At 39.3% G+C, this 67,538-nt stretch overlaps 1 protein-coding gene across 1 annotated transcript; it reads right to left on the bottom strand.

Moving 5' to 3' along the window:
- Positions 1-15,896: 15,896 nt before the first annotated feature.
- CHD7 (chromodomain helicase DNA binding protein 7) lies at positions 15,897-66,069 on the bottom strand (the record flags this gene model as incomplete). The annotated part of the gene is made up of 36 exons (XM_009575941.1): positions 15,897-17,785; positions 18,567-18,671; positions 19,034-19,174; positions 19,595-19,816; positions 20,417-20,860; positions 21,100-21,327; positions 22,946-23,088; positions 23,137-23,151; positions 23,503-24,180; positions 24,321-24,529; positions 24,697-24,925; positions 25,647-25,701; positions 25,919-25,991; positions 26,272-26,401; positions 27,772-27,875; positions 28,483-28,572; positions 31,634-31,793; positions 32,373-32,572; positions 33,517-33,722; positions 33,809-33,919; positions 34,208-34,387; positions 35,044-35,211; positions 35,423-35,618; positions 36,140-36,350; positions 41,037-41,292; positions 43,638-43,781; positions 45,275-45,451; positions 51,261-51,504; positions 51,974-52,095; positions 52,192-52,329; positions 53,192-53,275; positions 54,669-54,783; positions 56,262-56,317; positions 61,298-61,363; positions 62,465-62,602; positions 65,931-66,069. Coding segments are annotated over 36 exons (6,934 nt in total), but the record flags the coding sequence as incomplete, so codon positions are not given.
- Between the last annotated feature and the right edge of the window lie 1,469 nt (positions 66,070-67,538).

Genomic DNA, 67,538 nt, shown 5'->3' with positions numbered 1-67,538 from the left:
CCGAGGCAAGCTGGCTGCTCACAGACCCCGCATCACCCGTGAGCCGGAGCCCCGTGGAGGCTGTGCACAGCTCAGGAGCCTGTCTCTTCCAGCAGCCTGCAGGGAGGGAATGAACCCCAAAAAAGTGCACGTTGGGGTCTGCGCCACAGCGGGACGCGGCACTGAGCGGAGCAGAGCGGGACACGGGCAGGCTATGGGCAGGCAGCAGCAAAAAGCCTTGGGGATGATTTCAGCTGTCCTTAGGTTGATACAGCCCCTGGAAAGGACAGCTCTGTGTTTTAGTAACTCCCTGTACTTTTCAGTACAGCAATAAATATATATTTATACAAAGACATCGGCATGAGAGACCTTTCTCTGATAGCACTTATAGCCTGCTACAGCTGAGAAATACAGAGTATCACATCTAAGCCCCGCAAGCATCATTAACAAACCCTGGTACCTGGCCTCTCGACGCACCGCTGGCTGCTCCCCAGTTACCCCTTACAGAAAGGGGTGCAAAACCAGGACGGGGAGAAACTGTTGCCCAGACCTCCTACAGCCACTTCCAGGCTGTCAAAAACCACGGCTCAGACACAACATACTGAGATAAACCTAGCGCTATGGCTTCGAGCCTTTGCTCTTCAGCCGGTTTGCGAAGAGAGAAAGAAGAAAAAGGTTAATCACGAACAACTGATGTAGAAGTTGTGGGTCTGATATAAAAATGGCAGATTCCCCTGTAACCACCTACCTCGTGGAGCAGCAGCCTTCACCAGAAAGCAACGGCCTCCCCGTTGCAGGAACTGGCTGCACAACACGTATTTCCAGAGAGAAGAGCAGATTAAAGTCCTTTTCCATCTAACCTGGTCACAGACTTTTTGGAGATACCAAGGAAGGGGCCACAAAATGAGCTCGCAGGTTTAGCGGGGGTTTATAATACACACTGCAAGATTTTTCCAGCTAAGCCACAGTTTGAGTTTCTACCCTGCGGGTTACACCCTGAGAAGTTAAATGCGATGCTGAAAAGTTTATAAATACAGAATATATGCTTCTCCCCCCGCCACTCTCACCCCCTTTCCGTGTGGGCACATATATCTCTGCGTACGCACAGCAGCCTGGCCCTCGCCTGTTGTTTCCACCTGGGCTCGGCTCGGCTCAGCCGGCCCAGCCGAACCTGTCCCGCGTGGCACGCCAGCGCAGTCTTCTTCAGCTTGAAACCTTTCACCAGCGCAAACTGTTCTCCACGCCGGTGCCACGGCCTCTTCTCCATTATATCTTTTTGGAAAGAGGGCGGCCATGGGGGCTCGGCAAGGAAAGTGAGGGTCGGCCCCAGCCCCGACATGGCCCCCGGCTGCTGGCACCTGTGGCTCCGCTGCCCCCCAAAACCCCGGGCTCGTCGCACAGGACTTCTGTTAAGGACATTTTGGTACCACCACCCTGTTTCCAACCAAACTGGCAGACGTTAGAAAGGTGATTATATCCTTAGAGATATTTTCTAGTGAAAAACAGAAAAGGGGGGATAATGACTGAGATCAGCGCTGTAGGAGTAAAAGGGTGACTGCAGGCAGCTCTCCTCTGGCAGCACCAGGGGCTGAGGATATCGCGGAGGAAAGGGGGCAAAGCTGGGCTCTCCTCGGTCTGGCGCTCACTAAAAATCCTGCTAACGAGGAGAAGAGCTGGACTTTGCACTGGGCTCAGGCCTTTCCCAGCTCCATCTCTGTTTGCCACCGAGATAGGCAGCACCGGGTGAAACAAAGAGGGAGCAAGAGCAGCTGCGGGAAGCTTTTCCAGAGAATAAATATTTCTATTATTTCCCAGCCTGACTGGAAGCATTCATGGGCTGCGAGGAGATGGTTACTCCCTCAACTGCTTTACTTATCTCAGCCGCTCTAGGTGGTGGTTGTAGCAAATGGCACGCTTGCAAGATAACAGAGGCTTTAAAGGGCTGCTGTCTCGCAGAGAAAGGGAGATGCTGACTCAGCTGCTGGAAAAAATCAAGCAAAACATGGAAAAGGCACAAAAGTTCGTTCACAGCCTGAAGAGGAGAAAATAAGGGAGGGATTCTGAGAATAGGAAGACGCCGAACTCAGGGCGCATCCGCTGGCGAGGCGAGGGGGGAGGCCGGGCAGGCCAACAATGGAGCAAAACAAAACAACACAAAGGCAGGAAATGCAGAAGTTCAGGTTCACACAGAAGTTCAGGTTCACACAGGGCGGCCGGGGCCGCTGCCCTGCGCACGGCGCAGGTACGGGACCCGGCGCGGCCACGGGACCCGCGACATGGCTGCACCCACCCAGGATTTTCTCAGCTCTGCCCCCCCCGCCCCGACCTGTTTGGTGGGTGTTTTTTCTTTAAATAAGCATGTAAACGTAGTAACGGGGCTGTGGAGCTGAGCTGGTGGTGCGAATGGCACAGCATACAAAGTATCTACACAAAAGTGGTTTTCCAGTACGCTGGAGGAGTATTTTTTTCAAAGCAAAAAATGATTAAAAATCAAAATAGCAGATGTCCCCATGAATTCTGCTTTCTGAGGATTTGTTAACTCACTAGGCAAGTTTTACAGTCCAGCTACTTTAGCTTTGACGAGGTAACCAGATCACTGTAAAACGTGAAATCTGTACTACTGTGCATCTTCAGTGCTGATATTTCTATAAGCATTTAGACAGGTAATATTAAGTACCGAAGCAGGAGCATATCAGCAGTTAATTTTCACTCACTACTAGTTGTGGGGTTTGGTTTTTTTTGCTATAATGTTCAGAGTGAACAATATTTACAGAGGGCTTTTAATATTCGTTAACCAGAGGGTCTTCACAGGTTTACTTCCATTGCAGAAACCAGCGTCACCAGATGCTGAGCAAGACGGCCAAGCAACGGCTGCGGGCATAAAGGACAAAACCACATGAAACTCAGTTTGGTTAGCAGGTGTATTTAGCCTCAAAGATAAAATGGTTCATGTAGACTTCAAAACAAAATGTAGATGGGAACGAAATTCATCCGCATGACTCGGGGCCGAATTTCGAATACCTGCCCTCGGTCCTTCGCCATGGTGGCAGTGGTTCCCAGGGCCATGGGTTTGTGAAGCCTCTCCAGTTGGCAGAAGGGAAAGGACATTGGACCCCTCAGCCTGCCGGGAACCGCGCTTGCAGAGCGGTATCACCCTTGCCACCGCAGAGATGGGGCACAGCTCTCAGAGGCTGAGCAAGGAAGGGCTGGTTTCCATCACGGGGCTTCTCCCTGTCCTTTTGGAGATGCCGTTCCCAGTGTCTGGGAGGTTGTACGCAGCCCACAGCTGAGCCCCTGGCCGGCTTTGCTGCTGCCAGAACAGCTGAGCTCATTAGCATGTAAAAGAAATGAAACTGCAGCTCCCGGGCTGCTTTGGGTGCAAACTGGGGGACCATAAAGCCTCGCAGGGCTTATAGGAGACCATAAAGCCACGTGCGTTTCAGACCCTCACAGAGAAGCAGAAGGCTGCAACAATTTTTGATGGGGCAGCACTGTTTGCCAATGATACCTGGGCAAGATGGAGATCCCTTGTTCCCGTTTGGCTTCTGCGCTGCTGCTGGAAGAGGGAGGGCAGAGCCTGCGGAGGAGACCCTCTCTCACCGGAGCAAAGCAGCAGCGTGCAAACTCTTCTGGGCAGCCAGGGGCTCTTACCTAGCGCCTGTAAATCTCCACGTATATAAAAGTTTAAAAAGAAGGAAGAGGCTGCTGCTCTGTAAGGAAAGGAAGTGGTGGGGAAAGGAGTAGGAACAGGCTTAATTTGTGCAGTAGCCTGGAAAGAGTCCATAGGGAGTTTAAAAAGCAATTGTATTTTGGATCTTGAAATTAAGCAGCGAGTCACTCGCTGTTTGGCTGAGGGTGAAGTGGTCAAATGTCACGACACGTGAGGGAAAACAGCAGCTTTCCATTCCCTGTGGGAGCCCCGGAGTGAGGGGTTTACATGGGGAGGGAGGGTTACCACACCGGAGGAATACAAAAAACAAACCAAACCAAACCAAACAAAAAAAAAACCAGGACAGGAAAGCATGGACGGAAATTTCAGCAGAAGGCCCAAGACTGCCGCAGCAGCAACAGACAGAGGCTCTAGTGTGGCTGGAGAAAGGAAGAGGATGCGCGGGGGAGGCGCTGGGGTGGCTGGAGAAAGGAAGAGGATGCGCGGGGGGGGGAGGGAAGGAGGGCTGGGGATTATAAACCACTGTCAGCTTAATTTCATTTCCCAGGAAAATAAAAAAACTATTTGTAGGCACACGGATGAGAACAAGGAGATGAGATTCAGCCAAGACGGGTTTGTCAAGAACATATTGCATCAAATCAAATTAATTTCCTTGTGTGGTAAAGTAATAGGCTTCATGGATATACTTGAGGTTAGCAAGGCTTTTGACACAGTCTTCCAAACATCCTCCTAAGTAAATTGGGGAAGCACGCTCTAGCTCGAACTCCTGCAATGCAACTGAAAATCAAATTGGAAACTGTATGAAAGGATTTAGCTTATGGTTAAAAGCAGATTCTGCAAGGCCTCCCAGGACCCGATGCAAACAGTATTTAGTAGGGAACAGAGATCACACCTTCATGGAGAGTCTTGAAATATTTTGAACGGCAACATTCATGCTTAAAAAGGTCTTGATTCGAAATTACGAAGTGGAGAAACGCTCGTACAGTCCAACGAGAAGCAGCGCAGCACTACAGTTGCACAGAGATAACACACGGGGGGACGACAGCCAGGGGATCACCAGAGGGATCTCTGGGGGAACAGAGGATCACAAGCTGAGCACAACCCAATGCCGTACCATGACAAAAGAGGGAAGCTGGGTACCAGGAGGTGTGAAGGGGAAGAGCTGAAACCCCGGGTGAAGCAAGCTGGCCACATGGACTGTCCCAGCCCAAACAGGGTGGCCAGTGCCAGGACCTGCTTTAAGACTGACCAAAGGGAGCGGTCTGGAAGGTCCAACCTGCAGGGAAAGACTGGGCAAACTGTGAGTCAGTCTGAAGACAAAAAGCCTGAGGGGGATCACATAACTGATTTCCAACATAGAATATGCTGCAGCAAAGGAAGAGGGATCCTTTGGTTCTCCATGTTCACGGAGAACAGGAGTAACAGGAATAGGCAAAAGCTATGGCAAGAGGAGTAAGCTAAAATACAAGCGAAGCACAGCATGGTTTGTGGGATCTCCGTCTCTCAAAGTCTCTCAAGAGGTTCTCTCAAGAACAGGTTAAGCAAATATGACCAGGAGAGCCTGAAGGGTGGTTAGCCCTCTTTTAGGGCAATGGATTTGTTAGACCTCCAAAGGCCCCTGCCAGGCCAATGAGAGGCAAGTATAGATTGACACAGTAGTGAAATAAAATACTTGAGCACTAGCCCTTCAGTAATAACTCAGGGTATGCAGTCTAATAACTTAATAGGACAATTTAGGTTATTTTGTTTAGGACCTGGATGCCGTAAGACCAGAATCCAGAGTCAGGATGAGTTTTACTACTACCTTCAATAAGGCCAAGTTTTCACTCTAGGATTCCAGCTCCCACATCAACCACAACTCTCACTAATAATGTTTATATCACCCATTTTTATTGGCTATTTCTCCACTGACGGATCAGTCGCTCTGTGAAATGCCTAAGACAGCCTGGCCTTTTAAAATTACACACAAACATGTAAGGGCTCCAACAGCTTTTCCCATACCCGTAGGCACCACTGCCTGCACCCAGGTCAACATTATCTTCATGTTTTGCTTTGCTGACATTTATGAATGCCACTGCTCAGTTAAAGAAAATTTTATTGGGCTAAGAAAGCAGGATATGGTGATGTTCATTACTGGTATAACTTCTCCTTTCATTCATCATAGCCGTAATTAATTTCCTAGTATGGTATAGGCTGAGATTTAAAGCCATCCTCGTGAAATGAATTAGCCCTTTTCTCATCTTATTTGGAGTTCCCGATTGTGAATATAGTCCAAGTGTAATAGAGAGGCAATTTATGAGAATGAAATCTCATCTGTGTCCTATTCCTTGCCCTCTCTCTGGTGATTTTATTATGCCAGGGTGGCTCTTCCCATTTGTTTAGAGGGCAGGCTGCATTTGTTATTGTAAGTTCAACAGGTGGTTTAGCACACATCAGTGCACAGTGGGAAGTGGAGAGAGGCCTTGAATGCACGACATCCAACAGTCAAAGCACGCAGTTGGGGTCTGTGGGTGAGGTTTGTTGCTGCACGTAGCATCTCAACACCAAGGAAATCCTTAACTAGGGCTCATGGCGATCCAAGACTCAAATCCCACTAAGCCACGGATCATTCAGGGGGGAGAAGCTGGACGTTACAACTTGTGTGCATGAAGCCTGACCTGACCCAGGGCTGATACCCCGGCACCAGCACACCTCCCATCACTCCCAGTCTGGTGGGCAACGCAGATGAAAACGCAAAGATGGGATGGATAGATGGGATGGATCAACCGTTTTCATCGAAAGCGGAGTCTGCTATTGCTGAATCTGCTGAGATTTAAAGCCATCTTTCTGAAATGAATTAGCCCCTTTCCTTATCTTACTTGGAGTTCCCAAATATAATCACAGCAGTGTGTGGAGAAAGCTGCTGACTTCTGGGAACAAGCATTCAGCTTCAGGAAAGCTGAATGGAAGAGGCAAAGGATTTTGCAAAGCAATGCAATGCGATGGCAACGCTCCAAGGCCCTGCTCGGGGACTCTGGTGTTTGCAAGCAGCTAAAACTCCCCATGCTGTAGTAGGAAAGTTTGCACCTTTCGGTTGTGTCAGAAGACTCTAGTGCTGAAAATTTTCCTGTTGAGCTGGAGGCAAAGGTTTTTCCATGTTGCTGGGCTCTAGGCTTGTCGGTTTGCAGGCAGTTCCCTAGTTAACCAAGGGGTAACTATTCAGAAACTTAAAAAAGGCCTGTGGCATCAATTGTTGACTCCAAGCCTTCCTCTTTTGTTGTTTAAACATCTTGCACAGGAGAGCAGATCCTGGCAATCACACAGTTATAATGGTCCTCTTGCAGGAGGACATAGCTGGAACCAAGGAGGGAACAAGCATGGTGACCAGTGATGCCCCTACCAGCGGCTGGGGCGGCTGCACGGGCCGATGCACCATGACCACCATCTCCACTACTGCTTCGAGGCTGGTACACTGACAGACTATAATGGCTTATCTTAATGGGTTGGTACGGCAGCTCACAAAGCACAGAGTGCATCTGCATTTGCAGTTTAAACCATCCTGCTCTCCGTCCTGGGAAAATCTCCATCCACCTTAGCACTGAATTTTTATTATTAATTGACCGCTTAGGCAGTTTGCGTGCAGATTTCAAGATGAAGAGGATATTTTGCTGGTTTAATTTCAACTGAGTTGAAAATAAAAATTAGGACCGGTAACTTTTCACAGATTTTACCTTTGGAAAGCAGTTACATTTGATTTTCCAGAAAGCTGGGATGTAGCTAATTAAAACCGCACATATCATCCTAACATCATATCCTCGCTAGTGAACTTCTAACCTGACATAAATACATTGCATACTGTAACCTGTTTCTCCTGATTATTAACCTTGAACATGGCAACCTATAAATCATCGGTGAAACAGCTGGTGCTCAGCATTGCCCCAAAGGTGTATGATTACGATCAGTTTATATATATCTTGGTATGCAGACATGAAAAATTCATTGAAGAGCTTGGTATTGTAAGACTTATTGTAATGAATTTTCTTAAAAACATAGATCATGCTTAAAATAGGTGTCTACTCATTATAATGTAGCCATTTATATCTTCCTGAATTTCTTGTGCATAGCTTGGCTGATTTCTTAGAGTCAAATGTGATTCCTAAACAAATTCAGAGTGGTCAGTTTGGCTGTACTTCAGGGTGAGATTTTCATTTTTAGCTTTATGCCTTTATTTCTATGGGGGCCAGGACTCAAACTTGCAAAAATATCAAAAGGATTACGGATTTCTCCCCGTTGGAGATTCCTCTGCAACACTTGGTGTTACATCCATTGCTACTGGGATTTCAGTAGCTGCCATTAGCATTTTAGCTGTGGGGATGATAGCTGTAGATTCACATGAGGCTTGGTGCCAGTGAACACAAGAATTGTGCAACTGTAAACCAGTAATAAAACCAAAGGGAATAAACATACCATAAAACAGGACATAAAACCAGAACTTGAAAATGAGCTTGTAAAAACCACTAAATCTGCTGGCCAGGACCTCAAGGAACATGGAAAGTTAGTCCAGAGGGAGTAGGTCACCTGGTGACATTTTGGTCTTCAGGACTGCATCTTCACCTTTTCCATCCTCCCAACAGCCAAGTACCTATATATAGCCTGTACCAGCTAAAAACGTGCTCCATGATTTAAAGCTACCCAGGACCGATCTAGTGAGCACCGAGAAGCCTGTGCCACATGTTCCCATCCTACACACATTTTGCAGGAAGGCTCTAACTGCTTGTGTCCAAGGTTGAGTGGTTGTTGGCAGGTGAAGGGAATCATGAGGGAAAGACCCTGCATTTTGCTACTGATTCGTACCAGCAATTTGTCATCTTGCAGATTAAACCATTCTTTTCCGATAGGTTATGAGAGGCTTTTGTCACCTCTGGCTCCCCTCCCTCCTGAGGCTCCTCTGTCAGAAACCCTGCCTAGGATGGAATGGGGGGAGAGCCTTCGTGTGCCAGCCCTGTCCATGCATTTTCTCCAGGATAATGGAGTCGATGAGGGAAGCTCTCCCTGCCCTTGCTGTAGTTTCCATTAACAAAACACACCAACACAAGGAGGACTCCATCAAGGACTCCTTTACTGCATCGGCCACATACCCCTTCAATCTTCACCTTGGGCTGGAAGGGCATCACTGCCACCTTGAACCAGTAAGGGAAATCACAGTATTCCCACAGAAACCTGCATGTTCCTCCCAGAACTCCTGGTTCTGATGTTGCCCGTGACAATTTTTGTTTGCTGCAAGCAGCAGACAAAGAGACATTTGCGTGCAACCCTCTTGCACATTGGTCATCAGAGAGATCAGTGCAGATTTAATTTGCTTTTGCCTGCTCACAGCATATTCTCCCTTACCTATCAGAAAGAGTGAAGGCAAACATAAAAACCAGCTCCACAATCGCTTGCAGATTATTTCTGTAGTGCAAACAGTAAAGGCTCAGCAAGAAAACCTGATATCACTGCACGCAAACGTTGCTTGGGTCACCACAGGCATGAGGCCTAAGAAGAGATCTAAAAAGCTACCTCTCCATAAGGAATAAATGAAGCACATGGCAGAGAAGCGTAATTTGTTCCAATTTAGTTAAGATCTCTTGGCACGCCAACTTGCAACTGCTTTAGGAAGACTTCATTAAATAGTGTGCAAGAAAGCCCACTCATCCTTTAGGTTATATACAATGAAATCTACCGATGAAAACAGTTTCACAAATCCTATTTCAAATCCAGGTTAAAAACATCCACCTCTGAAATGGTTGTAGTCAAATGCTACACATATTCAAGTGCTGTTACTGCATAGCATGATCCTTACTAGCCATCAGCAGAGAAGCTGATCCAAATTCATTAGAGGCTGTAACATAGAAAGGGTGCCAAGAAGAGCTGACAAACATGAGGTATTTAGCAGCACGTACTGAAAACACGCTGAAAGATCTTTTGGAGCTTGCCTCTTGTGGCTTCTAGAAAATTGCTTTTTTCCTTCGGATTAAATATAAATATACAGTAGGTAAGAAATGATGGCAGCTCTTCATGTGGCACGGGAAACTAATAGGGCAATGAAAAAGCTTGCTCAAGGGAAACGCTGAGTGTTTAAAGCCAGCAGATGCCTTTTTCTTTGCCCGAATGCTCCTTTTTAGTGCAGTTGTACAGCGCCAATGACAGAAGGTGCTCCTTGGTAGGAACTGGTACTTGGAAAGCTGAACTTAAGGCCTTTTTAAAACTACCAATTTCTGCTAAAAGACCAGTGGACACTGGAAACACCTGCTAACCACTTCTTGCTATCTGACAGAAAGCAGACAAAGCTGGAAAAAAACAGGAATATTATCTTCCCTCTGCCTGTCCCTGATGTATCCACAAGCTCCCTTATTGAGGTAGCTGTAAATAAAGCCAAGGAAGAAATAGAGGAGGGCTTTTCACTCATGCATGACCAGGGAGAAAGAGAAGCTGTTAGCTTGGAGTATACTAAAGCTTCAGCAATCTACCATCTTAATTTCGTATTTGCCCCATTAGCAGAGCAATGTGTACAGCAGAAGCCTTTTGAGGGGAACATGAAGCTGTAATGACGCAAATCCTGCCACTTAAAACCAGTGTCTGAACACGCAACTTTGGTAATCGCGTTAGTCAGGTGAACCGGCTTCACCATCAGATCCAGGTATGGCCAAAGGAATATTAAAGAAACATGAATGACAACCAACCCTGCTCCTGAAGAAGTCTGTGTACTGATTTATGTTCACATTTTTATGATGTACTACGCAGTCAAAACAGAAAGTGGCCCCAAGGTCGAGCGGTAGCAAGTTGCATGGCAGAAGCAGTAGCCATAGCCCTGCCCTCAAAGCGTGACTGAATGGGACAACGAGAAGCGAGACCCAAAGCTTGGCATGTGGTTTTACGTGGAAGCAGGAGACAGCAGAGAGAAGCTGACAGATTTGGTACCTCACAGTGGGGTAGCAGGTTCGCCATCGTATAGCGGCCGCAATTGATTGAGGGGGCTGTATTACGACAGCCCAAAATGTAATGAAGATTGTCATGTTCAAGGATAAGCTGAAGTCTCTTACCCAGGCAGTCCTAATCAGGGTGGTTCGAGTACCGCATGATTGTTGCTAACATTAGCCTCACAACATCTCTGTGAAGAAGGCAAGTGTCATTCTCCATTCTGAAGATTGGAAACCACAATTAAAGCAACTGCCTCGGGGAAGCAGACAGAATTAGAAATTGAATCTGGAGTCCTGGTCTGCCGATTCACCCACGGGCTCACCCTTCAAACTTGTGAGGAGGAACAGTCAAAGGGCACCTTTTACCTGCAGCTCAAGAGACCCGCTCCCCCAGATTCCGGCGATAGCTTCAGCCTAATCAAACGGGCACAAAAGAGCAAAAGCTGCTTGCAAAACAAAGCGCGTACCCCACTGGTCACTAGAGTGCTACAAGCTGGAATCAATGCGATGACTGTGACAGCTGAGAACAAATTCAGCTATGTTTGACAACTTCCACAAAATATTGGCAGAGGACAGGGAGTCTGCACTGCCCAGCAGCACCTTTGTGAATTGATTAGCCATATAGCAGATGGCAAGCCTGCTGCAGACTGAGACAGCAGAAGATGGCCAGTCTGGTTGAGAAGAACTTGAAGACAACTGGGAAGAAAAAGCACGTCCTTACAGTGACAGCCCAAAACGATATTTCGGAAATGTCAGATGCATGGCAGATGAGGAACAGGACTGATTTTTAACATTTTCTTCAACTATTTATTATGAGCACCTGTCTGGCTCATAATGCAAAATATATTGCTTAGTTTAAACCTTTCACTTTCACCTCTTGCCCTCACAAAAATCCTAAAGAAAACATCAAAAAACATTTCTTCTTTTAAAATATTCTTCTAAACAGGACTTAGATAAGCCATTAAGGAATCGACTGATATGCTTGAGAGAATTTACATGCTTTCTCTGAAAATGGGCATGCCTTGAAAGTTTGGTTTTAGGAAAACATATTCTGGACAAAGAGCAAAGGCTTTGCTTCCCTCCTCCTGCCACATATTTTTGGGAGGGGTTTGGCACATGTTTGGGGAAAATTCATATTTTTAATGGTTTTAGGAAATGCCTTAGGCTATTCAGAGTCTGCACAGCTGCTCATCAGTAGCCAGCCATGGCTGAAGGAGCAGAAACTATGGATCAGAGAAATATGCCATCTTTGTCTGGTGCAGAACAATGCTGCTGCAGTGAAATACAATGGCCGTCTCTTATTTTCTACTAGCCCTTAGAAAAAAAAAAAAAAAGAGAGAGGGGAAAAAAAAAAAGGGAAGGATCATGGAGTTTCCTTGCAGGGCCTCTGAGCGGAGGGAGCGAACATTAGCTCTGCGCTCACAGATATGCAAATCCTTCCCTGGGCCCAACAATAGCAGAAACCCTGTGGGAGGAGACCGATAGCACAGACCAGGCGGCTGCTGCTCCCAACTCCTACGCCTGCAAAACCCACAGGTTCCCAGGACTTCCCAGAAACTGGAAAGTCAAAGCATCGTTCAAGAAGAGGAGAGCTGCAAAAGCTCCGGCGTCAGAGCCGACCGCTCTGCACCCGCAGAGAACACCATTACTAGACATTTTAAAGCTTACAGTTTGCCTGCCATTCTGTTTACAGGTGCAACTGCCCGAAAGATTGATGAATCCATGGTTCAACGTCTCTATATTGCCCCTTAGGTTAATAAGGCTCACGTATAAGAAGTTGGAACTAAAAGAAAAAAGGAGATTCTGCAGTGAGACCTCAATTAACAATGCTTGCATCTACATACTCCGAGCAAACTTTCTAAATGAGTGGGTTGGGTTTTTGTTTTCAACATAGACCACAATTACCAGGATTTAATGAAGTCTCTGACTTGCAGCTATCACTGATATCTAAATTTTTTAAGCTAAGACTGAGGGAGTACAAATAACAGATTGGAAGCTACCAGCATTGAGCTACTGCAACACAAATAGCTCAAAGTACTAAGATTTGATGGTTTTACCAGTGCTGACAGCAATCTATAAAAGCTGGAAAACCAAAACCATTCAGTGACACCGATTTGTCTCCCTTTAGAAAATATATTTTTGCACTATAGTTCATGTTATCCTAAATAGTTGCTATTTTGCATCAAATCTATTACCTCAAGCTGCATACAGACTGAGCTGGCACATTCACCTTGCATTTGGAAGGAGGTTTTCGATTGCTTCCAAAACTCCCATCAAACTTTGATCACAGCAACTGTCAATCCTTAAAATTTCATTTCCTTCATGTATTTTCCTCAGAACAGCTGACTCAAGCTAGTGATTTGAATGGATGCCTGAAACATCATCTCTCTACGTAAGCAGCCAACTTCAGGTCTCTCCAAGGCATCATCACCTGAAGCCACAGAGGGGTACAAACAGGTTATTTATACAGCATGCGCAGCAAAAACTGCAGCCAGCGTTCTCTCCCATTGAGCGGAGTCAGAAAACGTTCACAGGCTGGCACCTTCCAGATGCCCAGGGAACAGTTTGGAGGCAGCAGGACCGAGAGCCCGCAGATGCCCCAACATTACTGGATCCCCCAGCCCCGACGTTAAGGATTCAGAGGTAGCTGAAATGTGTGGTGCAGAGCAACAGGAGTCCTAAACATCCCAAGCAGTTTTGTATGCAATACGAAATTCAATGGGAAGCTTAATACTAGAAATACAATCTATTACCTCCCCTCCCCCGCCAAATCTTAAGCCTCCCTCAAACGAAAAAGCGCTCATTTTGCTGCACTAAATGGTAAAGGTCCTCAATCAAAGCAGTGTGTGTTATTCCAACAAGCAGTACACTTTGACATTTGACATTGATACAAAACAAGAGACCAAAGCTGACACAAGATACTTGGGACTAGTTTAGGGGTTTGTCCGCTATTCCATCAGTGACAGTTTTCAACACTCATACTTGAACCAGTTCTCCTCTACAGTCCAGGTCTGCAAAATAAGTCCCTAAGACTTCTTTGCAAGTTCTTAAAAAATTATGTCTTTAATAGTCTGAGCAGATTTGTTGTTGTTCTGTTGTTTCCCACCATGCACACAGAAAAGGCTGTTAGCGTGCAAACCATTGCTGTACTTTGACACAGATACTGTCTTCTCGAAAGCAACAAAAAGAAGTCACTTGTACTCCTTGATACTCCCGTTAACATCTCTGCAACCATTAGGAAATGGTTGGTGGCAAAAGGCGGCTTCTCATCAGACAGACAGAAAGGGTGCTCTGGATGCGAATCATGTGCAGAATAGTATCTGATCTAAGCATCTTACTCACGTAAGCTTTTATTCATTTAGACACACTTTAAAACTCCGTAAGAATCTTTGCAATAATTAACATGTAAAAACTCTGTGTCAAATCAAAGAAAAACCTTCATATTTTCATGTAATACATTTCTTGGACATTAGATGGCAATCCCCCCACTTCATTTTTCATACCAGGGGCCCACTATCCCTTCCAAAAATCAAATGTCACCTTCAACAGGTGAGCGGTCTGTTTGGCCTGTAGGAAGCAAGGCTGTTTGGAAAGCACTTTCAGAGTACCAAGGCTCCCCCACTACCATGGCATTCGTTCTGTTGCAACAGTTCTCCAGTTTTGGTTTTTCTTTGATTAGGAAAGGCAGATGAGTAATACTGTTATGGAAGAATGCTTATAACGCAGGCGTAAGAGTCACTTGTTTGACCCTTGGACACCCTACACCATGACTTGGATGTTTCCATGCCAAAAACCTGTAAGCAGAAATAGGTGGTTACCAGAATTTCCCCCTCATTTCGACAGAGGAATGGGGTTAGGAGAAGAAAGGGGGTTAGTGTGGCATTTAACAATACAATTTCTAGTCTTGCCAATTAAAAAGAGCCCTCCCAAGGGGTATCATTAGTCTGTGTAAATCTTCGCTGGGAATTGTAAAACTGAATTTAAAAAAAAAAGGCTATTTGGTACCAGTATGTGGAATACACACAACAGGAAACACCTACCAACTTTTACAGTGGGAATTCTATAGGTAGAAGAAAAAATAAGACACAAGGCATTTAAACAACTTAAAGGACAGCTCAAACGAATTCAACAGTATATGTAACACACCTGATCAAGTTAATGTCCCTTGGCTTTCAGCCTCTCACTTCTACATGTGATGTTTTAGAAAGAGGCAGGAATAACACACCTCGTCAACTGTTCAGTGATGTACATGGTGGGAGGAACCCTTCCTGACCATTAACTCCGTATGATCTATTTAAGTGGCACTACAAGACATCCTGACACCTATTTATTTCAACAGTGCGTGCCTGTGATTCATTCACACAAAATTCACTTCTTAAGCCTTCATTTCTCATCTACTTCCATCACTCATGAAACGTTCTTTTCAGGCCAAGTTCACCCCTTTTCATATGTCCCCCTCAGGACCGAATTTTGGCCTTGCAATACTTGTCCATTTGAGCTCTCATGCAAATTCACAGTGGACATGAGAGCGAGGTTTGCAGCTCTCCAGCATTCCAAAAGCACAGATAATGTTAGTCCTAAGACGGGGTCCACCCACAGCTGGCTACTCAAATAGCTAATTTTTCATGTACTTCACTGAAAATCTAACCTTTTATCCTCACTCTTGAGATGGTTGTGTATGTGTGTGTCAAGGTGACAACACTGTGAAAACAGAAGTTCTCAAATGGTACATTATCTCAAATATCAAAAGGTCACAAAAGGGTACGAATCGGTAGCTCTCCAGAAGAGACACTGGTTTTTATGAAAAGTGGGTCAGTTTTAGTTTCATGTAGGTTGTTTGACACAGTGGTTTCTGGCATCACAAGCTCTGGTCTACAGGATACCACAGAGCCTTTGTATCCCTTGCTGTCACTACAGCATTGTGTTTTTCTACCCATTAACCAAGGATAAATGACCTAGATATTGTGCCTATTAAAGCCTCGTTTTTCTTTTGCCCTTTTGTTCTTTAGTGTACCACATTATCACATGCTGAACACATTTTAAAGTATTCTCAGTCTCTCATGCCCTTTTGAAGGAGTAAAGTAGGGTTTTTAGTGTGCATTTCTGTAGAGTTACTTAAAGTGGAAAATATGAAGGTAATTCAAGGTTTCTCTTCCTGCCTAGTCCCTTGAAGACAATCAGTTCAGCATTTACAGCCACTAATCTATAAAGAATATAGCAGAAAAATGCTATAAAAAAGCCACAATGCAAATACAGAAAGCGAACACCAGTTGTGATGTCCCTAAACACTACATTCTATAATTACATCTCTGCATATCATGGGTCACTTTTATTAAAAGCATCATTACTACAGTTGGCAGCAATTTACATCTTATCTTACATGATAGCAGTTTCCAAAGAAAAAAAATAAAAAGACATCACAACAAAGAAAAACAATACATTTACAAAGTCATGTCTGTAAACTTCAAGGCTAGTTTAGAGTTGAGGTAATGCTGTTTAGCTTTGTGGCTAAAGTAACAAAGTCCTTTAATTTAAAAAAGGTACCTGATTTTTTTCTTTTTGTTTATACCAGTGCATTACAAGATCACGAGACGATTAAACTGTAGCTTTATCCTGTAAGAACCTTCTCCGCGGGTTAATTTCCAAAAGGTACTCTTCACATTCAACAGCTGCCTTATTATTGCTGTGTCTCAAGACAGAGACATTCACACTATCATGAAGATTGTCAGAGAGAGAGTGTGTGTGTGGGTGTGTGCGCGCATGTGAGCGGGTGAACTCCCATACAGTCAAAATGAAGCGCGAGTACGATATGTATGGTAAATTTCATCTTGACCTTCACAGCAAAAAAAAAAAAAAAAAAAATTAAATATATAACTTCATCCTTCCTTTAAGCAGCACTTCCTTCTATTAGTGCCACTTGATTACAAATTGCTGCTTAATTCATAATACCAATGGTACCAAAAGAAAAAAAAAGCAGAGCATTATGTCAATTTCCTTAAAAAGACATGATCACCTCTCAAATTTCATCTCTCCTAGGGATAATAAATAATGCACTGCACAATACTTAATGACCAAGATACCTTTTGACACATCTGTATAACATGACTTGAACTTTTTTTTTTTGCTACACTATGTTACAGAACAGCTTATAAAAACTAAGTATGGACATTAACTGTGAGTGTAAACAGTAGGACTACCACTTGTCAAAAGTTTAAAACACTTTAACTGTAACTGGTACTGGTTATTCATCATTTTCATTGTTTTCTATTTCTTCCCCCCCATCAAGTGAGTCTAATTCTTCACCCTGTGCTATTTCATCTTCTAAAACGGAGGAATCTGCAGTTTTATCAAGGCTCTCCTCTGCATCACTGCCTTCCAGATTTTCTTCATCTTTAAAGGCAGTTCCTTCAGTTTTGTCAGTAGCCTTCTCTTCGTTGGAGCCCACTGCGTTCTGAAGTCCTGCTAGTGCTGGGAAACCGGGCAGAGTCAATCCTCCCAGTCCTGGAGGTAGAAACATAGATGGATAGAAGAGGCCAGGAGCCATGGTAGACAGCAGGAAAGGATTGAAGGCCAGAGGGTTTGTGGGCAATCCAGTGTTGGTGGTGGTGGTGGTAGTGGTGGCAGTGGCGGTAGTCGCCGCAGTAGCAGCACTGACAGATCCATTTGCAGAGTCAGTAGCAGAAACAGTGTCTGTGCTTTTCTCAGAGTCTTTGTTCTCCTCTTCATTTTCATTTTTCTTCTCTTCAGCTTTTGAAGCGCCATCCTCAGTCTCTCCTTGACCGGAAGCAGTAGTGGCATTTCCAGTAGTAGCCGTTATCGGGTTATTCAACAATCCGCTTAGTCCAAACATATTGGGCAATCCTGCCATCCCTGGCAACATCAGAGGCAACATGGCAGCCGGATTTTTAGCGTCCCCCCCAGCAGCAGCAGCTGTTGCTAACCCTGGCGGGAAGCCCATGAGGCCTGCGAGCTGGAGAGACTGCAGGTTCTGTAGGTTCTGGAGGCTTGTGAGGTCCATTCCAGCAAACAGACTGTTCATTAGTAGTGGGTTGATTCCCGAAGTTGATGCTACAGCAGCAGCTGCTGCAGCTGCTTTGGCAATTTCACTTTTTGGCCTTCTTCCTCTTCTGCTTGCTCCTTCCTCCCTCACAACAGGTCCAGTGAGAAGACGGTCAAACATGGACTCTGGAACAAAACCCTGAAAAGGGGATGTGAAAAAACAAGCTTTATTCTCGATTAGCTTTTATAGCTTTCAGCAGTTAACTGGTGATGATGGAAGAAACCGAAGGGATTTCAGCATACTCCAAAAGTGGTTTGTTTTTCAACCCTAGCAAATCATGACTAGCTAGCTACTAAAGTGAATGGCAGCAGAACATGAAGAAAAACTGAAGAAAGCAAAGTCACAGATTTTTAACATTTAAACACAACAGTAAAACAACACATAGTGAAACTCTGTAGCTTCATTAAAAAAACCACCCTGATATACTGCAGTTACGAGTTTTTTGCACTTCATACTGAACTTCAGTATAGTAGTATTTTATCGAGTATTTGCAGAATTGTACCATTTATTTTCAAACTTGTAAAAGAAAGGGCAGAAAACCTAATCCTTTGATGCTGCCTATTACCAAGATGATGAATTCCATTTCTGTTATGAATATGACAAATATTTTCTTAATAGTTCCTAACGTATGAATACCTGTGCTTATTAAGGATTGTTGCTTACAAGAAAAAAAATAATGCAAAACAAATGCTGAAGGCTGCCTTACTCTAGCTGATCTTCCGAGTGTAGTTCAATCCCATTCTGCAGCGGCCTCCTATCGCCATCCCCCCGCCCCGAGCTGGGTAACTCCCACTCAGACACTACAATTTCCTCAGCTCAAAACCAGCTATGAGATAAAGACTTAATAATCAATTTACACAGCCTTCAACATTTCAGTGCTATAATCTACAGGGAAGCATGGAATGAGAGTTTCACTTACAGACTGTTTAACAATGTCAGTCCAATCTGGAGCAACAGCAAATTCAGGATTTTCTTCCAGCCATCTTGGCAAGTCCTTCATTGGAGGGGCCATAGCTCCACCCATCTAATGGAAAAGACAAGGTTAATACTTTAAAAAAACAAAAAACCAAAAAAAAAAAAACCACCCCACAACTATTTATATGGACATTTTTTATCTGTGCGCTTTCATCTCTGAAGGATGGCAGTAAAGACTTTCAGTTCAGACTGTGGAAAACTACATGGAAACCGGCTAATGATACTAGTGATAAATATGAACATATCAAAAGAGCAAGAAAGGAATTAAAGGAACTGGGTGGTACATTCCAGTAAGAGTAACTGCCTGTGCCAAATTATTAAACTTTTAAAAAGGAAGCTTGGAGTAGAAAACCTGCTTTCCACATGCAAAGACATTACTAAAGACCTCCATTGAACTAACTTAATTTTTACCTTCTTTCCATTTCGCTTATTTACAACAGGTACCCTTTCTTCTCCTGTCAAGGTGTTTATATCCAGTTTATTAGGGTTTCGACATCTGTGTCGTTTTTGTTTCGGCTTCTGAAACGGGGAAAACAGCACATCTGCACTCTTCTGGAAAGAAGAGAAATGTATTGCTTTTTAGTTTTTCATTTTCTTGACAAACATCACCAATCACGGAACTCCTTCTCACAACAATTTTAAGAAGGGGCGAATTACTTTACACTCAGATTATCTCAGAAAAATCTTTTCTCTTATCAGATGAAGAAATTCTGCAGAACTTGACACCAACACTGTTTTAACACAGTCATATACAAGTATTAAGAAAGGAGAAGCAACCTATACACCCTGGTGCCACTTAGGTGTTTAGATACCACATTAAGTGTGGCTAAAGAGAAAACCTCTACTGAAAACCAACAGTTACAAAATCCAATGACTATGCCCAATGTGAGGAAATTCATTTTGATGTCTGTAAAACTAACTTCTGTATTAATACAATACAACACAACAAACCTTTTAGAATCACATACTTACTGGTACATAACTTGGCATATCTACAGTGTAAGTAGGATGCAATTTAAGCCATTCAACTAAATCCTTGTTTTTAGGAGCATCCTCTCCCACCAGTCTGGTCCCATCCTCTAGATTGATTACAGGGATGCGAGTGTCTGGGTCCAGCTGACCAGGAGATGGAATGTTCCTTGCTGGTAGGGCTTCCATATCTTCTTCAAAAGCTTTGGTCACTTCTGCATCCTCCTGAAAACATTAACATCTGTATTAATTCTCACTTCAAGGGAACAGTTACCTGTGAGAAATAATTTTGGGGACTGAAGCTATATGCTCAAGGAGATTTTGCATACGCAAGAGTTAATGGGGTTTAAATATTCATACTATGTAAAGCAATACTGTCACATTAGGGAATTTTGTATATTTAGCATCCTTGAACATTAAAGAACATACAGCTAAAAACAGAGCAGTTTTCAGGCGCTTCCAGTTAATGGCCCCCAAGACATTCCCCTTTCTACACAGTAAGAAAGACATACTTAAGCCTCAAAATGTTATGTTGTTACAAATATATTATGTTTTGTTTAAAAAAAAAAAAGTCTTTTTGTCTTTTTGAAACTACAGCTACTTAAAACTCAGCCACAATTTGCTAGAGTAAAAATTCGATATGAACAATATGAACACCATTTTATTTGGTTCAAAAAGAAGTAACAGCTCTAAACACAAAGAAAAAGCTGGTTGGGTAAAAACTGTACATTACTATTAGGGAGAGTATAACAACACTTTAAACTCACATTCAGAAAGTACTAGACACAGAAGAACAAATACGAGACAAAAAGGTTGCTGTCTTACTACAGTCAATGATGTCCGTTTGTTGCTCATAAATAACAGATCAAGCCCTTCTACATTTTTCCTCCTTCCTCTCCTCCTCTTCATGGGCGGTTCTCCATCTATTAAAGAGCCATTTAGTAGATGCCTTGTGGGTGTGCGTGAAAGACCTGCTTGCAGCAGCTCCATTTGAGTTTTAAAGGCATCAGACACGGGTGTGGAGACATTAGGCAAGATAAACTTTGAAGTAACAGATGAAAAATTTGAGGTAGAACTTGTTGCCTCTCGTGAGGCCTTTGATAAATCTACAACCTTTTCTTGTCCATTTTCTGAGACCACCTGAGACTCACGTAACTGGGCAACCATTTCCATAAGATTTCTCCTCTTGGCAGCTCTCTCAGCCTCAATTTCAATCTTTCTTCGTCTCCTCCTCCTCTGACGTGGAACCGACAAATTGAGTGCATCTTCCTAATGAAAAATGAGCATTTCCAGACATTAGCAAAGCTCTGTTTGCTATGCTGAATTTAAAATAAAAGTCCAAACATATAACTCTGAAAACAAAGCCTTCATTTTATTCAAAGAAACACTTTTTTATTTTTCCCATTTTATTTAGAGAAATACTATTTTTTGGTTTTTTTTCTATTATGCAAAAGAAGTGCATGCAAGATAAAATATTTTATGTAAGAAAGAAAAAGATGCATCCTTGCCTTTGATAACTGAGGAGAAGCAGTGATATCTTCACTGCCACTGACGCTGGCTTGACCAACCATGGAGAGCTCTGCAAAGCTCCTTTTTTGTAGAGGGCTGTCCACAGCTGTTGGAGTATACCCAGGTATGAGCCCCTGGAAATCAAACATCTGGCGCCTATTTACTGGCCACTTCCCTTTCAGCACTGCTTCACAGATGTTGTCTAATCGGTTGATCATTACTCGGTCCTGCATAAAGGCAAAGTACATAACAAACCTTCAGTGTGAAAACTGCCTTTTAAACTCAAACGACACAGTCCAGCTTCCAAAGCTTAAGAAATACATTCAAAAACAACAATTCTTGCAGGTCAGGATAAAGTGATCGCCTCTCAAGAAGCTAATACACAGACAATTTTGTAGAATAAAACATCACTAGAATTTAAAAGCTGCATTTATACTGGGGGGGAAGGAGGAAGACAGGCCAAGTTTTCTGTATGACAATGTACTAACTGACAAATTCAACAGGAACTCTGCAAAACTTCAGTAGTTAGCAAAATCAACAGTTAGGAAGGGAAAATCAAAACATCTGCAATCAGTATCTTAAAGCTGCAGTTCTCGAGATCCAAGAGGCTGGATCTGCAATTCTGTCCTAGGAAGTGGATCCTCATTAGCGTCACTATTAATAAAGTTCAACATTATAAAACGGGCACCAACTTAGGGACATCTAATGAATGTCAATTTTCATTCCACGCCCATTATCACTTCAAATTTCACTGAAGCGTGTACACTAAAAATCTCTAATTATGTTTATTAGTCTACTTATGCTGAACCTATACAGATGAAGGATTTTTTGTTTTACTTTTACACTATGACTGGAATAAGATTTTAGCCCATGCTTCCAAAATACAATATTCCAAAATAGAAGATGAGTATCATTTGATTTTTTCCATTTCAGTATTCAAGCACATTCTATGCTAGCCTGCCTGAAGTAGTAGAAACTTCAGAACTATGAGAAATACTGCTGGGTAGTGAATATGAGCATCAGTTAGCTTCCTGAACAGCAAAACAATGCAAAAGCCACTAGCAAATCTCAGCAGCTGCAACAGACTGCTTGCTTTCCCCAGGAATAAGCTTATTAAGAATAAGGTCCCCCCGCCCTGCCCCCCCGTCCCAAACCAGATGGTCCTGTTATGGTGATTAGTAAGCTTAAGACTATTACCACTTTATTTCTCTCTCTACCCTTATTGCAAAGGAGAGTACTAAATTATGTATGGATTTATTATGAGGTTACGGTTTCATATTTCTAAAAACATTTTATATTAGATAATTTTCTGCATTGTTACCAAAATAAGATATAGCTTTATCCTATCTAAAACTGCTGCTTATGTTTGCAGGATACCTTAATACAATTACATAATGGCTTAGATCATGTAGGTCACCAATACTCTTCTCTACAATCTCCTCACCCCAAAATAAAAAGGTGATCTTACAGAATCTCTGCTCTTAACCTTGCAGATTGCTCTGCAGACGAAATCCATAATTCAAAATCGTAAGTTTGTTTCCATCAATAGAGGTGCCAGAGGTGTGATTCTGCTGACATACCGTTATGGAGCCTATAAGAACTCATATCTATCAGTAGTTTGTTGTTTTACTAAATGACACTTTTTACAGTAAAGTAAGTCCTTTCATTTCCTCTGCTAATTTGTATGAAATTGAAGAATAAAATGCTATTCCACAAATCATTCATAAAAAGTCCCTTGCCCACTAGAAGTGCAGAATCGTACAAAGCTCGCTGTTATTTTGCAAACACATTTCCTGTATTTTATCTCTGTTGAAAAGGACACATGTCATTCTACCCCTAACCAACCTTAGGCCAGAAAGAGAAGGCAAATGTTCTCTCATGAAGCAGCTGAACCACAGAGGGATCCCCATCTTCCATGTAGAATCCATCGCGTGTTTCATCCCTTGCAGTACTCATAGAGGCATTGCTTTCTTCATCAAAATTTTCTGCTGAATAACAACCATGACCAGACATTAACTACAAAAGTTCCCAAACACCCAATGCCAACCCAACTAGATAGGTTAAAACAACCAGGCCTGATGCAACATTTCTAACTCAGGCTTTTGTTCAGTAATTACTATAGCAGAGCCGTAGCCTTCTGCATTTGGCACAGAGACCGTGCTTATTGGCTCAGTAAGCTATCTTGGAAACAATCCCTTGTGGGAGAATACCCTGCTGATGCTGAATGGTTTTTATGAAAGCTTATCTAGCCACCTGATAGGCAGAAGGGCAGAGGAACTGCTACATGCAGCCCATCCCGAGCTCCATAATGGCTTCGTGTGTGCCACTTACCAGCTGGCACAAGCTACAACAGCTGTGGAGCTCATGCTAAGCACACGGAATTGTTCTGACCAATGCGTTACCTTCAGGTTGGGAGGATTCTTCCGATTTATCATCATCATCCAGTTTCTCCTCTTCATCTTCTTCTGAACCTTTCTCAGAAATAGATTTTGGGTCTACATCTGTACTCATTTCTACGTCTTTCAATTCACATTTAACAGAGCCAGGCTCAGCCTCAGCATCACAGTCCGGTTTAGTGTCTTTATCTGCAATATCTGTCTCCTCTTTGATATCAGACTTTTCTTTGGCTGCTGGATTTTCAGACCCTTCAACTTTAGACTCCGTTTGTTCTGTAGTCTTTTCTTCTTGTACTGGTGTGGATGAGACAATAGGTGGTGTTTGACTGCAGCCAGCACCCAGAGGGTTTACAGAAGAGACAGTATTTGCATTACCTGTCCCTCTGTTTTGAGCAAAGTTTTTGTGAGCCTCAAGAAAAGAGAGTTCAGGATCATTCAGAATGTGATAATCTGTCCTACTGACTCCATGTTTAGCAGCACCAACCAGTAAGTCTTTGTCATGTTTACCACACTCCCACCACTCTGGCAGGTCCAAGCTTGGTTGGCAAAGCTTTAGCCTCTCCCCCAACTGCGGGTGATGGAGAACCTGTTCACGGATTTTCCGCAACAGTTCTATGCGATATAAAGTTCTAGAAGCACGCTCTTCTGTGATCGGCTCAATCATAGTGGAAAGATCAGGTGGTTCTGCAATGAAAACGATTCGTATTGTTGAATATCGATTAAATGTACACCCATTTCAAAATCATTACACCTGGGCACGAAGTTTCAATAGTCCCACTGTCTCATAACAGTCACGTTGATTCTTACAGTCAGTTAAAACTTACCATCATCCGGTTTGACTGGCATTCGGCACACTCGTCTACACATATTCACAAAGCCATTAAAATACTTTTCCAAGCTTTCGTCGGACTTTTTATCAAGCCTGGCAAATGCTCTGAATTGATTCCAGTCAAATTGATGTTTTGCAGGATCAAAAATAATTCCAAAAGTAGACACCACACGATAAAAATCAGCTTCTTCTCTTCTTGTCCATCTAGTCAAGGAGAAGCAAGAGAAGTAAGGCCACTGAATAAATGAGAGTCCAAACATAGTCTGGATGCCCCAAAACCCTCTTAGTTTATTCTTTCAAAACAGAAGGGCAGTACTAGTGACACACAAGCTCAAACGAAATTTAAAGAAAGATATCACTAAAAAACTCACTTTTGTCGTTTTTCAGTTATTATAGCTTCCCTTTCTGCTTCTAGTGCCCTCACTTCTTCCCGAGGCCGACGTCTCCTGCGGTCAGTCTTCATTAGTGCCTCTTGCCTCATTTGTTGCCTTTTATAGCTGCGCTGATAGGCAGTAATGAGGCGACGCAGACGGGTAGTCAGGGTTGAAGTGTTGGGCCAGTAGAGTTGGCCTAACTCAGCATTGCTTTCACTGTGCTTGTCTAGAGAATAGAGAAGTATTTGTGCACTGCAAAACCACCACTAAACATTTCAAAGTTTCTATGGCTAGAACTGGATTCCTGTTTTATCTGATAAGAACATATGCCTCATTAATATTGGTGCATAACAAATTAGAAACAGGATAACTACATGGTAGGAAATAAAAAATAGAATCAAACCATCCAACTCTAAGAACTCAGAAATGCTTGTGAAGCATTTAGAGATAACCATCAAGCATTATTATTCAATGTTATGAATGCAAACATATTATGAATACTGTAAGTATTCAAATTAATGCAATGCATCTTTAAATATATTACTAAGAAGATCATTCTGCCTCTGAGGAACACCTATGCTTATGATTTCCCACTTTATTATTCTTACTTAAACTTGGCAATTTTCCTCCATACTGAGGAAACAACATATCTGTAACTTCCAAGATTATCTCGGCAAAAACATCAATGGCTGCATTACGAAACATCCGGTCTTTATCATCACAATTTCTACTATGTAGTTAGAAACCCAGAAAGCCATAATGTGGATTATTCAAAGACAGTAAATAATTGTTTTGAAAGATGAGAAGCGTGAAGAGAATTGGCAGTAAGAAGTTTACGGTGGTGTTTTCCCAAAACACAACCTATTCCCTCACGTGGCAATATAAACAGTCCACCTTTCACTAAATGGTCCATTTTTGCCTTTTTAATTTCTTTTCTATAGTCTTACTTGGGTGTATTTCTATGGACTCCTCTTTGTCTTCTGGAGGTGAGTTTGCAAATTCCTTGGGGAGAAGACAGAAGTTATTTTAGTTTTCAGTTTTGACCATATGTTATCATTTCAGGAGAAAAATATGTCATCTCTCAAACACAGCAGCAAACAATCTTTGTAAGGTGTGTTTATCTGGTAGCTCTCAAACTTAAGAACTGCATATTAAGGTAAACATGGAGAATCAGTTATAATTGTATATATTTGTAATTACAGAAAGTTGAAGTTCTTACATCAATTTCATCCTTGAAAGGAGTTCTGGTTGGCTTATATTCTGGATCTTCATCCTCTCTGTCAAATTCACCGCTATAAAATATTTAAAAGAAATATTTTCAAGAAATATATTGTTTTTGAGGGGGGGATGATTTTCTGGACAAAAGCAAAAAAGCTACAAAAGCCATCAGTATGGTATACCAAGTTACACATTTGTATTTCATGCTCAACTGTGTAAACAATTCTATGTACTTTTTACATCATATGATCACTTCAGATCCTCAGGCGAGATGTAAGCAAAATATGACATATGAACTCATGCCAACAAATACAATGCTGATAAAGTTTATTAATTTTTTCATGTCCTCCTTACCCATCACCGCCATCTGCCAACATGTCTGTCCCTCTCTGTTCAGCAGCTATGGCCTTCGCATCAGGCATGCCAACCCGTTCCAGAAAGCACAGTGCTGGATCAGCTCTCATAGAATTGTATTTCTCATAACCTGCATGCAGAGTGGCAGACAAATTTTTTTAAAAAGCTATAAACAGCTGTGAATAGAATAGGTTTAGGCAGTAGACGTACGATTTTCTGGATTCATTTATTTATTTTTAAATAAAACAAAGGAGCTGTCACCGTGCTGGAAACAACCATTTCATTCATGTAATGAAATTTTTCATATTGATAAATTCCATCAGCACAGAAACATTTTCACATCAGTAACATTAACAAATAGTAGATACTGAAGAAAGCATTCAATTGAATGTCTTTATAAGGTAAAGTAAAAATCTTTCACAAGTGAAAAACTTCTTTAAGTTTCCTATATGACTTTCACAGTGGTTCTCCACATTCAACACTCCCTACTGGAAACATGCAGATGTGAATGGAAACACACACACATGCATTTTCTATAGCTCCAGCCCCGCTGGAACCCTCAACGTAGGCTGCAAAAATGCTGTATACATGGGTTATACATAAGGCCAACGAACCTGTCTTATTAGGTTTAGGATGATGCATGTCAGTAAGATGACACTGTTCCCTCTATGGTTTTCAAACTGCTGTTTGCTTTTTTACTGCCTAAGTTGACTAGATGGAAAATGGCAGATCCCAACAGTGCACTGCAGGAAAATGATTTTTAGACTAGACTTGCCTCAGCTGAGCCCACAAAACAGAGCTGCTGTACATAGGCAGAACAGCACAATTCAATTAGGATTTGTACTACAACACACTGCTCCTAACTGCTGTAGAGCCTCAAGCCAAACTGTAATCATGAAAGGTTTTATAAGCCATCATTCTCCCCTTTAGTCAGGCTGGGCTGCTGAGAATACCTCTGCGACCTCCAGAGAATTGGGATTATAATCAGGAATCGCTCACTGTATATATCATGCCAGCTCTGCATCCCCAGCCTTTCAAAGTTAACAAGGCTGCATCCCACTCAAGGGAGCCGGGAGTTCTCAACACTGACATTTGTGAAATATTGCTTGGAACAAAGCCCAGGAGGCACTTGTACAGATTAATAGCAGAGGTTAAGCCCACCGTCCACTTTGACACTGGTTGGCAGAGTTAGCAAGTGAAGCAGTGCTAGAAGCAAAGTTTATGGAGATCTATCTTACTATTTGGCTATTATTTAAACAAATATGGTTTTGTTTTATTTACAGCCAAGAAAGTAATGTTTTCTTCTCAAATGTTCTGCAAACATTTAAAAACAGCATCTGATATTTACAGCTCATATTAGGTTTTTAATGCAGGCAAGAAAAAAAAGGGAGACACAAGCCAACAGTTCTTTGGAACAATACTTGTTAATATTATGACTGAACAGTCCTACACACAGAAAGCTTTACAACTGAGTTTTGTTCAGAGTGAGACATCACTTACCGTGTTTGAATACTCCAATTAAAAGGGATTTATCCGCCTCCTTATCCCACCAGTCTGCAGGAACTTCGGCATGGAATGGCTCAGGTATCCATACATCTACTTCACTGTAAAGACAGCATTATTTACATTCTCAAAGATATTACTAGGCAAAGATTTTTTTTTTTTTAAAAAAATGTGGTTCATGCTATTTTGTAAATATGAATTTCGAGGGGGGAAAAAAAAAAACAACAACCCAAAACAGAAATTGAAATACCTGAAAAAATAATTAGGATGGTTAGGAAAAAAACCAAACCAACACAAACCACAAAAAACCAAAAAACCCCCCAACAAAAAAAAAAACAACCCAAAACCAAACAAACCAACTCCCACCCCACAACAAATAAACCCAACATTAGGTTATTTTGGGAGTGGAATGACAATGGTTATCCAAATATGATTCATTTAAGGTCTTAGTATATTTTTTAAATTTTTTAAATTGAGACAGAATAATCCTTCAATATTAGCAGAACTGAAAATCCACTTCTGTCATTTCCCACATCATTCCCTCTCCCAAGAAAATCACCCACGGCGCTTGATAAAATAAAAAGGCTGCTTGAGAATAGAATTTAAGAGATAAAGTGTGACAACCTTTAAAAGCTGCATTATTATATTACACATACTTTATAAAAGCCAGCGTCATAAAGCAAAAAATAAACCTGCACTTGCACTAACCTTGAGTCAGCACCCTCTAAGATCTTGTCTGCTTGGTCCCCTATAACTTCTTGTCGTAGATAGTAGAGCATGCGGACACGCAGCAGGACCCTGGAGAGGAAGGCAGAGGGGGGAAAAAGTTCTTAACTTCAGGACTGTTTGCCAACAGTGGCTTTTGGCAGCTGCTGCTGTTCATCCATCATCCTGCCAAGGCTGATTAGCCATGCTGTATGGTAGGCTTGAAGCGTGACAGATGGTGGCACATAATCACCTCTGTGTGGTGCTTTCTGCTGGCTTCCAACAGGCCTGCCTGGCAACCGCTTACACTGCACAGAGAGGGACCCAGCTCAGCCCGGCCCCGGCGCATTTCATTTAGTTCTACCTAGTGCAGCTTGTGAAGTTTAGACACGTACTCTACCACTGCCTCTGAAGTATTGAAGCAAGTTTGTAAACAACTGAGCAGATGGCTTTCAGTAACTGTTCTGCTTCATTATCTCATAAAATTTCCTCAGCTGCTGCCTTAATACCATTTTTGGAAGCACATCAGAAGTTGTAGGAACAAACGAGATATAAAATCTGGTTTTACTACCTTACAATAAACCCTCAATATGGAATGTCAGGTTTTTCAGATTATACAACTTTTTGCTTCTGAGAATGGGGGGAAAAAAATAATCCCCCGTTTCCCTTGGGAGATATTAACTATTTTTACTCTTTATAGTTCAAACTGCTATTTAATTTTACCTGAGCACAACCTAACTGCTACAAGGAAGTGAAAAATCTTCATTGCCCATGTTTGTTTTTCCCCATCTCTGCAATACTACAGTCATTTTTGGAAGCGCTGTCAGGTGTTGTGGTCACACTTGAAGCTGGCAGGAGAGAGAATGGCAGACTCTGGCTTTTCAAGGAGACTAGAAAAGAGGTCATCTCTGTAGAAAAAGTATCCACCTGAAAATAATCCCACTCTCCTATGTTTACCCAATTCAGGGCACCCCCTGCTGCCTAGTTCATGAAGTAAAATCAGTACCAGCTAAAATGGAGATTACTCAGCCTGCCCTCTCACTGTACCCAAATCCATCACAGCAACTGTTGAATTGCTGCTGCTCCTGTAACAGCAAGGGTGACCAGGGAGGCAGTAATCAGATCACCCACTTGCATGAAAAATTTAGACCACCACCAGTTTTGAGAGCTCCTTATTAGAGATCTGATGCAACTGGAGCAATACCCGCTTTTACATGTGTTATGGAAGAGCAGGGATTTGAATGAAGGTCATGTCTACAATTCAAAACATGTCAGACATGCTTCTTTTTGTATGCATGATAACTGGGACCAGTAAGGTGTCCCTGCTCCCTGTGTGGCTATGTAAATAAGCTGTTGACAGTCTCTATCATCTTAGTATTAAGCAATAACAGCTGTTACATCAAGCCAAAGAAGAGGAGCAGGGGGGAAAAAACCCAACATCAACCAAAAAACCAGAGGCTCTTTGCACCTTTCAGGAGCTCTATGCATAAAAACAGCATACATGTTACATAAGGACAGGACACCACTTCTTATAAAGCCAATTACTACTGCTACCTTTTGAAGGAAATTACTCAGATTATTAATTGGCTTCCACTCTGTTTGATTTTACCTGGGCTAAACATGTTGCTTCTACAATTCACTTAGTCCTGGTGGATCTGGGAAGTGAAGGAAAAAGATAGCAACTGGAAACATTCTTGCACATTTATCAGTCTTCCTGATCCTTGTAATTGTTCTATTGTATTATTACAGAAGCAATATTTTAAAAATTAATTTAAGTCTGATCTGCAAACTGATATAACAAGTAGTGAGGACATGTTACCTGGGAGATTAAAATAATGTTACAGGAAAGAATTTAATTACTTTAAGAGCAAGTGAAACGTAATAACAGATCTGAGTAACAATTTAGAAAAAAATCAAAAAGCAGTTTATTTGGATGTGCACTTGCTAACGTAATTCTATAAGTATCTGTTTTCATCAGTTGAGAATTAAGCTTGGTTAGCATCTGGAAACGAGCTAATAAACCTCTTAAATGCCTTTCCTCCTTCACATCACACCCCCTATTGACAGGCCACAGGTACTTTTCAAATCAATAATTTCTTTCCAATAAACAGTATTAGTAAGACAGAATATATATTAAACCCACAAAAGTAATGACGACCTTTCAGTAACACTGCATTACATCTGCATTGTATATATACAATGAAGAGTATAAATTTAAAACCAAAACATAACAAAACCCCCCAAACCCAAAAAGCAAACAACTTGCCCTCCAACACCAAAACCAAATATTTTTGGGACAGGGGTTAGGTTCAGTGTCTGTAATGGAGAATTTAGTAAGCAAAACTGAGATGGAGAACCAGGACACTGTCAAAGGAAGCTGACACAAAAATAGCTAAGAAATTACAAAAAAAAAAGCTAGAAGAATGTAAGAGAGGCTCTTAAGAGACATTCGTGCAACAATAAAACAATGTAACATCCAAATCAAAATACAATGATCTTTATCGCCAAAGACTTTCAGTTTAGTAACATGCTTAGAATTTCAAAAATCAAATCAGGACACTGATTCAGGTAAGAGAGCTTGGTGAGAAATTTTATCTCAAACAAAGGAGAAAATATTCTGTATAATGTGGAGAGCAAGAGAGGAAGGGAGAAAAGAACGAAGAGAAGAGATACACCCACATATAGGTGAACTACTACATGAAACTCTGGAAACTAAGAACGGGATATTTGAGTTTAACATCTAAGGAACAGAACTTTAAGGACATCAGCCTGAGAGACCCCACAAGAAGGGTAAGAAACAAACAGCTTTTGTTTAAAGATAACAAATTGTCAAGAGAAATAGACTTAGCGTAGGGATACAGTCTTTCCTTTATATGGTAAAAAGAATAACCTCATCTGATTCCATTCTTATTCAGTAAGTAGAAAACAATTTTCTTCAGAACTGTGTTTTAAGCTCTTTATGATCAGTCATAAAGAGCTTACAGAAGTAGCCAGCTATCTGTTAAGATGATTATCCCCAAATTAAAAAGTAATAATGACCTTTACATCCTATTAAATGGCCCTGCATTCTATTAAAAATATCCAAAAGAAGTTGTGGACTTTTCAAAAGCATGTAATAAAAAAAACTCTAAATGAAATATTTATTAATACTTACTTATTACAGTGATGTTTGAGATGTTTCCTATAGCTGTCTTCTTGAAATAATACATCTGGATTACAGGTTGTGAGCCAATCGGCGTCTTGCAGCATTGGCTGCGAACTCTGGGCTTTTACTTTCTTGCCTTTCCTCCCTCTGGGCACTGGTGCAGACAGACCTACATAAAATCCCAATACTTCTTATACAATCTGAATAGGAAAGCTCTCACCTCAAACTGCATTACAAACGTACATTTAAACTAAGTATCACTGCTATATTCATTTCTGTGTTGGCAACACAACCACCAAAACTGAACAGCAACATAATTCAGTACAGAAAATAACAAAATCAACCAAAACTTTCATGCAAATTTAGGTGTGAAGATTTCAAAAATTCAGAGCGCTAGCCAGAAAATGGTGTTATATAAATATTTCTTGCAAAAACTCTCATGAATCTGAATGGCCATAAGGAAACAAGCTTTCTGCTTTATGGCAATTTGAAAGAGAGTAACTCCAGCAGTAAGTGCCACTTAAAAATCATGCTAGAATATTTGTTCAAAACTTGCACTGCATCCTACAAAGTGTCTGAGGGAGACTTCCACTTTAAGTACAGACCAAGTCAAAGCCCACCTTACTCATAAAATCTGACAAGATCCTACGACATGTCAGAATGGCTATAGTTTAAACTAAATACATAGCATGACTGAAGAAATTCTTTCCTATTTACTAGCATCATTATTTGATTGTGGTAGACATACCGGAATGATTAACCAAAGCTCGAGTTTGCCCATCTGCAGTTGGAGTGATCAGATCCCAGATGAAACTTTTGATATTTTCATCCCCTTTGTAATGATTAAGACAATATACCAGGATAGTCCGGCAGATGGTTTCCACATCTTGTTCTGTTAGCTGACGTTTATAGCGCCCATGTGAGAGGATGTCAGTCCACCGACCCCAGCTATAAGAAAAATATGTTCAATACAACAACTAGGGCACTGGTGTTTTAATTTGTGACTTTCAATTTAACTCCTAGTACCGAGCAAGTTGGGACCTCCTTTGTTAGCACTAATGCATTTTGCATTTGCAGGTTACATCAGGGAATCCAACCTCCAGCACTAAAGAGTTAAGAATGTTTATTTTACAGAACAGGCAATAAGTTCACTGCTCGTAAAGCTGCACTTGAACTACATCAAAATAATAAAGTACATATGTTTAACTCTCATGGTCCCAGTAAGCTACAAATAGGAAATTCAACCAATTCCTACAATCATGGGATTTGGGGAATCATTCTTATTTTGATCCTGAAATCCATTATTAGCAATTGTTGTACGCAACTTCCTGAAATAAACAGAATCATTCTGAAGCCCGTGTAAGCAGTCAAATATAGCTTCTTGCTTGCAAAGAGATAAAATTAAAATTGGTAAATCCAGTGGGGAAAAACAAAGTATCAAATAGCTGAATTTAAGTGGTGCCGAAATACCAGAATCTATGTTGAAAACCTCTAAATTGACTGTTGATTTCACAACCACATTGTTCTTTACAAATACATTTCGTTATTCTCCACAACACTTAGAAAGGAGAGATTAAACCTCAGTAACTCAGGAATTCTTTACACTATGAGAAACCAGAAACAAATATTCCATCATCACAAAACTACGCATCTCACCAGTGAGCTCACAGCCATCTGTGAGCCACTCGGATACTTTAAGCTAAATAACACATATATGAGCAACTTACATATATAGCAACTTAAAATCTCACTGGCATGTATACAACATAATGAGGTAAAGGTTACACAGTAGGAGATTATGTGAACTTGCCCAAGAGAAGGATGAGTTATTTACTATATATCATTTCCATATTTTCAGTTCTTTAGCCACAATCAGTATATTTAATCCTTACCCATAAACCAACAAGTTCTTCTCCACCCTGAAACATTCACTTCTTGCATAACCCTGTGATTTGTCCTGAGGCCTACGGGGCTTTGTGCTAGGCTTTTCTTCAGAATCACTTTCCAGGTCTGAAAACTCCATCAGTTCATCCTCTTTCACTGCACTGTAGAGTCTGGTTTGCTTTCTTACTCTTGGTGTATCAATAACTAAGTTATTCTAAAATGAAAGTGAAAACATAGACGTTTAGGAGGGGGGGAAAATCTTCAATTTAATTGTAGTAGGAACTACCATAAAGCTCTTACCCTTCCATTTAAAGCATCAATATCCAGCTCAGCTTTCTTTGCCCACTTCTGCCAAAAATTAGGGTCATCCAAGGAAATGTCTGTCCTGTTCCCAGATGCAACAAAACTAGCCTAGTAAATGTGAAAACACATGCATTGGTTTCTTAAGTGCATGCTGCAAAGAATATCTGTTTTCACTGGTAAATACAATACTTAAGACTTATAAAGTGGTAGTTTCAAGAAAGAAAAAAGGTAAGCCTGTAAACTACCATGACTGGAAATACAGATATCCCAACATTTGTGAGGAAAATATCTGAGACAAGTACATTGAAAAACTAAATTTACACAGAAGGCAATTTAATACTACTTCATCTACCCTGGTCACATTTTATTAATTTTCCTCTGAATGTCAATGCACACCTTTGCAAACGTTGAGCCTTTTCCTTCAGATTCAATAGTAATCGTGTGTGTTCGCCTTAAGAGAATCTGATCAATATCCTCTTCACAAAACTTAGACCCTTCATCTTCCTCATCCATCAGAGCACCATATGCCCCCTTTCGAAGAAGATCTTCTATTTCTTTCTTAGAAAGCTGTTGCACCTGTAACATGTAAGAGAGGGTTTTGGGTTGTTTTTTTTTTTGACATCAGCCAATATGTACATCTGACAGCATGATCAGACTGATTGTCCTTTTATTTAGCATTTTAAGAACTGAAACTCTAAGATAATGTGATGTTGATCAATTAAACATTCATGCTGAAGTCACCTTTAAAAGAAGAATACGAACACCAAAATTCTTAGGGTGAAGTTATACGAGTGGTTTAAACGATTTAATAATTCATTGTCACTGAATCCCTTTACTCTAGCTCTGATGACGGCTAAACTCCTCCTGGGAGCAGATTTAACTTACTAACCTGACAAAAGCAAAAAAAGTTCAAAGCAAAAAGGCTACCCCAGAAAAAGCTGACTAGAACAACTCCATAAAGTGCCAGGATCAACATAATTTAAAGAGTGGAATGATGAGAATGGATGAGGATTGAGGGAACATGACTCCACCTGCCCCCTTTTGGCAATAAGTGAGCCATTAGATAGGCTGAGCCAGTTCATGTAGCCTTGCCCTTAATTAACCCTACTTTAAAATACATGCCGTGCTCCATCTGAAAACCACTGTTCTCCAGCTAAAACGCAAACAAGCGAGAAAAGTGTTACACATTCATAGCATTTGTTGATCATGCCCCTTAATATATTAATTCTCACCCCATTTGTAGCGTTTTCTCTTCCGCTCATGGATTGTAGCACAGCCTTATCAAGGCCAAGCTTCAAGCTAGCTTTGTCAAACATTTCCCTTTCGTAAGAATTCCTTGTTATCAACCGGTAAATTTTCACTGATTTGCTCTGTCCTATTCTGTGACATCGTGCTTGAGCCTGATGAAACAAAAACAGTGATAAAAGGAAGAAAAAAATTTAAAATAACCAATACAGAGAATGCACTTTAAAAGTTATTGCTTTCAATACAAATAATTATCTTTATGTTTTCAAGAGAGGGACAATGGATAATTTCTCTTGTAGGTGAAGAAAATTTCACAGCAAAAAGGCAAAGAAAAATTTTCCATAAAATCATATCTTGTAATATTACCTGGAGGTCATTTTGGGGGTTCCAGTCTGAATCAAAAATAATGCAGGTATCAGCAGCAGTAAGATTAATGCCCAAACCTCCTGCCCTTGTACACAGCAGGAAAACAAACCTATCAGAATCAGGTCTTGAAAACCTGTCAATAGCTGCCTGACGCAAGTTGCCTCTTACTCGGCCATCAATTCGTTCATATGGGTACCTGAAATAAAGATGCATTTATAAGGAGAACTTTACTGCAATGGCACTGTTTCTTTATAAGAATATGCAATAAAAAAAAAAAAGGAAAATATGCTACTATAGGGTCAAAAGAACTACAACAAACTGAGTGACTGTTCCTGTATCGGCTAACTTCATCAGTGGAAGACATACTACTTTGTCTCCTGCTTTGCGTGTTTTGGTGAAGAACAGACTTTCACTTCACGGAATGAAATAAACATTCAGGCTTAAGCTAAAAAACTCTAGAGCCACCAAAACATTTAACTGAGTAGTAAACAAAGAGGTTTAAAGCTCTCCATGTAAGGTCATTTTGTATTCACCCAAAAGAAAAATCTCAGTACTTGCAACTTACAGGTATGCTTTTCCCTTTAGTCAGATCACAACAGAAAATACTGTAGTGTTTGAATTTCATCCCTTTTCAATATAGATTACTCACAGGTTAAATACTGTGGCCACTGAGGAAAGCACAGTTTAGTTAGTATTGTATTATATTGTTGCTCTCACCGTCTTTGAATGAGGTAGTCTTCCAGTATGTCCAAGCAGCGCACCATCTGGGAAAAGATAAGCACCCTGTGGCCACCAGCCTTCAGTTTTGGCAGCAGCTTGTCAATCAGTACTAGCTTGCCAGCAGCCTGGATCATTGCCTGGAGCTGAAAATCTGGAGAGTCGGCATTGTGTGTCTCTTTAAACTCTTCCAAAATTTTCTCTTCAGCACCTGCAAAGATTGGACAGCAATACATGAACACTGCAAAGGGTTTTATTAATAAACAATGAGTTTGCCTTCAATACCCTATAGAAACTGCAGGAATGTTTTAAGCATTATGTGAATAAACATTTATAAAAAATATTACGCTTAAATTTAAAGCAAACATATACACAAATACAGCATAAATAAAAAGTAACTTTGAGCATCCTCTTTCTTTTTTCCTCTTTTAAACAAGAGTAAACCATTTCCTAAATAAATTCATACAACTATTTAATGAAAAATTAAGGAAGAAAAGATTAAAAAGTAAACCATATTCCAACTGATCAAATGGATTTTCTGTCCTTTTTTAAACGCAACACGAAAGAAAAAATATCTCATTTCCACAGGGAAATAGGAGGAATACAAATCACATTTGATGTCTGTGCCGCCAAAACCAAAACCAGGCTTAAACACGTACATGACCTAGACCTGCTCCTTCCATTATTAATTATAGAATCAAAATCCAAAAAATGAAAAAACTAATTGGGGGGGGGGGGATAAGCAGCTGTGAAATTATTATTTTACCTTCCATTTAGCTTTCTTTTCTCACTGAATGAATTTTTTTGTTCAGTTTGATGAAGCCACCCAATGTATATATTCTTTCCAGAATTAGTCAAAAGTTCTTTCTTGCCACTCTCTTTGCCTATGAACGATATGCACTGCAGCAAATATTTCCTTGTACTACTCATTACCTGAACGCTACAGACCAAGTTCAAGTTTTCTCTTCAACCTCTCCTATGCTTTTATTCCATTTTTTATGTCACTTCTACAAACAGTGGACTATTCCGAGAATTATCAGATTACTATTCTTGGCTATGTAAAAGGTTAGGAATCTTCATTCTAAGCTTATTTCACATCCAAATAAACCCTTTCTTGGAGTTGTCTTTTTCAATCCCTCTGGGTTTTTTTTTGTTGGTGGTTTTTGTTTGTTTGTTTGTTTTTAACAAAATGTAGTTTATAAAGTATTTCTGGTTTGTATAATATTCAGCTTCAATACTGCTTTTGAATAACACAAGGAAAGGTGGTAGGGCTTGTGGGGGGTGGAATGGGTGGGAAACAGCTTACTGCCAGGCTTCTGCTGAGCATCTCTCTCATATCCCAGTTCTAAGCAGATCCCTGTAAACAAACATGCAAACACACCCTCCCTGTGCGATCGCTGGTTCAGTGCCTACTGTAATGTGGCGTCTTAACTAGATACCACCCTAAGCAGGCTGTCTGACAGCTTTGTAATACTCAATACACTTGCACTACTAGCTTTTCTAGAACTTAACGGACTCAAGATGTGACCACACTTAAAGTATGTTACATCCCTGAGTTTTCCTTATCTGGATTTCCTTATCTGGATTTCCTTATCTGGATTTCCTTATCTGGATTTCCTTATCTGGATTCAAAGCGTTACTGATCCTAATGGTTTGCACATAAGAAAAACAAGCCCATGTGAAAATAGTACAATCAGACACTCCTTCAAGTTCCCTTCAATCATATCACTTCCCATCTTGTAAAACGGGCAGAATTTTGGGTAGGAAATATCAGATTCTGTACTGAGCTTAGACAATTTCAGAATATAGTAGGCTGTCAAGTAGTTCATATACAGTAACTTCAGTGATCTTTCTTGGTTACATCATTTATTTCTTATCAGCTGTGATATCCAAATTTAAGTTTCACTACTATGAAAGTAAACCAATATACAAACACAGCATCTGCAAAAGCAAATCACCTAAGCCAAGCACTCCACAACAAACCCACAAACAGGTCTAATGAATGGTGAATTTTCAGTATCAGAGTTTGGTCGCAGCAAGACCCACTTCCATAATAGACCATGACCTCCAAAAATCTGCTCTTTCAATAACCCTATCTTAGTTAAACCCTGTAAAAGACTACCCTGACTTTTTAATTTCTACTTCAATTGCAATTAAGTGATGTACATTGAGTAGCTTGTTACCCAAAAGTTACTTGACGTAGTACCTGTAGGTCTGTAACACTAGTTCCTACCCTAGCTGATTTTTAGTAGGGGATGAAAGGAAGGTATTTGAATGTGTGCTTGGTCCATCAGGGAAATCTCCACTTCCACTCCTAATTAGGAGAGGCTTTCAGGGCTCAAGAGGGCATAAGGAACACAGTAAGAAACCTTTCCAATGTTCAACACTGTAGGATGTGCAAGTACAGAGGCACTCCCCACTGCTGGCTCTTGGGAGACAGAGAAAGAGGAATGATGTATAAATACTTGAGAATGGTTGCTATGGAGAAAACAAGGAGTCCAGCTCTAAGAAAAATGACAGACAATGCTTTGCCCAAGTTGGTTGGAGAATACACAAAATGCAGTAACTCCCTGTAGAAGTCTACTCTGAGACAGTCTCAGCAGACCACCATTCTCCCCTCCACAGAACAGATCTACCAATCAAGAAACAAACAAGAAAACCACTCGACATTCAACTCCTACCATTACTTCCATCATATAACCTTCTATGGCTCTTAACTGAAGATTATCTAGAAGACTTGCTTGCAACTTTTATGCAAAACAAAACACACAGTGTTCTACTTGGATATTCAAATACACATGCAGTACTGCTTGCTCACAAAACCTGTAAACTTGAAGAAAATGAGAAGGATTCAGAAACATTTTTATAAAAGCAGTTAAGTCTCAAATACTTGCTACGGTGACAAATCATTCATCAGGAGAACACTATGCAACATTATGTACTAGCACTGCAAGACCTCTTGGTAGAGCTACAATAAACTTGTGCCATCACTCTAAGTACAAAGATGTTAATTATCAATCAACAAAATAAAACCTCAGGCTCAGACAACTACAGGATGTAAGAGTATTTTCTGTCCTAGAACTACAAAGGACATATTTATATAGTTCCATCTCCACGCTGATAATAGCCAGGATTCATTTATTTTTCCCTCAAATCTGAAGGCTTGACCCACCTGCATGACACCAAGCAAGTCTGAATGTTCAAAAGTCACAAAAATGTAATAAAGGCAAAAGCATTCAAGAGACAAATCCACCTCCCTTTATTAGGGTTAAGATACAGTCATCAAAAAATACTTGAAATTTTCTATATAGCCACCTGGACTTCAGCAGTCTTTAACAGACACTAAATGATACAAGACTTGTGAGGAAAAAGATCACGGCTGTCGGCAACACTGCAAGCACTACTCATGAACTCCATTTGACAAAACAAAGTAGCAGCAAAATATTCAGTTTATTTCTTTTAGCAAACATAAAATAAGGAAAAATAATGGCAAGGTTAAAAATTAGCTGAAAAACAAGAAATGTAAAAAGCATCAAGTGCAGAAGCTTATAACCTGAACATCCTAAACTATTTTCTGGTAAAGTCATTTCTATAATGGGTTAACTTAAAACAAAGAACCAACAAACAAAAAACCCTACACCAGAACCACGAAGCTACTTTACTGTATGCTCATCTGAGTTTAGAAACTGAGCAGCCCACCAGCATGGCTGGGTTGAAGTACTTTGGAGTAACCCTATATCATGTCTTTGGAATAATTACTTGTGCATGAAATATAATTAGATGTCATTTCATGAATCAGTTTAAGCATTCTTCCCCCCACATTTAAACAAAAATGTCAAGAAAAAAATGTAAGCATTGCAATATGGAAGTCATACAATAAAAAACCTGAAATCCCATATGGCTTTTGAACAAAACATGTCTTTCATCATGAGGCTTATAACCAGCATTAAACCAACCATAGCATAAACCATATACAGTAAGGAAGAGGAATTGGGAAACAAGAAACTAGTAGAATGCAACCCTGTACAGAGGCTTGTATTACATCCTCAAAGGGAAGATTTGATTTGACCAACACACACAAGTTTAGCATACTTCAGAGAGCTATAGCTAGCTGGTTCATCATATGGTCAGTCACTGGAACAGGGTCCCCAGGTAAGTGGTCATGGCACCATGACTATCAGAGTTCAAGGAGCATCTGGATGACACTCTCAGTCATAAGATTTAGTTTTAGGTAGTCCTGCGAGGAGCAGGGAGTTAGACTCGATGATCCTTATGGGTTCCTTCCAACTTGAGATATTCTATGATTCTGTAGTACTTGCCATAGATAATCCTGATCTAAAAGCAGTAGCACCAAACTGAAAAACAATGTTTGTCATTGTAGTCTAAAATGACATTCATACAAATCTTTTTCTGACTAGTTAAAATTAGCAAAATGAACTGACAACACGTGGCCATAAAAGCAGGCCTGATCATCATCTCTTACCCCACAACTTTTATTCAGAAATTTTAAGTTACTATTTCATAATGTTCCATGGCAAGAAAATAAGTAGCAGCTAACTATAACTTTGAAGGAAAAATTGCCATATTTATGCCAGCATCCAACAACCTGCATGATAACTGAAGTCTTGTTTGTCAGAAATAACAGAAAGGAAAACTTGATAATACCAACACTAACTCTGTCAGGGCTAGGAAGCCTTGGAAAAAAGCAGCACAGATGTCTTCAAAAGCAATCCTGTCCTGGCTAGCAGATATCCATACCTAAGAGAACCTAAAAGGTTATCTCACTGTCCTACTTAAAACAAATGAGTAAATAAAAAGACACACTAGAATAGAATTTCTAACCTACTGAAGTGCCTTGCAACCTTTTTTTGAATAAGGAGAAAAATAGGAGGCCTACCATTAATAAGGTATGGATGATTGCAGCATTTTCTTAGTTCCATCATAGTGTTTAAAAGATTAGGTACATTTGCCTGACCTCCACCCTTGGAAAGAAATGTGAAATTCTTTTCAAGAATAGCACGATAGTATTTCTTCTGAATATTTGTCAGCTCAACTTCAATGATGGTTTCCTCTTTGGGGGCCAGGTTCTTTTCTACATCTTCCTTGAGACGTCTCAGCATCATCGGCTTCAAAATAGCTTGGAGTTTTTGCACCTAGGAAATATAGGTTTAATAAATGACTGAATTAAAACTGCAAGGCTTCAAATATTTATTTTTCAATTTCCTTAATTCTAAAATCCTTGTTTCCTACCTCAGGTCCCAAGCAGAGAGCATTTGTAAAAAACATCTTTCTTCAATGACCTAGAGATTGAGTTCTCCTTGTTAACTCAGTGACATATACACTTCTAAAGTCAACTTTTAGTGTGCAACCCTTCTGTTTAGTGAGTGTTATTAAACAGACCTCACTTAGAACCATCCTTCTAGACAAGGACAGTTCTGCACACCAGTCATGCAGAGCTAACCCTAAGTAAGCACAGCTATATAAGCAAATCTGACTGTAAGATCAAGTTTTGCAGTCAACTTCTAACCACTAAACACAGTGTTTAATGCTATTTTTTCCCTTTATGTATCTGCTTCTAATTCTTTTCTTATTTCCCTAGTTTTGACATCCACTGAAGTAGAAAACTATTTAGGCCTGGTCTCAAAATGAAAACATTTCATTTCTGTAAATTTTTAACACACTGATAATTTTTAGTGTCTCCAGGTTTTGCAGCATATACTTTAAGACACATCCTAAATGGGGGAGGGGGGAAGAAACGTCCATTCTCCTCAAAAAAATTAGCTAAGTTTTGTCAAGTTTTTGTAAAGTCCCTTACATAGAAAGCGCAAACATTTTCCATATAGGAAAAGACTGGCATTTAAGTTGTTTTAGGTTGTCTCTCAAAGTACAAACCACCTCAGTGTTGAAGAGCTGATAATTCACCCTGAAATTGGTCGTCATCTCCTGATGCAGAGCTGCACAGCAGAAACATGAACAAAAGACACTTTCTCCTGAATTCACATCATTCCCTTAGTAATAAAGCAACTTCAGGAGAAAAAAAGATAAATTAGTACGGAGGGATGAACAATTAAAAAAAATACATGGAATAAGATTGCAAGGAATGGAGGAGAAAATCCAAGTCATTAACACATAATCTCTCCCATCACTTGAAAGATAAATCAAATTCCAAAATATCTAATTGTGTGCCAGCAGAGAAGGCACTTCTTCCAAAACTTGTTGGCCCAAGCAATTCAGGCTCCAATTCTGCTGGAGCAGAATACACTCCATGTATGGCTTCAAAAATTTCCAGGTCTGCTTTGCTGACATTTTGAGCTGGCCAGACAAAAGCTATGTTGAGAGTTAGGATATATTAACTTCAGCTCAAACACTCTATTAACAGGACTACATGGCTTCTGGATCAGAGCTGGCTCACTTCCAATCAGGTCAGAGTCCATTCTGACTAGCACGCAACTGCCTGCACAATCTGTGGAAACATATCCCGTGATTCCCTCAGGACATGCTATGATTTTTCCAGGAGGTGAGGGGCTGGGGGGAGAGCTGCTTTGTAATTTAGACTATTACCTATGAAAGAGTTGCTCTCAAGGAAAGTTGACAAATTCAAGCAATCAGAAGTCAGAAACCCCAGAAATTGAATTTTCAAACAGTTGCACCGTTTTGCATTTTTCATAAAGTTGCACACAAAAATGCATGCAATCGTGAAGTTAGATTATTATAGAGTGCAAAGGACCAAATTAAGGTGCCTAAATTAAGATGCCATGCTTCAGTTAACTCCTAACGTTAGGGTGATTTGACTGTTACCTATTGACTTTTTAAAACATTTTCATACATACAAGAAGAAATTTAAGTTTTATGTATGATCATCAGGAGCTTTTACATTTTAGATCTAAAACATGCTGCATTGAGGGTCTTTCATTTTGCATTGATTTATGCATTTCTTTTATTGGACAGCTTGAGAAATCTGTTTCTGAGTCAGTCAAAAAAATCTCCCTCCATTTGGTTACCTCTTGCTAAACTAGGTTTCAAATATGTTCCTGTTTGCACAGAGGTCATTGATAACTCTCAGATGTTAACTCCACAAAAGTTCCAGAGAACAGTTCCCTCACTCTGATACTGATGCTTAAGGAAGAATGTCAACTGACAAGTTAATTCTCTTAGAGTGAACAAGCAATTCTAGAAGTATTTTCATCCAGCAACTGTTACAAGACATCCCACCCCCATTTTTAAACACCACATTTTAATGAGGGGAAACTCTCCCTGTTTCTGCATGACCAACGGACAAAGGATAAAAAAACCCAAGTGATAAGGCAAAATGACTTTTGGTCAAAAGTAAAAAACTTCACAAAATGAAAACAAACAAAAAATCAGGGATAAAACTACTGTAGTCTTCCAAAAAGTACATAGGTATTACTTGTAAAAGCAAGTAATGAAGTTCAGATATAATAAAATGGATAAATTCACATTATCTAAATAGAAAAGTAAGTGTGCAGGAAAAATTTACCTGTTCTTCAGTTTTCAGATCACCAAATTCTTGCATGAATGTGGTTTCTGATGGGAAGCGACCTGGTTCCAAGAAGTGAAGTAAGCTAAATAGCTCTTCTACTGTATTTTGCAAAGGGGTTCCAGTAAGCAGCACTTTATGTTCCTGAAAGGTTAAGAAATAGTTGCCTAGGAATCCATCTAAATTCATTTTGAATGGGGAAATACACAAGATTATGTCTTTTTTTTCCTATATGTCTCTCATCTTTGCTTCCTCTCCCCTCCCTCAACTACTTATATATAGCTCTTTTCAAGACATCTCTAACTAGTATTCTGGCCTTCCTTCAGCGATAGCCCAGAAAAATACTTCACTACTTGAGCACCTTCAAAAGTCCTCCAGATACAAGAAGAGATTTTACTGATCCACAACGTCCCAGCCCTTTCACAAATACAATGAACTAAAATAACAACTGAACTTATCCCATCACTTCCAGTATAAATCCATTGATTTACCACACCTCCAATAGATCTCAGTGCATGAATCTCTTCAGGGCAGGTGTTAAGTTTCTAACATAGGAAACCTGAAGCAGAGTCCTACTTTCTATCTACACACAACAGAGCATGAGACTAGCAGAGACAAGAGGAAAAGTTGCATATTGCTTTAGAGGAGGAGCCCAGAGATGTTAAGCAACTAGCCCAAGGTCAAACATGAATTTAGTAGTAGAACAAGAACTGAAGTCAGAAGTCCCATATCTCCATCTATAGCCACACCTATAAGCTCAGCTTTCCTCTAATAGCAACCATAGTAAGGAAAATAAATTGCATACAGAATTTTTACAAACTTTCATTTGTTAAGCCTCAAAACTCCTTCAAGAAAGTATTGTTTAAGAAACAGGGGAAAAGAAACTAAAAGTGACGTATAGGTCACCAGTGCTTGTGCAAGCTAATGTTTATGCCTCTTTATTCTTATCAGAAATAAGAGGTTTTGAGTTCCAGGTGTTAACTTCGCATGACTACATTCCTCTCACATTATTAAAAAAATCTCCTGACCAAAAGAAAAAAAAAAAAATAATTAATTTTTTTGCCATTTAAATGGCAAATACCTTTAAAAACCATCATCTTATTTTTCTCTGTGTGCTTAATACACATATTTTGTGCACATAACATAATACACATTTATGTAAGCATCAGAAACCAACTCACTTTTCCCTTCCTTAGTCTGAAAGAACATCCGTATGGCCACACAACAAATTAACATTAGAGTTGACATTAAGGCAGAGCAGTTTAACTCTCACACCCATATGTGGCTACCTGACGACATTATATCTTTAAATAAATGTCTATGTGAAGAAGTGACTATGGAGTAAGTCACATGAAAAGAGAGAAAGGAAAGAACAAATTTATCTTGATTCTCTTAACAGAATCCACACAATTCTAGGTCTAAATCAATGAAGAAACTTATGAAAGCACTCCAAAATTGGAGGTATGCATATGCTTCCAGGTATTTTAAAGACTTTCTCAGCTGCATTCCCCTCATTCTTCTTAGCACTTGATGATTTTACTTGAGAAGAAAAGCTTTAATTTTACTTTTTGATGAAACCATAAATCAGGAGTAATAAAAATACAGAAGATGCAAATGTAAGAGATGTATACACTGACCAGGTCCATCATCTTGAGTCCTTCCAAAAGCTTACAGTTCCTGTTTTTCAGCCTGTGGGCCTCATCGATGACCACGCAACGCCATGGAATGTTACGCAGCTCCGGGCAGTCAGTCAAGATCATTTCAAATGTTGTGATAATGGCATGGAACTTGTAGGTCCCCTTTATCACACGACCCTAAAAAGAACAGCAAGTTAAAGTAAACTCCCTGGCAAAGAAAGGAAATATATTTGTATCACCTTCAAAATTCATTCTTTAAAAATACAGAACACTACAATGGGCAAGATATTTTAAGTAAATGAAGTCATTATTGCTGACTTAACGAGGGAATACAAATGTGTAAGTTTACTACTGGCTTCATGCTAGCTATGTTTTTAATCCTGTAAAAAGGCCCACAGAATCACTGCATATTCATTACAAAGATGTTATACAACTATTTCAGTCGTAATTCATATGGATTATACTAATGCCTTGAGGCATTCATGTATTGCTGCAATATTTAAGTAAGGTTTTCACACTTTGTCAAGAGAATTTTTTCTTTTAAATCAAAGGTGTGTGGCGGTCCTCCAAACAATCCAAATAAGCCAGAAGTACATTAAGGTTTTGTTTTAATGACTATTAGAATATTTTGCTCCCAATAAACAGCAATTTTTTCCTGGTGGACATCAAGTACCCAGAACACCTACAATTCTAGTAAACAGCTTTGAAAAGAAGCAAATCTCTGAACTCTTAAATGGAGAATGTATATCTCTGCATATATTTCCTTGTTATTTTTGTAAACTTGTGTTAAGGAAAGTTCAACAGGACGATTTACTTGATGTCTATTCATATTCACTATTTATTTTGTTAGTTGAGGGTCTTATTTTCAGTGCTGATACTAAGACTCTGTTTCAAAAAAAACCCTGAAAAAACTTTACCCAAGATCATGAAATGAACACCTTTTGACATTGTGCTGTATTTCTTCCCAATGTTATTAAAAAAAAAAAAAAAAAGTAACTTGGTATCTCCAGAGTCACTTGGTCTGTGCAGAAACACTGTCTCTCTAAGGATGAGCCTCACACAAGTTCAAAGCCATTCCATGTTTTCAAAGCAGGACTATGTCGTGGGTTGTATATTGAATACATTTCAAAAGAAACAGATATTTTACAGTAAGATGACCATTTCTTCCTTCAAATACGTGCAAGTCTGAATCCTTTTATAAGTGACCTGCATATAATCCTCTCCAAACTGTGGGGATCAGAACTAGCTACTGACTCAATAAAATGATTGGAAACCTGATATCCTGAACTCAGCATTAAATGTGCCTATGCACATCAAGAGTATTTCAGAGGAAGTAATGACCTGCTCAACAGTGCTTTCTCGTGGCATAGTCCAGAAACATTTATCATCTTAGGGAGAAAAAGAGTTGTTACCTAACAAAGAGCAGATGAAGATACACTAAGTGGGCAACTTAGAAAGCCAGCAAACTGAAATGCTATAACCTTTTCATGAGCCAGATATAACTGTGAAAATATGAGAATGCAGCCCAGGAGATTCTTTCCACGTAGTGGAAAACACTTAATGAGCAACCTCATGACTGTACGGCAAGCAGTGCTCTTCAAAAATGATCACTACATAAAGCAGCACATCCAGGTGAAGCAAAAATCGTAAGAGACTCTTGATTATATATTTAGAGCTGCCTAAATCTCACATTAAAATATGCATAGTGGTCTTGCCACAAGAGCTCACATTATTTGAAAGACTGTCAAATGCTATACTGAAGAACACAGAAGTAAATCAAGCAGAAAGTTCCAAGACCTCTCCATGAGCTTTAGAAGGTGAATGACGTTGTTCTTGAACAGTTTCAGGCTTCCAACACTTGGGGAAGTATGGGGAACAATCCTAAGTAATCCTATTAACGTCACATTTGAGAAGTGTAAATGTAGAAACTATCAGGAAAGTGACCTAGAGCATTGCCAAGGTGAATTCTTGGGCAACTAGGAATCAATTTATCCTGTTTCAGTGTGGCATCCAAATGAATTTCGCTGATGTTGGAATCACAGGAATTTCATATCCATTTACTCAGAGAAGTTCTTCCATTCAAGGAAATCAATCTTCCTAATAGGTAGCAGTTTCCTGTTCTGTTTGGGAAATTCTTCTGGAAGTAACTCAAGCAACAGAGGTAGCCACAAGGTACACCAATTAGATATGAATATAAAAGTTGGGCTATGTTTCGGGGTATTACCTCTTAGCAGATACAAGCTGAGAAGATCAATTGGATGTGTATAAGAAGCGGACTTCTAAAAACATGCACATCCCACCAATGGGAACTGTGAAAGATTATTATGGTCTTTTCCCACCAACCTCAGACTCCACTTTGAGGAACAAGAGAACAGATGCAAGAAACATGCATGTTAACCAATTACAGCCGGAAGGCATCTGGAAAACTAAGTCGCAGCCACTTTGTAAAATGCAATTTGACTTCATCTTTGGTGAAAGACAGAGTCCCTGTTGGTAAAATACTGCCTTAAACTGCTGCACGCTAATCATTCTTTGCAGAAATCTGAGGTAATCCTATGCTGATGACATGTTCATAGCTCAGTAGTTTCTCAGCAAGGAAGAAAACCATGCAGGCAAGAAAATACTCTCTTAAGCCAAGACCCACTGAGCCCAAAAGGAATGAACCAGGTAAGCCAGAAAAAGTAGTGAACATCAATAGCATTACTTTGAGTTAAAAATCAACCACGGACAAGGTGTTCCGTTTCTACATGTGAACCAGGTGGTTTCTCTTTTTAGTCATTATTACACTGCAAAGTAAATTTCACTCACAAACAAGTCAACTCTTTTGCAGGGCTCTGTCATTAATTTTATTTGGCATATATAGTTTTCCTGATCTTACAACAGAACTCTTTCTCAGAGGTAGAATAGTACAGAAAAGCAACTGGCTTATTTGATATTCTAACCAGGGAAGGCCCCCAGAAGGACCTTTCAGTTATATTGCTCAAGAACACCAGAAAAGGCTTCCCTACGTGACCCTCACAAGCAGGAAGGCAGGAAGGGATTTTAGGGGAATGTCTCTGGTAGCATAGTGTCCTTAGTGTTGAAGTCACACCACTGCAGAAATGTATTTTGTTATTGACTGCTCTCTAGCTTTTCATAACAACTTGACTCTGGTTACTGATGTTGACTCTGAAAAATCACACTACTGCAGATGGGCTAGGTGCTTCTTATGCATGCTGTCTCGTATTATTGCCCTTCAAAGCCACTCAGATTTTCCCAGTGTTCAATTGTCTTTTTGAGAAACAGCTCAGCTTGAGAGGCCTCTTTTCATGTTAAGACCTAAAAAGCCAAAGATGCCGATGTCTGTGTTGATGTGTTTGGCAAGGGGACTAGAAATGATAGTGCCAAAGCCTGCCTTCTTTCTCTCCCTCCTCGTCCCCCACTGTACACCCACTGATGGTACTTTAGAGGATGCCATACTGAACGCTACATGGGGATTCTTTTTGTCAGAACACGAAGAGATTTTTTTCCCAGAATTCAGTTTCTACCATGCATTTCACAGCTGACACAGTCTTGCAAAGAAGGTGATTTCATGACACAGCTAAGCTAGCTGCCACCAAAAGGACGAGTTCACTCCATTTCTCCTTTATCCCCAATCATGGCAATTGTCTGATTTTCCTCTTAAGCCAGTTCAGGGAGCAAAGCTAGCAAAAAATGATTCATTTTCCTGTGCCATGAGTGCTTTGTCATTACTCGCTATGGGGTCAAATAACTGCCATGGTCATTGCAAGAGGCGAGTTAAGAATACGGCAACAGAGGGAACAAAACTTTCTGCAGCATCTTGCTTTAGAACCTTTCAGTTGTCTTTAGATCAATGAAACGATACTGCCAAAATAACACTAAGAATCTGCACAGTAAATCGATTTTTCTGATGATGTTTCTTCAGGTTTCATGCTACGTAACTGCTGCATCCTAAGGGGAAGAACGTGCAGAGAAGAAGCACAGCTTAAATAACAAACAAACATGATTTTTAACACAGGAAACACTTCAGTTGAGACAGTATTTGCATAAACCCAAATTTTTAGATTTGATATAAAATATCTCTCTCTGATAAGAAATAACTTTAAAACCAGAAAAAGTACAAATCAATTCCAGGTCATTTGTGTATAATGTCTAGGTAAGAAGCTAAATGTGATTACTATCGTAAGGAATAAGCCATTAGACCTCAGTGTAGCAACTGTTATTCAAATCAATCTTAACAACAACGTATATGATTTTGATTTGAAAATTTCTTTGATGAATTGCTGTGAAAATGGTTACTTTCTAGGCCAAACAGATGTAACTTCTAACTACTATAAATTACTACTTTTTCTACTATATTTAAGTGTTTTTCTACTATATTTAAGTATGTGATTCTATATCTAGTGTTTTTCTACTATATTTAAGTATGTGATTCTATTTCTGTTTGCCCTAATGGCATGTCAAGTTGTGCCAGTCATCACCTTCAGAAGAGTTTTTACTCAGTTCTTTCCCTGTAAAAGCGTATTTTCTATCTCGCAACCACCCTCATAGCTTTGCTCTAAGGACTCCGCTTTTTCAACACTCATTTTGAGGACAGGAAGTGAGAATTAGGCAGAACTGGACTAACCACCACATTACTGACAAAGAAAAGAATGCTCTAACTTTTCTACCCTTTAATAAAGATTTCTTTCCTCCTACACACTTGTACTACACTAGCCCTTTTAACCACAGTCTCTCAGTGTGAACTCATGTTTAACTGATCGTGTGTCATGACACACAAGGATCTGCATTTGTCTTACAGCCTTCCCAGAACCGAGCTCTCCCTACTGTAAGAATCATCTCCCTTCCTTTTCCACAATAGCCCTATATTTAGCTATTCTGAGTATTGTTAGCTTGGATCCAATTTATTAAGTAATACAGCTTACTCTGTATCCATGAACTGTCTTAATTATTTACCACTCTCCCCATCTTTGTGTCATTTGAAAACTTCCTCAGTAATGATTTTATGTTTTCTTTCAGGTCATTGATAAAAGTGTTATATAGCTCACGGACACAAACCAATCCCTGAAGAACTACACTGGAAATGCAAATCATTTCTCATTTACAATTACATCAAGAAATATCAGTTAGCCAGTTTTAAATCCACTTAATGTGTGCCATATTGATTTTACATCATTCTAGTTTATTAATCAAAATATGCAGCGGCATAAAATCAAATGCTTTACAGAAAATCTAAAAATATGAATTCACCACTATCACTTCTTTAAGCTCAGCTGGAAATAATACTCCACAATATATCAAATCAGGTTGAACTTCCACTCTTTTTTCTCTTACGTGAGGAGGATTATGTTGTTTTGCAATAACATTCAATGTATGCATATTATTTTCCCCCAATCCTGTTTACTTACACTGGGCAAAGCCATGCATTTAAGTGTAGAGATCTGTTGCTCTTTATAGCTTCAGTTTTCCAAATAATTTTCTGTTTCTACCCCCAATCTTTTCTGTACGTGCTTTCCTTCTCTCGTAAGAACTATTCAACCTGAGCGCAGTAACACAGATTCAAAATGTATCTGACTTATAAAATCTGATAAAGAAGCATTGACAAGTTTAATTTCTGCAAGCTGGTCTTTTCCTGGAATGGTAGGCAAAGATTGATTTTTAAGCTTAGTTCCAACTAAAGTAGCTTCTCCATTAAGAATCTTTTCTGCCAGCTCTCCTCAGGACACAAAATAATGAAAAACTTGCATAAAACAATGAAACCCTGAACAAGAGTTGCACCATCTCAGTAACTCTTGGTCCCCCTCTATTTCCAGCTGATCTCTTGGCTACTATTAAAAAAGCACTCTCTTTATTAATACATATGCCCTCATTATTAGCTAAACCCTACTATATCAGTACTAAAAACCTAATTGATGCTTGGATTAATAAAAAAAGAGTAAAGCATATACAAAAAAGACAAAAAAGAAAAATCACGAAGAGCTTTTACCTGTGGATCTTTGAAATACATTTCATACAACTGAATGGTCCGCCGGCTTGCTTGACTCCCATGATACACAACCACATTCAACTCTGTCCAGGTACGGAACTCCCTTTCCCAGTTGGGAATTGTGGACAACGGTGCAATAACCAAGAAAGGACCATGGATTCCTTTCAAATATATCTCATAGAGAAACGTAATGGACTGGATAGTCTTCCCCAACCCCATTTCATCTGCTAAAATGCAGTTTCGTCTGAAAACAATAATAAAAGCCACCTGAATGATTTATTCCTAACTTAAAACATAGAAAATCAGTAAGGAGCTAAACTGAATAAACCAGAAATTTCTAGAATGGCAAGTTTACACTGAAAAGACATCATAATCTTTTTGCATTTTGAATAAATGTTATGATTTGTGATGCAATAAGCACAGATATACCCATTTTATGTACCTCTCAAGTTCACATGGGGGAGGAAGGGGCAGCAGCGGTGTCCATGAACACATAAACATGCAAAAGCATTTGCTACAAGAACCTATCTAAATTATTAATGTTTTATGTAACATTATGTTATCCACCCAAAATTAGTTTGTGTATGACTCCTGCAGCAAAAAATGAGACATGTAAATAATTCTAAAACCTCGCTTTAGAAAGGTTATTGTTTCAAATAAGCTACAAAAGCTTTTCCAAAGCAGGATTCAGTAGTAAGCAATATTTTACGTACGTGTTGTACCAATTGAAAAGAAGCCAGTTTACTCCCTCCAACTGGTATTCCCTGAGTTTGTTATTGTTTTTATACTCCCTGGAACTCTCCGATTTCTTCCAGTCATCGGCAGGAGGTCGCTCCTGTTTCAAATATAGCAAATCCCATTAGTGGTTTCTAAAAGACCACATTACTTTACTATTTTCAAATAAAATCCTCTATACGGAGCCAATTCTTACCACACGCTCTATTTCTGGCTCCCTAGACATCAGTTTCTCAAATTCTTCGATCTTAGCTTGGTCGATGTCTTGCTTGAGCTCCCAAGTGCTGTCTTCATAAGGAAGTGAACACCATTTCACCAGATAATGCGTTACAGGCTTTGTTAAGACAAAAATAAGATTACATCACAGTTTAGAAAGAATGAAAGTATAACCATTTTTACAGGAGAACTGCCGGCTAGATACAATTCAAAAAGCTTTACCAGACCTGAATGTCTGAATCAGCCAAAAAGATAAGCAAACAGCAGGCTGACACCTTGACAACCTAACAAAGTAAGATCAGAACACGGGGAATGCAGGCTTACCACCAAAATGAGCACAACACTACATTTGAAATCACTAAGGTTAGACTAAAATTTAGAAGTAAAACAATATTCGTTTTCCAACTGTTACAATTTCTATGCTTTACCACATATTTAAACAGTCAACTGTTTTTTCTTATCAATGTCATCAGAAATTTCCCAGCAGGCAACCCAACTGCCACCATTCACTGACAGAGCAATATGGAAACACTGACACTGTCAGTGAAGCTTTCTATTCTCTCAGGACCAAAAAGGAGTCTCCTGGAAGACAAAGTGATCTTGTTCTGCAGAACAAGTCATTAAAAAGTAAGAAACAGTGTATTCAGGACCTTTTCTGCAACAGATAGTCTAAACAATGTCTAAACTATTATGACATTTAGCGAAGATTCTTGCAATTTTCATTTAAATTCTGCATTACCTGCATGGACATCATATTTCTACAGTATTAAGTACCACCTTAGATCCACATATCAGAGGTTCTTTTCGTTGGTAGTGGGGTTTTTTTTTTGTATTTTTTTAAATATAGGTAACATAAGAAGTTTGGAATTCTCACTTAAACCCCTTTATTTTAGGGAAGCTTCTGAATATATTCACTTTTCTAAACAATAAATTCTAAACAATAAATTCTATGACTACAGATGCACTAAAAGTTTTTTTACCTCTCCATTATCATCTGTGCTACGTGAAAAATCCATGATTCGATCAACTTCCACATAATCTGGATTAAAAAGCTCATCATCAATCTGTTCAAGGAGAGAGGTAAAAATACAAAAGATATCTCTATTAGCCCTTCCTGAGAGGAAAAATTATTATATATTTCACCAGGCAATAATATTTTGGGTCACGGTGACATAGAATTTATATTTGGCAAACTTCAACATGTTAATTGAAATGCTACCATTCAGCAAGATCATTCCCCGTGAGGGAATCAGACTTCTCAGACTTTGTTAACTGGGCCTCTTAATTACTGTGTGAAACCTTTTACTGTGAGAGAATGTTTAAGAATATTTTAAATGAAGTGTGAAATTACAATTCACTAATGAGCAATCGAAAAGGCTTATGGCATGCAATGCATTTAGCATTCTTGAAAACTACAGCTTGCAATAAAGAAATTAAAGCCTTGTACACTAAGTGCCTTTGGATTACTTTAACTACAGGAACTGTCTAACTGCTTTATAAGCAAGATTCAATGATTATTATTTCAAAAACAGAGAAAGAACACTGCACGCATACACAGTTTCTCCAAAAATCACAATTTGTTATGCTCTTTCTTATCCCTTCAACAACTTACAGGATTCTCTTGCATATTAAAGGGTTGGGTTTCATTTTTTACTTTTAAAATCCCCTCCAATAGAAAAGGCAGACAAAAGGACTAAAGACTATGTACATTTTGATAGCTTTTTCTAAAACAAGAACAAATTCCAAGTATTTACAATAACTTGTGACAGACTTGGAAACAGATTAAAAAAAAAAAAATTTAAAAAGAAGCAATTGCAGGCATCTTCACTTAGAACAGATGAAAGTTTTCAATTTGCAACAGGTTATGTTCAGCTTGAACTATGTAGTAAAAATAAATATAAATAAATAAACACAGTAGCACATGAACCTGTTTTTTTCCTCAAAAGACAGCATTTTACTGAACGGTAAGCTTTCAGAGACACAAATCAGCAGACCTGGTCTTTTATTGACAGGACCCCTGCCACACTACTGCTTATGGCTCTAAGTGAAATTAAATTGATGATAAAAAGCTTAGAATCCCTAGTGAGCAGCAGTCCATAACACAGAAAAATGTGATTCATTTTTCCAGCATAATCAGCTCCTGAGAAGAGACCTGGTACTGATTCAGTAAGAGTCATGCTTACAATGCAAACAACTAACCATTCACTTTAAGAAAAAAACAGTAAAAAAATCATTTAAGAAAAAACAAACTACAGTAAAAAGTATACAGTCAGGATAGACCACTTGAGTTTCATAAACTTGCAAGAATTGGATCAAGAATGGTTATACTTTATACGAGAACAAATGCTACCGATATATCACACAGTTGTTCAAAATCATCTGCTTGTATACAGAACAAGAATTCATAAGAATATTCCTTAAATACCTAAAAGAAAGAAAGAAACAAACAAATCGTACTTCTGAAAGGAATTTGTTCTGGCCCTGTTTTGCCTTAAACCGCTTAATCTTCTGCTGAATTCTCTTGTCTTTGTCCAGCTCTTCCACAGATGCCCACTGACAATGAAGGTAAGAACTAGAAGATGAAACAGAAAATCTTACTCAAAACGATGCTTCCGTTGCATACTCCTATGTATGCCACTAGCATAGCTAGACCTTTCCAGCACATTGTAGTGCCATGCTTGGAAAACTGGACAGCATCTTCTTCATCATACAGGTTATTAACAAATCATCTTTACTGGAAGTAATTATACTTACTTATTAACTTACTACTTACTTATCAGTAAATAAAAACAACTCCCACTCAAAATTTAAATACATACCCCATGCATTTACTGTTTGGCACGAAGCTAAGATGATTTTTAGTGGGCATACTTAAAACACAATTACTATACAAGACATGTATCATAAATGTACTATTTAACATCATATTCTAGCAAAGAATAGGGTTTTTAGATGTTAATTAAAATACGCAAACATTTTAAATAGTAACATGCTATATACACTGGTTTTTGTGAGAACAGCATTGTAATTAAAAGTCGCATACGAGTCAACTGAAGTTTTAACACTGATAGAAAGAAAAGAAAAACCCTTGTAAATGCAGTTCCATGGTAATAATTCATCTTTAAGAAAACACAATGTAAGGAACAGCATCTCTGCCAAAATGACTAGTCCCACTTCATAAATTTAGGGTCTGTCAAAAGTCATACTGCCAAGATGTCCAAGACACAAATAGTTAATACAAAAATTACATACCAGTGTAATAAAACTTAAACAAAGCATAATTAAGCTATTAAACATCATGCAATAATCAATATAGTGCAAAAGGTACAAAGGTGGCAGCATATTTAAAGTGAAGTCACCTATCTGCAGTTAGCTGTAAGAAACTCCCTTTAAGCTAATTTCTGTCCCTCAGATGGAAAAATTTCCTAAAATTAAACAAGATATGCTATTTTTTAAAAGAAAAATGAGCTTATCCAGCTGTGAAGTATCTTATTTTAAATACTGATTGCATTGCAGTTTCAGAGCCCAGAAGCAAAACAACATGCTGCTCTACTATTACACTCTACTATTACCACTATTACATCCCTCTTACAGAGGGGCAGCTATCTGCTGGAATATTGGAAGCCGTCTTGTTTGTTATCTTAGACATTTTGTTGAACACAGATCTTGTTTTTGAAACCACGTTAAGGGTTATTTTCGAGTAGTTTGCAGGCACGTTACTCTACGGTTGCAGTTAGATCTACACAGCTACATAGGTATGTGCTCATGAATCTGCATGCATAATGAGCCCTAGATTAAAGTTTTTAATAGCAGAGCACTTTTACCTATGGATTTCATTTTGGAGAGAACACAAATTAAGACGACACTATCAAACCCAGCACCACCAATGCAAGGTATTTCCCTGTTTATTTGCCACTGGTTTGGATTCAACATTAGAAGTGTTTAAAGCTGAATAGTTAACAGTTACATCATTTACAAAACCAGTTTTTAAGAACTATTTGGAAGTTACGTGAACTTAAAGATAGTAATCAAACCTGTAACTTTACTTACAAGTTTTTGTACTTTACATAGAATTCCTCTATTTCTACCTCCTCTCCATTCTCCATCTATAAGAAAAGAATTGTTGAAATGTGAATTAAACCACTAAACAGCCCAATTTAGTTAATGATTAAAACTAACCAAAATACAGTCCCCACATAGAGAGACAAGTGGAGGTGTAGGAAAGCATTTGTAGGAGGAGGACATGCGTGAGGAGTTTCCTCCAGCAGCTTACCCAAGTACATACTGCACTGCTTACTACAACTTCCAAGACATGAATCATTTGAACTCCTCCCTAACCACATGCAGCTTCATTCACAACCTCACCCCAAATCTGGCTTTCTGCCAAACCCACAGTGTTAAGTAGAAGCCAAGTGTACCATTTTCTCAGGCAGCAGCCAATTAGCAACTGCACTCCTGAATGCCATATGTATTATTTTTGGCTGGCTCATGGCAACTTTACATTGTGGGTTTTGTAATGTTTTAAAAAAGAGTTTTAAAGGGGGTTTATTCCTCCATATAGTTAATAACTCCAAACAAGAAGCCATATAAAACTAAACCTTATACCTCTGCTAGAATTTTAGTGCATCAGTGTTCATGGCTTTAGTTTTACTCAATGGTGCAATTAAATTCACTCAGGCAAGATGTCTCACATACAGAGCAGCCAAATTAAATTAACACCCAAAAACTACATTTAAAGCAAGGTTAAAGTTGTGATATAAACCAGCAAAACCAAGGGCATTCAGTGCTAAGGGTTGAGACTACCCTTAACTCATCCCTAGTGCCAAAGTATTGCATAACATATGGCATGTAATACTTTGTTGAATTACTCCTGAACCCAGCCATAGGACAAACTAAGGACAGTGCACCCGGCACAGGTTTAGAATTCAGTTTATGTCACAACATTAACGGTTTGTGTTTACTAATGAACTTTGGAACAATTTTAAATAGAAGAGCATTTTCTGTTTTACATACTTCATCAGCGACAACAACATCTGTAATAAATATTATACGCAGCACTGAACAGACAACCTGTTGACCCCTGTATAAGTCAACATCCTCCATCTTTTATATATATACACACTATATATATATATACACACACATAAAAAAAAATATAAAAAGAGGGAAAAAAATATATAAAAGAGACTATTCTGAAGCTAGCGGATGATTTGTCATCTTCCAAATTCTCTCTAAAGAGAAAAGTTACTGGCTAGACCTTACTTCCATAGCAGTGCAATTAAAGAACAACAGTAGCAACTGCATTAAACTCTGTTCTAGCACAGTAAAGAAAAAGTTAATGCATTCCTAATCCCTGATTTACATAGTATTCCTTCTCTTCCAGACTAGCAAGAGGTTTTATCATTTTAGCGTTTATATCATTCTAGTACAGTCTTGCTTGTGTTCCTTTCTAGAGAGCGGAGCAACACCAGCTTCCATCTAGTTCTCCCTGAAGAAATGGAAGCAGATAAGGTATTCCTGGTGCTACTTCTTGATATTCTTGAATCCTCTGTTGTAGAAGATAAACTATTCCCTGACCCTAAACACAGGGAAGAAGCTCCTCTGTCACTTACAAAGATACTGTCAAAGGAAGGAATTTGAAGACCATAAAGATCTTTTTTTTTTTTTTTTTTTTAAATTTAAAAGGGAGTATTTCTCAAGAAGGTATTCATATTTAGAGGTCAAAACTGTATTTAAAAAAAAGTATTAAAAAATTGAGATCCCGTTATCTGAATCTATTCACTAGCCTGAGGCAAAATCAGACTTTAAGAAGTCATCCCTAATTTTAAGACATTAACTTTTTTGTTTTCTGAAATGTACTATGGCCAAGTCTCTTTCATTAGTTTTAAATCAGAATCCTTTGAGATACATCAATCTTACCATGCCAACATGGTTAAACACCTTTATATAAAGGTTTCATATTAGCCAATTTAACTCCCCTCAACAGCATTTCAGTCAAGTATATTTTCTGTCAACTGCCAACTTAATAACAATAATTTACAATGTAAACCTTGATAAATCCTGTAACTCCCATGAGTAAAACGTACTTTTGTATTGCCTAATAGGTAATAACTGGTCTATGTTGTCATATGTTCTATGAGTGTGCATCACAGGTTCACCTAAATAAAAAGTATTTCAGAAAAAAATCTTTTTAAAATCTTACTCTGGCATTCACATTTATGGCCAAAAAAAAAATTCTAATCAAGTTACGATCACCAGCACTCAAGTACGGTTTAACAATACATCAGTTTAGGATATATGAGACAGAAGCTTATGCCTTTGACGTCACTGTCCAACCCCCACTACATGTACGTTTATATTAACCAGGTAAAAAGGTGAGACGGAACATTTATGCAAAGTTCTCCCAAAACTGATTACGCAGACATCCTAGAATAGCGCATGGCAGACTTGGGCAACGCAGGACACTTCAAATTATCATTGCCCAGGTGCGACCACAATTGACAATCTGATCCATAGCCTCTGCAATAAGTGATCCCTTCCTTCAAGCAAATACTTAAGAGCACACAATCTTGCACTTCTGTCATTGCCGCAGAAGTGATACAGTAATACCTGCTAATGCAAAAGTTATTTGAACAAGCCACTCGGATTTAGAGACAAGAGGGAGCTTAAAAAACAAAACAACAAAACAACGGAAATATCAACTGCTAGAAGAACAGCAGACAGAACATATTAGTAACAGATGCAAAGCCACATATAAAAAACCAATCACCTCAACTGATACACAGCGCTACATTGTAAGCTAATCAGTTTGTGGAAGAGATGTAGGCATTTGTACACAGTTCAGTTAGATCTAATTCTCACCATGTATTGGTAGGCAAAAAGAGAAATTCAGATGTGTTAACATGCAGGTATAACATTATACAAACTCCTCATCTTTCCATAATATGTGCTATTTGTGCTGAATAGCATATTTCGTTCTAGCCATTCCTTTTCAAAGTTAAGGAGCAGAAATTCAAAGGGGACTGAAGCTGGCCAAGAAAATAATTAGAAAAATGAAAAATTTCCACATACAAACTGAAGACATCAGGACCGTGATGGTTTGGAAAGAGAGTGATACATGTACTTAACACTTCCTGCAAGAGGGAAGAGTATTCAACAGAATTCAAAATTCCATGTTAAGAACAACAGATAAAAACATTGTCTTTTACACTTCAAACATGAACTAAAGTAATTTCTACCTTTTATTCTGTACATTTCAAAAATGGTTGCAAGTACAGTGCTGCATCATATCTGGTAACTCCAAAACTAGACTAAGGCTATTTTTGAGAAAACCAGCATAATTTTATGATAAGAATACTGCTCCAAAAGCGTATTATCTAATGTCCTTTACTCAAATGCAACATCTTTGTTACAACCTAATCCACTGAAAGGGTTCCTAGAGAAGCCTTTCCTCATGTTTATTTTATGCACTGGTCCTGATCGCAGCAATTTTACTTTGATTAGTAATCTAACAACCAGGGTTTTGATGACGCTAGTAAAAGTGTAAAAGACCTTTAATAAAAGCACAGTTGGATACTTCAGATGTTAAATATTAACATCCTGAAATCCCTTTTTTTTTTGGGGGGGGGGATTTTGGAGAGGAGGGTTGGGGAGAAGAGCAGGGAAAGAAGAGACAACCCTCAAACCTGCAAATACAATCCATAAAAAACATTAAAGAAAGAGCTCAAAATAGAGCTTGCCTCCAGCAGAGCTTGCAATCAAAGACATGTAGGCAGCAGACCAACCACTTCCCACAAACTGCAGCAAAATACACACTCCCCATGAGTAATCACACCTTTGTTTGCAGGGGAGAGGAAGAAGAGAAGAATAATTGGTGAAAAACAGCTTCCAATGTAAAGACATTTATGAAAAGACCACATTCTCCTCTCCTGCCTAGTAGACCATCAGGACAACTAATTACTGAAGTAATACATGAAGTTTATCTGAAAAATAAGCCTATGGTTTGAAATACAAAACATAGCTCTGGACTTCAAAAAAAGCCCTAGAGGTTTTGTGCTGTGAAAGCTGCAGAAACAGGTCAAATTCAATCACAGCCAGTCATGACATTGCATGAATTTAGGTTTACAAAGCTGTTAATGATGTTATGACAGTAGTAATAAAATTAAAAAACAAAAAAAATCCCCCCCCAACAAAACACCACAACATAAAAAAAAAAAAAAAACCCACATGAATAAAGGCAACTATCCCTCCTCCAATTTGAAAATTAACACTTTGAGGAAAAGAAATATTTCTGGTTAAGTAACAACAACATGAGTATCATATCTATATTAATCGGACAGTTTTCTGCCCAACTGCAGTACAAGTCACAGAATTAGCCACACAAAAGAGTCTATAAAATATAATAATGCCCTTTTTGGAACAAGTTCTTTTCTACTTCCTACTTGGAGTTTAATAGTTTGGAAGTGCAAAGGCCAATCAAGTTGTGAAGCAGATTAGAAGAATCTGCAAGCAAAATAAGAACATAACTAGCAACCAGGGCAGAATTAAAAGAGAACCACTTAACTAAAGAGGGTGTTTCTTTCACCATTTTAGCATAGTGACAAGGAAGATATTAACCACCTGTATATGTTAACATTCTTGATTGCATGTGAAGTTGTTTTAGCTGCTAAGCACAACCACTATCAAAAGATGCAAAAATTATGGGCAAGGATTTTTCTTTGATAGAAAAGGCAGAAACTTAGGATGCAGGGGAGTTCTCTTACTCCTCAAACTCCCAGGAAACATCACTCTGAACTGAAGAGCGCCATAGATTTCGCCCAGGTATGTATATTCGCAAAAATCAAAATTCTCATCTGAAGAAATGCAAGAAAAGAGTAGAAGACTAAACAAGTAATTGGTTTTGTGTATGTCCATCCAAAAGCACGTTAATACCATGTAAAGACATTTTCAGGGAACCTCCTCTATTCAATAAAACAGTTTTTTAATTTGGAATATGCAAGGTGTTTTAATAACTTAATAAAGGTTTCAGCAGAAATGTGCTTAGCCTGTTTAAAAATATGGTGGGAAAGGGTTTTGTTTTGTTTTACCTTTTTCTTGACTGAACGGCTACTCATGATTTTCTCCACAACAGGACCTTCAGCATCAGCAGATTCCTACATCATAAATACCATACAAATGAGTTATGGGAGTGCATCTTTGTTACTTAAAGACTTCCTTCATTAGAAAAACTCGAAACAATTTTTTTGCAACAGGAGTTTAATACACTGGAGGACTTTTTCCCCCTAGCATGAGAACTGAGAGGATTCAAATAGATTTAATACCATAATAAAGGATTGAAGGATACTTGTTTAAGCCCATTTTTAAGAGCTAATGCAACTCTAGCTCTCTCACTAAGGCTGACGTGCACAGATGCACAGATATAACCACATAGGCAGCTAGTTCATCCAAAATAACAGGTGCTTTCAGCACCATATAGCCTAAATACTAGATGTTGTTCAAAAACTCTAGCTGGCCGTGTAAGCGTCTACACGATAGCTATCAAAATTGCCTGTATTGCTCTATTACGCTATTACATTAATTCACTACTACAGCTGCAGGCAAACCTACCAAATTCTCCTTCTGATAAGACACAATTAACAATGGAGATCACATACAGTATTTCACAGGCCTTAACAAATTGCCAAATGAAATACCAAAGAACATGTATATATTCTCCAATAGGTCATCAGTTAGTTAAGTGAAGCAGTTCTTTGAAAAAGCACTACAAAACAATGAGATTGTAACAACAGTCATTCCTACATTATTACCCCTCATCTTATTCAAACTATTTTATCCATCATTTACATTGCACAGAGAATAAAGTGTACCCTGCTGGGTACTACAAGGCAGTAATTTCATAAAGGGATTCTTATGGTGCCTAGCAGCAGGGGACAAGCTTGAGTGGTTTATTAAAGTCACAGAAGCCAGACCACTGAATTCACAAGAAGTAAATTCAAGACTCCTAGCAGTCCAGTTTAGGTTTCATTTAGGTAGAGACCATTTAGGCAGAGAACAGTTTCAAAGAACTGTGTCAAATTGCATATCATCAGCTTGTAAACAAAGTCATGAATTAATATATTCTTTAGGAAGGTAAAAAGCTAATGCCTTCTGGAACACTGTGCCAACCATCGATGAATACCATTCAGGAAAAGGGCCCATATTTGAACTCTGAATGCTGCTGTTACAGCCATCTTTCCAGTCTGTTGATATCTGACCTGTTGCTCTGACTGAGAAGTATTTGAAGGAGAGTCTCTTCCAGCAGCATCAGCATCATCGGCCTCCTCATCTGAAATCTTGAACTCCAGGTCTTCTGTATAACGCTTCCTCTTCACCTGCCTGCTGGAGCGTCGCTTCTAAATAGAAAGCGTTGTTATTTTTCATGAGAAACAAAACTGATAGATTGCAGAATAACTGAGAAAACATCTTCATATTTCTCAAATACACCAGTGTGTAGCAAACACTATTATTTTTACAGCGCCCTGATAGAAATAGTGGAATCAAGATACTACTATTCTAAATTCCTGCCTATTAGCTGCTTTTGACTCCTGTTAAAAAAACAACAAAAAAACCCCAACCCACTTCATGCTTGTTCTGAATTGGAAAGTGGTATTCTTTTTTTTTTTTTTTTTTAGCATTACTAAAACCATGTTAGAAAATTAAAAAGCATATCTCAGAAACCAATTAAAATACACGGAGTTGCACCTCTCAATTCACGTCCACGACAAACTTTGACAGATGGCCAATGCAGGAACCAAACACCACCTTTCTGCAGCATGGCCCATAGTGTTGCTAAGCAGTGACAACACACTTTCTTGCTCTCCCCATCCGCCCAGTTGTACCCAGATTATCTTCTAGGGGAAATACAATGAAATACAATTTCCTCACTCCACTGACCCAGCGCTGTTCAGAAAGACATCCTGCAGCACAGCATGGGAAAAGACCCCAAACTAATAGACGAAAATGAAAAACTTGAACCACCCCAAATTGAAAACACGGTTTCTGTGCCCCCGTACTCTCATCTCCAGGATGAGAGAAAGCTTCGGAAAAATTGCAAAAAACAATCTGTAAAATACACAAAAGCATGCATTTGACAGAATTTGCAACTCAACACTCAGTGCCAGACACCATTTTCTGCAACAGTAGAATTTAAATTCCCAGATAGTCTGCATCAAGTTATATATTTTGAAAAGCTGAGAGCATATGCTGTTGAAGGAAACTGTCAACTGAGCATGAAATATCTTAATGGACTGATGTATATATATTAAAAAAAAAAAAAAAAGATGTTGAATATCAACCGTTAAAAAAAACATCTTTATGAATTGATATACTACTTATTTTTACATCTTTCTCAGCTTAACACACATCTTCACCGGTACATGCAAATACTTAGCTTGTTAACAGATCTATGCACCCGGGTCTCTCAATGTACATAGACAAAATCAAATATTTACTTTTGGATAGTTAACCATATTTTTTAAAGAAAGATCTGATGCACTTCAGACAATTAGAAATTCTTTAACTGAAAATGAAATTTTGGAGCAAAGGTTAAGTTTACATCACCCTTTTAAACAATGGTGATGTAGCTTCTACCTTTAACATAGTAGCTTATCAGGGGCTCCCACAAAAGTTTAACAGAATTTTATACTTGAAAATAGATACCACTTGGCAAATTTGCACCCTAATTTCCATAATCACTGACGGGAAAATATCAATTTTCTTTTGGCTCAATAGGTAAGCCCTACCATTATATTTAGTGCCAAATGTCTCTTCTTCCATTTCCCTAATAGAAAGGATGCCTAAAATGTTATGGTAATCCTCTATTTGATTTTTATTGACTTGGTTAGCCTCCTGTTTCCTCTAACATCCACATGAGGCTTTGCAATTGTTATGCATTGTTGTCAGAAACTGTGCATACATCTACTTGCATTGGATTATCTTTTACTCATCTATAGGTAGAAAGGTGAGTAATAGGCTTGATAATGGTATGGTAACACACAAAAGTAAGTATTTTTCCTCTCTGAACATAACAATGCACCACTTTGTGCATTACTACATAATATCGTTACAGAAGACTCAGAATTTAACACTAAGAATGCATTGGTGTTTTAGACAACTGCATAGTATCAATCTCAGTTGGGAAACGCATTTGTTAAATTTGTTAAAATTTATTAATTCTAGCTGTCCTAGCATATATGGTTGTAACTCTTCCCTAAGTTTATGCAAAGAAGTGTGGGTGCAGTAGAACATGCGCAGTGTGAGAAAGCATTAAGGAAATGAAAATTACCTGAAATACTTTATTACATTTAATTAAAAAGTTATGCAAATACCCTAACGCTTGTATTTACAAAAAGAAAAAAAATATTTAAAATGTAAAGTTTATCACCCAATTGAGTTTGACAAAGAGAAAGTTTTGTCCCACTAAACTGAAAACAAGCAAAACGTGCATATATATATTGAACTGTAGACAGTATATAATCATCTGCAAATTAACCCAAAAACCCATCAGCTCCAAAAGTTTCTTCTACATCTTTTGTCAGCGCCATTGAGCAGCTGAGAGAGATTTGTGGCACAGGACAGAAAACTTACTCTTCAAGGATTTTAACACTTGCGTGGTGTATCTCAACTTTTCTAATTCAGAATAGATGGTTTGCACGAATCAGAAATAGCACTCTCTTCCGTTGCTGCTTTCATTTTTAACTAGAATATACTAGATTGCTCACATTTCATTATACTCTACATCCTTCTGGAAAATAGTAAGAGGGAAGGCATAAACCATGTTTGTGTTAGGACACCACTCTTTGCCAACCTCTTCACCAGGCTGCCTTGACCATTCTCAAGTGACCATCAGTCTCAACATCTATCATAATTAGAAGCAACACATCCACAACCTGATGTGCAACGGACAAATGCAAAGGATTTCAGTAATACCAGCATGACTGTTGAGGAGTCTCATACCTTCCCCATCACAATTTGTCTCTACCCCTTCATGAGGGAATTCTTATTTTTGATGCCTACTCTGACCACTGAGAACAGAAGCAAGCCAGGAGTTGACCACTTCTTAACACGGCTAATGACAGAGCATGCAAAAGTTGTCATATACGCTATTTCTATTTCCAGATTTTCTTTACATGAAATAAAGTTTGAACAGAAACTGGCAGGTGCGCAGTGGTCAAGACAAATTATCAATGTTAGCCGATGACTGGCAGTCCTGCAAAAAGGCCGTTCATCCATTAAAGCAGTGTAGTTACAAGTCCCTGACATGCACGTTTCTGACATCCTGCTTTGTCATGTGTTATTCTTGATTTCAGAAGGTTTGCAAAGCCAATGCAAGAAGAAACATGAGGCTTATAAGTAAGACCTCGTAATGGTACATTAAGTCTACAAAGCAGAAAATTCAGCATCGTAATTGCAACAGTGATGGAAGAGGACACATGAAAACTCAGCAGCATTGTACACATATCTGCAGGTAACAAGACTGTAAAGCAAAATTATGATGAGGAATACTTGTTTTAGTAAAATATTCACTATGGTGATTTCCAGTTTTCACCTTCTTGGTATAGCATTCTAAACAACACAGAAAATAATCAAATACCTGTTATCTCTGTAACAAAGACTGTGGGAACTACTGTTTTATGCATCTAAATTGTCAAAGGCTACTTTGAACTTGAAAGATAGCAGTACCTGAACCCCTGGGTCATCTTCATCTTCAGGATGAGGTGATGGTGGCGGAGTTTTTTCCAAATCTGAGTTTTCAGAACCTTCCTTTCCCTTGTTAACCTTTTTCTTTGCAGCACTAGTTTCTGAATCTGCTTTCTTGTTACTGAAACAAAGGTATTTTTAATCAATATTTGTACAAAAATGTAAGCAAAAAGTGCTTAACAAAACAGTTAATCTGCGAGATGTTTATTTTCAGCGACTCCGTTATTTTCAACTGCTTTCCTTATTTAAGTATTTAAACATAACTGTAAAATCAATGACACATGGGCCATCGCTATATATTTCCCATTCCTTAACAACAGACTCCTCGCTTCTTTCCTTCAAGATCTTAGACAGCGACACTGAATATGTCTTCAACAAGAAACTAAAAATGAGACTGGAAAGGAAGAGCTGCTCTCTTCAAAACCTGCACTTCTGAAAGTGGTGTTTGGGCAACCAGACACATGTGAACAGAAACAGGATTATGCATGCACTTGTCTTGATACTAGCCGTGCGGACTAGGTGAGCAGAACCAAAGGAAGCATTACCAAAACAAAGGACCAAATGAGAAAATTCTTCGTTTTCTTCTACCATTCCTACTATTTCCAAGCAGAAAAGGCGCTTTTGTGTCAGCTCTGAGGGCTCCTGTACAGCCTCAACGCATGCAACTGCAGCTTGTATGGGGGGGAAAACCACCCAGCTGGTATCTCAGCATCTACACGATACGAGAAAGCTATATCCACTGATGGTAGAGAAAGGTTTTTGGGGACTGTTTCTCCCTTTCCTCCCCCATGAAAACGTTCGCCACCTGAGGAGCTGGGACCCCATGTCTCCAACTGAGCTCAGAGGCCTGGAAACAGGATGCACGCATCAAAATCCAGCCTTAAATAATATCGTCACCAAATCATGCACCAAGACAATCTTCAGCATTGTGGGGGTGAAATTTTTAAATGGCAACGAAGAAGAATCGATGGTAAAAGTTAGCAATTTTAAGCACATTTAGCCTTTGAGTCTCACATGGGTTTCCGCAAGTCTTTTTTCCCCTCTGTGGTCAACCCCTCCAGGCCTGTTACTGATCTGACAGGCAGGTTGTGGAAGTTGCCGAGACATTTAAGAGCAGAGCTATGCACTGGTACACGACGATTGGCGAGTACAGGTTGCCAAACAGTATGACAGGCACTTTTATACAGCTTCTGTACCTTCAAAGTTTTCATTTCATACCCAGGACGCTGCCTGGGGTTTCTTTTTCCTTCATAATCCCCAGCCTTGTAACTTCTCAAACAAACATCAGCTTTAAGCTTGTTCATTTTGATCAGCGCATTGGCCCACTGAAGGCATATTTTAGAGCTGTAATTTGAAATTCCCAAATACGGTTACATGTTGCTTCAGGACTGGGACAACTCAGTTGTAGCATTATCCTCTTTTGCAGCCAGTGTTTAAACTAATGTTGACTTAAAAATAAAATTTACAAGTGAAAAGACTAGGAGTTTTGGAAAAGAATTTGTATTATCGTGAAATTACAGGGCGCGACACAGCTTTCCTCTCAAAAAAACACCTCAAACTGTGAGAACTAAAAAAAAAAAAAGAGGGGGG

This window comes from Fulmarus glacialis, unplaced genomic scaffold (assembly GCF_000690835.1).
Source record: "Fulmarus glacialis isolate BGI_N327 unplaced genomic scaffold, ASM69083v1 scaffold43964, whole genome shotgun sequence".
NCBI classification, from domain to species: domain Eukaryota; kingdom Metazoa; phylum Chordata; class Aves; order Procellariiformes; family Procellariidae; genus Fulmarus; species Fulmarus glacialis.
The sequence above is the reverse complement of the archived record's forward strand: the minus strand, read 5'-3'. Positions and strand labels throughout refer to the sequence as shown.